A 72,089-nucleotide genomic window follows, 5' to 3' on the forward strand; every position below is an offset into this window, starting at 1 on the left:
TATAGTAATCATACCGAAAAAAAGAGGCGCTTTATGTGTGAATTAATACTGAGCCACAGGAGCAAGGAAAGCGTAATATCGTAGAAGAAATTTATGTGACTGTATGGCCATATATTCAAGACACAAGTGCTAGATAAATTCTAGTTATGTGTTTCCATCCAATCCGTTGAATGTATACACATTTCGAGCAATTTTCATCTGCAAGTAACATTGGAATATGATGGTCTGAGCCATTACCTTCAGATTATACACATATGTAAACCTTGTGTTCATTCTGAAGCAGTCACGAAAAGAAACCATAATAATAGTACCAATGACGTAGAGAATGAGTGTGAGCAATTAATATCTTAGTTTCTCTAAGAAAGGACGAAGGTTAAACATGTGGTACATTCCCGTCTACATGACTACTCTGCAGTTCACACGTAAGTGCCTGGCAGAAGGCTCATCAAATCTCCTTCACACTATTTCTCTACCATTGCACCGTGGAACAAGGTGCAGCAAAAACGGACACTTAAATCTTTTCGTGAGAGCTCTTATTTCTCTAATTTTATAAAGGCGTTCATTTCACCCTAAGCAGGCTGGCATCTATAAAATAATTCGCAATATTGAGGGTATTCAGCCCAGTTGTCAGTCGTGTCAGTCGTGTGATTATTACCACAACATGTTTAGGGACACAATTAGCCCATTTTCAACTGCTTACAGATTTTTTTATGCCATTAGGCCTTGTCACAGCTTAAAAACAAGCTGCACACGTGCATTGTCAACTCAGACCATAAAGCATGAAACATCACAAGCCGGTGCATCCACCACTCCCGAGGTGCAGTTGCAAACGCGTTTAAAACTGTACCTCGGGAATGGTAGGTGCACCAGATTGTGATGTTTCATGTTTTCTAGTTTGAGTTGACAAGGCACGTGTGTGGCTTGTTTTTATGTTGTGACGAGGCCTAATGGCATAAAGAAAATAAATTTTAAACTAAAACTTTGAACAGGTCATGAAGGCCCAAGGGTACTGACTGGCCGCCGTGTCATCCTCAGCTCAGAGACATCATCACAGGATGTGGATACGGAGGGGCATGTGGTCACCGCACCGCTCTCCCGGCCGTATGTCAGTTTCCGAGACCGGAGCCGCTACTTCTCAGTCAAGTAGCTCCTCAGTTTGTCTCACAAGGGCTGAGTGGAGCCCGCTTGGCAACAGCGCTCAGTAGACCAGATGGTCACCCGTCAAAGGGCTATCCCAGCCCGACAGCGGTTAACTTCGGTGATCTGACAGTAACCGGTGTTACCACTGCGGCACAGCCGTTGGCTAAAGAAAATTTTAGGTACTTGAAAATGGGATACTGTTGTCCCGAAACATGTCGTGGCAACAACAACACAATTTACAGCTTCGCTGAATATCCACAATATCGCCTGAATATAAAGAGTTTGATGACTTTAGAGCAGTTAAAATAATTTCGCTTTAGGAGGACAGAGTCGGGGTTGTAAATTACGGGAAAATATCTCGCCGTAACCTAAAACGCTTTCTTTAATGACTGCAACATTGACTCGTATTTGGTTCGCTTCAGCTTTATCTGTGACACTCCCTCCCCCATTTCGCGATAATACATTACGAGCTTTGAATGCTTTTATGTCATCCGTTAGTCTTGTCTGGTAAGAATCGAATACCGCCCAGCAATATTCCGCAGAGGTTTTCCTCCCTTGGCTTTTGCCTTGGCACTTTTTTCCTCTGCCCTTCAAACCACTACCCCTCATTCAACGTTCGACCCACCCTATCTCCAGATGGGCCCATATTAATGGTTAAACATAGCCAGACGTTGGCAAACATCGCAGTACCCACATCCTGCGAGACCTCACTTAGTGAAAACTAATCAATATGCAGAGGTGGCAGCAGGCATTTTGTGTTGGGCATCATGCCTGTGTGGGCGTGTAGGGGCTCCACACCATATAAAAAGAAAAACCAATATTCTAGAAGAGGACGGACAAGCATAGTGTTGCCATTGTTGTTAGTGTACCTGTTGTATCTTCTAAGTGTTCTGCCAACAAAACGCAATTTTGGTTCGCTTCTGCTTTATCTGTGTGATCGTACTATGTGATGGTATTTGGAAGTAATATCTGAACAATTTCTTCCCTGAAAGGATGTCAAAGTGCGACAAATCGTTAATACGCTGCACGTTATAGCTCCAAATTCCATGTTTCTCTTACACTTCCATTTGGAGACTGCGAAGCCATTTTTAGCAGTTCTACCGAATGACAATTTGTTAAAACTGAGTTTCAGCAATTAAAAAAATGGAGAACAAAACCTAAGAAATAGTGGTGGCTAACCACACTTTTCGTATAACAAAACATAGCGACCTTTCAAATATGACACGTCGCGCGAACAAGCGAAAGGTTTGTGTTTATCCTTTCACATATTTAAGCTCATTACAGATATGGAAAGCAATTGTTGAAATGGCCATGAAACGCATGAAAAAAATCTTACTTTAGAACGGGATATCCCTGCAGAGGGCCTACGGACATACCTTACGCCGCCATCATAGTAACGTGACTTTTGGAATCGATGCATGTTGCTAGAAAAATTCTATTCTGAACATCTGAGTGCACACTCCATTCATATTCCTACTCTATTCTCGAGTAGGATGTAGTGTGTGTGTGTGGGTTGAGGTTATCGGGCGCTAAACAGCGTGGTCATCAGCGCCCAAACGCATAGAAACAGGAACACATACAGTGAAGGGACGAAGACGGACAGCGAACAAGGAGAACGGCTAAAAGACACAGACCTGACGCAGTTACAAATCCTCACATACAGAGGCAAAACAAGAGGAAAAGAAACGCACTAAAAAAGGAAAGGAAACACAAGGAAAAGAGAACAGAAATCGAAGTGAAACAAGTAGGTAATCGTGACTGGCGGACCTCTTACCTAAAACCTGGGTGAGCCAGTCACCCAGCAGCACATTAAAATCCTCTCCCTAAAATCCGAGGCAACAAATTGGACAGGACACAAAACCGTAAGACCTTAACCACAGTCGTTGCGTCGTCTTGCAAAATAGAGGGCAAATCCGGTGGCAAGGAAACCACCGCCCTCTGGTCAGAGAATAAAGGACAGTCAAGTAAAATTTGGCGGACGCCACAAGCACTGCAGATTGGGGGGTCCTCCTGCCGGAGTAAAAAACCGTGCATTAAGGGACTGTGCCCGATGCGGAGGCGAGTGAGGAGAACCTCATCCCGCCGGCATGACTGGTAGGACGTACGCCATGGCCGCGTGGTGGCCTTGACCAGACGCAGTTTATTTTCACCGACTGCCAGCCACTCCTCTTCCCATTGACGCATAACACGAAAACGCAAACGGGCGGTAACAGCATGGAGGGGGACGGCACATTCAACAACGTGAGGGAGGGAACATGCATCTTTGGCAGCCACATCCGCCAGTTCGTTTCCCATAATACCCACGTGCCCCGGCACCCAGCAGAAAGAAACCTCCTTCCCCTGCCGTTGCAGGTGGAGTAGGGCATCATGGATGTTCTGGACGACCGTATCCGCTGGGTACAAGTGTTGCATGGTCTGAAGGGCACTCAGGGAGTCACAACAGATGAGAAACTTACGACTGGGAACACATCTCATCCGCTCCAATGCCCGCAAGATCGCAAACAATTCAGCATCAAAGATGATAAACGCCGCAGGAAGCAGTAACTTGACGACTCGATCAGGGAAAACAACAGCACAACCAACAATGTACACATCGGAACTGATATCAGTGACCATGACGCGGTTGTGGCAACAAAGGTTTCTAAAATACAACGGACAACTGGACCAAACAGAAAGAGATATATATTCAGTAAACTAAATAAAAAATCAGTAGTGTTATATCTCAATGAGGAAAGTTAAACTTTTATCACAAGACAGTAGCACGTAGGGGAACTATGCCACAAGCTCAAAACAATAGCTGAGCACGCAGTTAATAGGTATGTACTTAGTAGAACAGTCCATCGTGGGAGGGAATTTCCATGGTATACAATCACTGTAAAGAAACTTCTAAAGAACCAGAGATTACTACATAATAGGTGTAAAACAAAGCATAGAGTACAGACAGAGAGATTCTGAATGGAACGCGTTTGGCTGCCAAGAGAGAAATGCGTGATGCTATCAGTGAGTACCGTAGCAGAATAATATCACATGATCTTTCACAGAATCCAAATAAATTCTGATTTTATGTAAAGGCTGTTATTGACACCAAATTTAGTGTCCAGTCCCAAGCGAATGAGACAGGAACTGAAACTGACGGTAGATAATCAAAAGCTGAAATACTTAACGCGGTTTTCAAATGTTCCTTTACAAAGGAAAACCCAGGAGAAGTGCCCCAGTTTAATCCTCGTACCACTGGAAGGATGACTGAAATAGGTATTACTGTCAGCAGTGTTGAGAAACAGCTGATATCGTTAAAACTGAACAAAGCTCTAGGGCACGATGGAATTCTTCTCAGATTCTATACTTATTTTGCGGCCGAGTTAGCCCTCTTCTAACTATAATCTATCGTAGATCCGTCGAACAAAAAACTGTGCCCAGTTCGTGGAAAAAAGTACAGTTCACACCTGTCTACAAGATGGGTAGTAGAAGTGGTCCACAAAACTACCGTCCAATATCCTTGACATCGCTTTGTTGTAGAATCTTAGAGCATACTTTGAGTTCAAACTTAATGATGTATTTTGAACAGAATGATTTCAATGGCCGGCTGGTGTGGCCGAGCGGTTCTAGGCGCTACAGTCTGGAACCACGCGACCGCTACGGTCGCAGGTTCGAATCCTCCCTCGGATATGGGTGTGTGTGATGTCCTTAGGCTTAAGTAGTTCTAAGTTCTAGGGGACTGATGACCGCAGAAGTTAAATCCCATAGTGCTCAGAGCCATTTGAACCATCTGATTTCAATGGCAACCACCATTGATGCCGGAAACATCAATCATGTAGATGGAGTATTTCTTGATTTCCGAAAAGCATTTGACTCAATACCACACCTACATTTATTGTCATATGGGGTATTAAGTGAAATTTGTGACTTTTTGATAGGGAAGACGCAGTATGTTATCTTGGATGGACAGTCATCGTCAGATGTAGAAGTAACTTCGGGTGCACCGCACGGTTGTGTTTTGGGATCATTGCTCTTCATGGGGTATACTAACGACCTTGCAAACAATATTAACAGTAAATCAGGCTCACTGCAGATGACGCACTTGTCTAGTACTATCTGAAAGAATCTGCTTAAATATTCAGTCAGTTCTTGGTGAGATGTCAAAGTGGCGCAAAGATTCGTAACTTGCTATACATTTTCAGCAATGTAAAGTTGTGCACAAAACTAAAAACCGCAGTATCCTATGACTATAATATCAATGAGTCACTGTTAGAATCGGCCAACTCATACAAATACCATGGTTTAACACTTTGTAGGGATATGAAAGGAAACGAACACATGGGTAAAGCGGGTGGTAGACTTCGGTTTATTGGTAGAATACTGGGGAAGTGTAATCAGTCTCTAAAGGAGGTTGCTTACAAATCACTCGCGCGACCCATCTTAGAATATTGCTCAAGTGCGTGGGACCCGAACCAAATAGGACTGACAGGGACATTAAATGCATGCAGCGAAAGGTAACACGAAACATCACAGGTTTGTTTAATCAGTGGGAGAGTATTACAGAGATACTGAAGAAACTGAACTGTAAGCCTCTTGAAGATAGACGTAAACTATCCCGGGAAAGCCTATTAACAAAGTTTTAAGAACCCCTTTAAATGATGACTCTAGGTATATACTACGGTCCCTTACATAGGGGTCGTGAGGATAAGATTAGAATATGTAAGTCTACAGGCTTTCGTGGCCGTTGTCACTAAAGTTAAAATCTTCTGGGTTGTTTGGCCGCGTCGTATTTCCTTCTGTGACGTGTCCTAACAACCCAAAAGGTTTTAACTTAAGATTAGAATAATTACAGCACGCACAAAGGCACTCTGACAAACATTCGTCCCCAGCACCATACGTGAATCAAACGGGAGAAACCCTCATAACTGATACAATGGGGCGTACCCTCCGCCATGCACCGCACGATGGTTTTCAGAAAACAGATGTAGATGTAGCTGTAGAGTTCCACTTGGCCTAACCCGTTTTACCTAGCCGTAATGCTCTCACAAGGAGACCGCGCCCACTTGTCATCACCGATTTCGTCCAGATTTATTGTATCTGCAGGGGCTGGCCAGAAATGAAAGTAACAGAGGTGGAAGCTCCACACGGCCAAGCTTCCAGAAAAGTAGCATTTGTTTTTGGGGTCTGGCGAGACATGAGTCATTCGCCTTCGTGTAGCTTCCAGTCAGTGCCCGGCACAGCGAAAGTGGACGGTACCACAAGAGTTGTGGGGGTTCAGTCTCCAAGCGGAAACATTTTTTTCTAGATTTTCTTTACTTCAACTGCAAAAAAACGGAAATAATGCTCAGCTTACTATATTTATTAATATATTTATAAAAGGCATGATAAGAAAAGTAAAGGAAAATGTAGGACTCCAAATAAATTTCCACGAAGCGCACACGAGAACTTCGGATATAAAATTAGATACTGTTATAGTTTTACAACTTATGATCTACACTTCCTGCGGTAATATTCATCGTAAAAACGTGGCAAGCAATAATTTTCACGGCATCTTTCACATGTTATAAACGCGTCATTTGTTACAGTTTTCTGCAGAAACAGACTTCGTTTCCATTCATAAAAGGTTCTCTCACATCACACAGTATATTAGCAAACCACGCGTAATGTCACGATTATTGGCTTGGGTGCTGATGAAATCTTTATTTGAACAACCATTTTCGGTCGACTGACCATCATCATGTCATTAAAATCATTTGCAGCATTGTATAAGGCGAATGTAAAATCAGTGAGGTCAGAAAACAAAACTACGAATTATTCACTGTTGTCACAACGTAATATAAACTACACCGCGCATATATAAACTGTGCTAGGTACTGCACTATTTCATATTACATCAGCAATCGGCGTTAATGGTGTGGTATGACGTTGTAGCTTTTATAACGGTGTGACAATAGTGACAAATTTAAGGCCTTATTTTCAGACATCAATGATTTCACAATCGTCTAATATGACAATGTAAATGCTTTTAAGAACCTGATGACTGTTAGTCTACCAAAACTGGTTGTTTAAATGAAGATTTTGTCAGCAGGACTATACTCCAGAATATCTGGGAGTTAATTTAAATCGTAGTCACGCATTCAAATATCATTGTCAAGAAATAAAGCTAGAAGTATCTCCCTGTAACAACATTATACGGAAACTTATTGGCACATCTGCCCTGGCACTGCACTTCTCTGTACTAGAATACACAGCAACAGTTTGTTAAAATTCCATACAGGTGGATACAGAGTTGAATGAAAGTGAACGAGATAGCCACTCACAAGTGGCTATCTACGACCGACACGTCACCAAAATTTATGAAATTATCGGTATAGCGCCACGTGACATCCGAAGAAGAACAGCCCCAGAAATGGAGAAAAAGAAGTAGGACATCGTTCCCAGACACCCCTATTAGAACGTGAACCACAAAGATCTAGGCTGAGGTCAAGGAGTAGCTTCATACGCACAACTCCATCAGCACTTGGATCTCGTCGAACAGAACTATGGCGACATTCATTACCCGAAAGGATTGGAGAGAACCTCAAAGAGAAACATGCCGCGGGATTTCATCTGCCATACTTGACATGGAAGGCACTAAACTCACTGAGGACCGGAGTGTCACTATGCAGGACGAATCTTAGGAAGTGAGAGTTCATGAACGAAGACCAGTTCTGCGTGAGTGTGGTGACCTGCAGGAGCCACAACACCCTACCCTGTTTTCGCTCCATAGAGCCGGCCGCTGTGGCCCAGCGGTTCTAAGCGCTTCAGTCCGGAACGGTGTTGCTGTTACGGTTGCAGGTACGAATCCAGCCTCGGGCATGGAAGTGTGTGATGTCCTTAGGTCAGGTAGGTTTAAGTAGTTCTAATTCTAGGTTACTGATGACCTCACATGTAGAGTCCCATAGTGTTTGGAGCCATCTGAACCAATTTTTGCTCCATACAAGGTTTACATGTAGCAAATGATAAGATCATCAAAACAGCGAAATTCTGGAGCTTACGGTCCATCTAATAGAAAATCAGCACTGTCTTGCAAAATTTTGTTATTATTTTGTATTACTCTATTGTATTTTTATTTATTGTATTGTGGTTTTATTATTTTCTAAGTCCTGGACGTAAAATGAAATAAAATAAATAAATGATATTTTTCAAATATCTGTGAGCTGTGGGGGACCAGCTCCTGATAATTTCGCTAAATATTGGGAAGGATAGCGGTTTTGCATGTTTTTTATCAAATCCCTCACATCGTAGGGTTTTTGTTTTGCATGTTGGTATCTCGGCTGCTATGGATTTGTAATTCACTGCTGATATTTGAGTTTACATATCGTCATTTTGTCATCTGGGTACAGTGAGTGGTGCTGTGAATGGTAGAAAATAGAGTGCCAGATGGAGAAATCGGAACCTTTAGAGTTCACTAGAGGATTGACAACGGCAGAGGCACCCAGAAACAATTGCGCCGTGTACGGGAATAGTGCCATTGGGTATAGCTCGGCAAGGAAATGGTTTTCTCGTTTTAAGGAGGATTGTTCTGATATTAGAGACTCTCCACGTTCAGGAAGACCTTCGGGCTTCGATGAGGATCGTTTAAACGCATCAATCCGCAATTATCCAAAGTGTTGCGTGTTTCAAGAGGCAACGCATCGAAGATTTGTACCGCATACAGGGAAAGCGAGAAACGGCAAAATGACAACGCGGGCGAAGGTGTGTGTTGAGTGAGAGGACTGTGACAAAAAATTAATGGATGAGAGCTGCAAAAGTCACTGCAGAACTGAAATTCGCACTTGTGAACCCAGTCAATACCAGAAGCTCCATAAGCAGGAAATTGGAAGGCAAGCGAGAATTCCAATTCCAAAACCTCTCATTATCAATGCAAATGCCCATAACAGAAAACATGGTGACGAATCCATAAAACCTTGACCAAGCGATGGAAAATAGTCATTTCGCCTGATGAGTCTTGTTTTACGCTGTTTCCAACTTCTGGCCGAGATTACTTTCCAAAAGTGAAACATGGCAGCCATATCGTGGTATACCATGGCCCTGTGGTTACTCCGCAATGTCGAGTTACTGCCAAGGTTTATGTGATCAATTTGGCTGAACAGGTCTATCCCATGGTACAGCGTGTGTTCCAAGACTACAGGCTCCCTGTTCAAACGTCTCGCATCATCTGCGACTGGTTTTGTGAACACTAAGGTGAATTATCGCGTCTCCGCTGGCCGCCACAGTCACCAGATCTCAGTTTTATTGAGCCTTTGTGGTCTACCTTGGGGAGAAACCTACGTGATCATTATCCACTTCCATCATCGTTACCTGACGTTGCCACTATTTTGCAGGAAGAATGGTGTATGATTGCCATGGAAAGCATGCAGGTCCCGTATTTATCCATTCCGAGACGACTGGAAGTTGTTTTGAAAGCCAACGTATCAGGCATGGCAGCGTGTTGTGTTTTTGGTGTTTCCATATTTTTTCCATCATCTGCATCTTTCGTCTACCAGAAGAAGTTTTACTTGCGGCCTGTGATTGTAAACACACGCACAGTGTTATTTCGTCAGTGTAGCGTCATAAAATAAACGACTGCTACCGAAGAGATGTCCTTTGCCAACAGTTTATGTGGTAGCAGTGCACTCGGTCCACTCAGATGCCGGCCTAAACAGCTCGCCCCCGTAAAAGACTGGAGTTCTTGTTGTCACTTAAATACGATGGGATGTCACTAGATCTGCGGGCAGTTGCTCAACCAGGTATGCTAGCTGACGGAGGATAACGATTTTGGGCGATTGCTCTCGACTGAGGAGTGGGCTAGACGCGACAATGGAGAACTCAATCAAAAATGGTGGAGGGGATTTCCCATCACCCAGTACTTTTGCTGCTCCCAAGTTTCGGTTTGCACGATTCGATGCGTAAATAAAAAAAGACTCAGGGAGAAGACTGTGGCTGATTAATAATATTACGGGAGATGTTAGTCACTGTACCTGCTCTGTTCACCGAAGTTGAACACTCTTGTAATAATTATAACCATCACGAGTACATAAAATTCTCTGTTTGTTGTACGCCGTACTAAAACAAATATGCGGTAGCTGACATAAAAAATTTAGAAACACTATTAACATTTATCGTAATCATCATTATCAACATTTGTTTCCAGCGAGCCGGGTAGGAACTTTGTGAACGATATGCCTCCATTGATTTCTGACTGTTATTCCTTTTCTCTCTCACCTGCATTCCACGTTACTCTTCTCTTCTTGAGATCTTCATTAATCCGGTCTGCCCGTCTCTTCCTAAACCGCCTAGGCGGTCTTTCTTCTGGGACCTCCAAATACTGCCGCGGAGTTCGGATCGGGTGCATTCGCTTCAAACGACCTAACCATTTCAATCGACAGCTCTCTTTATTTCCTCCATGGTCAAGTTCACCTGAATGTCACTCCTTACATATTCGTCCCTGACTCTGTCTCTCCAGGTTTTTTGTGGAGATGACCTAAGGATCTTCATTTGACATGCTTGTATTTGACTCTATTCTTTATGACACACGTCTCCAGGTTATAGGTTTAATACATGGTCTGTTTAGTTCTTAGAAGGACTCCCTTGTCCAAAATTAGGTTCCGCACTTGGTGCAAGAAGCTTGATCCTTTAGCCACTGTGTTTAAACTTAAAATTTTCAAATGCTTCAATGCTTGGGTCTTAACTTCTGAGGTCATGAGTCCCCTACAACTTAGAACTACTTAAACCTAACTAACCTAAGGACATCACAGACATCCATGCCCGAGGCAGGGTTCGAACCTGCGACCGTAGCGGTCGCGCGGTTCCAGACTGTAGCGCCTAGAACAAACTTACAACTTCACCTCCATCTCTTGATATGACACTACCCATATAACTGAAACTTTCCATACAATGAATCTTCTCTCCTTCCAGTACGATGTTACAAGGTGACTGTTCTACTCGTCATCATTGCTACTGTGTTCCTCTTACACACAGTCAACTTGAATTCTCTAAACTTTTTATTCCAGTAAGCCAGTCTCCTCTGAACCTCCATTTCCATCTCTTCTCAAATGGCGATGTCATCAACAAAACCAAAGCATTGACATCTTCGTTTTCTACTTCCTTGATTTCTTTCATGAGTGTGTCCACCGAACTGCCTGACTGAATACCACTCTCTTTCTTAAACCATTTTGATCTTCTTACTTGTACAGTGCTTTCACAAACTTCATACAGCATCTGAACTGTTTTAATAAAAGAATCAGGTACATTATGTTTTCTCAAGCATTTCCATATTTTACACATTGGTACACTGTCATACACTTTTTCCATATACATGAACTACACTGTCAAGTCCTTCCCTTTTTCCCATTACTTCTCCATTAGCTTACGGAGGGAAAAAGTGAGGTCTGCCGATTCCCTGTTACTTCTGAAACCCAGTCGTTGCTCCCCAAAATGATGTTCTAAGGTTTTGATGTCAGTCTCTATTTTATGATCTTTTCCAGCGTCCTATTTATTTACTACAATGCTACGCTTACTTTATTGTTGCAGTTTTTTTCTCTTATAGGCCTATGATTCATTTAAGTAATATTTTTCAATAATGCTTCAGTTTTATTAAACCCACTTGCAAAATTATAAAATCTGGTAAATAAGCTTAGATACAATTGCACAATTGTAGTTTTATGGAAGGAGTGGTGTGGGGCCGCAAAGTACCAGAATACAAATGAAGAGTTCTCGGGTTCGATCTCCCGTCAGTCCTAAGAGTTTTATATGTTACGTATATTATTTCCCATCTGGCAAGGTTTGGTAACATGAAAAATGTCGAGCTGACCACTCATAGGAATCCAAGGTAATCTGAAGATCCTCCTAATGCTGGCTGCGTAAGTCACAGTCGGTGGAAGAAGGCAAGGGCATAGCACTTCAGGTAGGACCGTGTCTTGAAGGCCACTGTCGACTTCAAGCCAAGCTTCCAGTTGATAGTAGTTTCCTCTTATTTCCTGACAATCAGAAATCAATAGTTACTCCAAAACAATGTAACTTATTTCTCAAAAAATTAGTCCAGTGCCAAATATAGGGTGCAAAACTACGTGTCCAACTTGTACGTTATTAATTTGAAGCTTCTACATCTACATCTAGACCCGTACTCTGCAAACCATTGTGAAGCGCATGGCAGAGGGTACTTCCCACTGTACTTGTCATTAGGGCTTTTTCCTGTTCCATTCACTCATGGAGTGCAGAAATAATGGCTGTTTAAATACCTCTGTGACTGCTGAAACTAATCTCATCTTGTCCTCACGACCCGTAAAGCTGGAATTCGCAGGAAGTTGTAGTATATTCCGTGGTACAACATATCACTTGACCAAAGTGAAGTGTTGCCTAACGTCTGCATTTGTCTCCTGCAGCTGCTGGGACGTAATCAAAGTGAAAGTCAGAAGTTATAATGTCCCAGACCAGCACACATAGTTTTAATGTGTCTCAAATGTTTATTGCAGCGTGCATTTGTTTGCAGTCTTATCCATCACTCGAAGAAGACCCTCATCATCATACAGATTATGTATCTCCATTGTGATGTAATCGCACCGAGTTCCTCCCTATCAATTTTCCTCGTACTAAAATCTCTTCCAGTGCTCCCCGTTCAAGATGATCATCGCCTACCTTCCACAAACCTATTTTCTTTCGTTCGCCATTCCTACCATATGCAACAACTATTCATGACTTTAAGTATTTTGGAGAGTAAAATCTGAGAGTAGAACTGGAATTTCCTTCAAACACGCAGAATCAATTCTCCCGTTATTTGATAATCATCAACGTCTTTATTTTTAGTACTTAGGCGATGCACCTGTTGGGTGTTCATGGGTGACCCATATTCACCGTATCGCTTCTTGGGTCTTCTAAAACGTCATCAACATCTACATCTAGATGATTGGTCGGCAGTTTACAATTAAGTGTCTGACAGAGGGTTCATCGAACCACCTTCAAGCAATTTCTCTACCGTTTCACTCTCGAACACCGCGCAGCAATACTCCAGAAGAGGACGGGAAAACACAGTGTAACAGGCAATAATTTTTTTCTTTTTTTTGTGACCGCATTGTCAGTATGTCAAACTACAGACGTTTCGGTGACCTTCTTCAGGGTGTTTTTGCTTGCAACAGTGACCGAAACGTCAGTAGTTTAACACACTGACAATGCGGCCGCAAACCCAGAAAAATTTTATTGACTGACGGAAGCCTATGTTTATAAATAGCATAAGCAGTCTAGTAGACCTGTTGCATCTCCTCAGCGTTCTGCCAATAAATCGCAGTCTTTGTTTAGCTTTCCCCAGAACATTACCTATGTGATCGTTTCGGTTTAAGTCATTCATAATTGTAGTCCCTAACTACTTAGTTGAATTTACAGCCTTTAGATTTGTGTGTTTTGTCCTGTGACCGAAATTTATAAGATCTGTTATATAACTCACGTGGGTGATTTCACACGTTTGATGATTTGGACCGACTGCCACTTTTCGTACCATACAGATATCTTGTCTAAATCATTTTGCAGTGGGTTTTGATATTCTGATGACTTTACAAGACGGTAAATGACAGTATAATCTGAAAACAACGTAAGAGGGCTCCTCAGATTGTCTTCTAAATACGCGTACTTTCAGTTTTGTGAAGTGATCTTCAATTTACGTTTTTGGCTGAATAAACTCAGCTTGTGTGCAGTTAACTTAACTTCATTATTACAAGTATATAACTAATTGCTCATCAGCCAATAAAAAGGCGTTTATTCAGTGTTTCATAGCATATTTTTAAACCAGGGTGAACCAAGAATTTCCACGTTCCCAAGAGGTCGTCAACATATGTATTAACAAGTGTGGGCAACAAACTACACCCCTGTATAACTCCCTGATTTACTTGGACTTTATGAGATATTTTCCAAGCAGCTTTGATCTTTGTACAAAATACACAGCAGCATTACCTGTAAAAGTGTACACATAATACATTAACACTTCTTTCAGAGAAGCAGAATGTTTTTTGAAATAGCAGATTTTGCACAGACAACGTGTTCGTTGTTTGTTGTTGTTGTGGTCTTCAGTCCTGAGACTGGTTTGATGCAGCTCTCCATGCTACTCTATCCTGTGCAAGCTTCTTCATCTCCCAGTACCTACTACAACCTACATTCTTCTGAATCTGCTTAGTGTATTGATCTCTTGGTCTCCCTCTACGATTTTTACCCTCCACGCTGCCCTCCAATGCTAAATTTGTGATCCCTTGATGCCTCAAAACATGTCCTACCAACCGATCCCTTCTTCTAGTCAAGTTGTGCCACAAACTTCTCCCCAATCCTATTCAATACCCCCTCATTAGTTACGTGATCTACCCACCTTATCTTCAGCATTCTTCTGTAGCACCACATTTCGAAAGCTTCTATTCTCTTCTTGTCCAAACTGATTATCGTCCATGTTTCACTTCCATACATGGCTACACTCCATACAAATACATTCAGAAACAACTTCCTGACACTTAAATCTATACACGATGTTAACAAATTTCTCTTCTTCAGAAACGATTTCCTTGCCATTGCCAGTCTACATTTTATATCCTCTCTACTTCGACCATCATCAGTTATTTTACTCCCTAAATAGCAAAACTCCTTTACTACTTTAAGTGTCTCATTTCCTAATCTAATCCCCTCAGCACCACCCGATTTAATTTGACTACATTCCATTATCCTCGTTTTGCTTTTGTTGATGTTCATCTTATATCCTCCATTCAAGACACTGTCCATTCCGTTCAACTGCTCTTCCAAGTCCTTTGCTGTCTCTGACAGAATTACAATGTCATCGGCGAACCTCAAAGTTTTTACTTCTTGTCCATGAATTTTAATACCTACTCCGAATTTTTCTTTTGTTTCCTTTACTGCTTGCTCAATATACAGATGGAATAACATCGGGGAGAGGCTACAACCCTGTCTCACTCCTTTCCCAACCACTGCTTCCCTTTCATGCCCCTCGACTCTTATAACTGCCATCTGGTTTCTGTACAAATTGCAAATAGCCTTTCGCTCCCTGTATTTTACCCCCGTCACCTTCAGAATTTGAAAGAGAGTATTCCAGTTAACGTTGTCAAAAGCTTTCTCTAAGTCTACAAATGCTAGAAACGTAGGTTTGCCTTTTCTTAATCTTTCTTCTAAGATAAGTCGTAAGGTTAGTATTGCCTCACGTGTTCCAACATTTCTACGGAATCCAAACTGATCTTCCCCGAGGTCCGCTTCTACTAGTTTTTCCATTCGTCTGTAAAGAATTCGCGTTAGTATTTTGCAGCTGTGACTTATTAAACTGATAGTTCGGTAATTTTTACATCTGTCAACACCTGCTTTCTTTGGGATTGGAATTATTATATTCTTCTTGAAGTTTGTGGGTATTTCGCCTGTCTCATACATCTTGCTCACCAGATGGTAGAGTTTTGTCATGACTGGCTCTCCCAAGGCCATCAGTAGTCCTAATGGAAAGTTGTCTACTCCCGGGGCCTTGTTTCGACTCAGGTCTTTCAGTGCTCTGTCAAACTCTTCACGCAGTATCTTATCTCCCATTTCATCTTCATCTACATCCTCTTCCATTTCCATAATATTGTCCTCAAGTACATCGCCCTTGTATAAACCGTCTATATACTCCTTCCACCTTTCTGCCTTCCCTTCTTTGCTTAGAACTGGGTTGCCATCTGAGCTCTTGATATGCATACAAGTGGTTCTCTTCTCTCCAAAGGTCTCTTTAATTTTCCTGTAGGCAGTATCTATCTTACCCCTAGTGAGACAAGCCTCTACATCCTTACATTTGTCCTCTAGCAATCCCTGCTTAGCCATTTTGCACTTCCTGTCGATCTCATTTTTGAGACGTTTGTATTCCTTTTTGCCTGGTTCATTTACTGCATTTTTATATTTTCTCCTGTCATCAATTAAATTCAATATTTCTTCTGTTACCCAAGGATTTCTATTAGCCCTCGTCTTTTTACCTACTTGATCCTCTGCTGCCTTCACTACTTCATCCCTCAGAGCTACCCATTCTTCTTCTACTGTATTTCTTTCCCCCATTCCTGTCAATTGTTCCCTTATTCTCTCCCTGAAACTCTCTACAACCTCTGGTTCTTTCGGTTTATCCAGGTCCCATCTCCTTAAATTTCCACCTTTTTGCAGTTTCTTCAGTTTCAATCTGCAGTTCATAACCAATAGATTGTGGTCAGAATCCACATCTGCCCCTGGAAATGTCTTACAATTTAAAACCTGGTTCCTAAATCTCTGTCTTACCATTATATAATCTATCTGATACCTTTTAGTATCTCCAGGATTCTTCCAGGTATACAGCCTTCTTTCATGATTCTTGAACCAAGTGTTAGCTGTAATTAAGTTATGCCCTGTGCAAAATTCAACAAGGCGGCTTCCTCTTTCATTTCTTCCCCACAATCCATATTCACCTACTATGTTTCCTTCTCTCCCTTTTCCTACTGACGAATTCCAGTCACCCATGACTATTAAATTTTCGTCTCCCTTCACTACCTGAATAATTTCTTTTATCTCGTCATACATTTCATCAATTTCTTCATCATCTGCAGAGCTAGTTGGCATATAAACTTGTACTACTGTAGTAGGCATGGGCTTTGTGTCTATCTTGGCCACAAAAATGCGTTCACTATGCTGTTTGTAGTAGCTAACCCGCACTCCTATTTTTTTATTCATTATTAAACCTACTCCTGCATTACCCCTATTTGATTTTGTATTTATAACCCTGTAATCACCTGACCAAAAGTCTTGTTCCTCCTGCCACCGAACTTCACTAATTCCGTCTATATCTAACTTTAACCTATCCATTTCCCTTTTTAAATTTTCTAACCTACCTGCCCGATTAAGGGATCTGACATTCCACGCTCCGATCCGTAGAATTCCAGTTTTCTTTCTCCTGATAACGACGTCCTCTTGAGTAGTCCCCGCCCGGAGATCCGAATGGGGGACTATTTTACCTCCGGAATATTTTACCCAAGAGGACGCCATCATCATTTAATCATACAGTAAAGCTGCATATCCTCGGGAAAAATTACGGCTGTAGTTTCCCCTTGCTTTCAGCCGTTCGCAGTACCAGCACAGCAAGGCCGTTTTGGTTAATGTTACAAGGCCAGATCAGTCAATCATCCAGACTGTTGCCCCTGCAACTACTGAAAAGGCTGCTGCCCCTCTTCAGGAACCACATGTTTGTCTGGCCTCTCAACAGATACCCCTCCGTTGTGGTTGCACCTACGGTACGGGCATCTGTATCGCTGAGGCACGCAAGCCTCCCCACCAACGGCAAGGTCCATGGTTAATGGGGGGTGTTCGTTATAAAAAACTAATAGAGAAAAGAAAGTTTAAGAAAGAAATCCGCATAGCATTTGTAGATATACGTAAAGGTATTTGGTTGAACAGGCAATTTCTCTGAAGTGCTTGGAAGGATTAGGGCATCCAAGGAATATCTTCTGGTATTGAAAGGTAAATATAAAAAATACAAAAATAAAGATCCATTTATTTTAAAAACATCTTCGTCAGACTTTAATATTTCCAATTTTTATACCACTGTTCCGTCACATCATAAGACCGCTCGTTCACCAGAATGCCTCCTTTTCTTCAGCGGTATCTCTGACCTTGTTCACTTGCTGTCACCCAAGATGCCTTGTAGTGCACCTGCATCTATATTCCGCAAATAACACTGGTGGTATATGGCAGAGAGTACTTCGCGTTCCGGTGTCGCTTCCCCCTTTTCCTGTTTCATTTGCGAATGGTTCGCGGGAAGGTTTACTGATAAGATTCCGCGTAGGCTCGAATTTGTCTAATTTTATCTTCATGGTCTTTTCGCGAGATACATGTTGAAGGATGCAATATGTTGATTAACTCTTCTACGAACGTACGCTTACGGAATTTTTGATGGTAAACCTCACCGTTATGGAGAATGCCCTATTGCAGGGTCTGCCACTGGACTTTGCTGAGCATTTCCGCTACTCTTTCGCACTCACTAAATGAACCTGTAACAAAATGCGCTGCGCTTCTATGGATCTTCTCTGTTTTCTTTACCAATAGTAGCTGGTACGAATCCCAGACTGACGAGCGGTATTCCAGCCTCGGTCGAACGAGTGGTTTGTAAGCTACTTCATTTGGCGATGGACTACATTTCTTAAAGATTCCTTCAATGACTCTCAGTCTAGCATCTGTCTTACCTGCAATTAGTTTCATGTGCTCGTTTTTCACTTCGTACATATCCGAAAGAACAGACACTACGCGGAATCCACAGCTGTGATACATATTATGTAAACTGAAGGAGGAGTGGAGAGGAAAGAAGGGAAAGGAACTATTGATATCAGCTGCATCAGGGCTTTGCACGACATCAGCGGCGACGATTGAAAATGTGTGCTGGGCCAGGACTCGAAACCGGCATCTCTTGCTTACGAGGGAGTTGCCTTTACCACTGCGCCACGCGTACACAGTGGCGTGCCGACATAGTCCGCGCAATTGCGATAAACACTGTATCCTGATGGCACAGTGATTAGAAACTCGGTCCGGCACACATTTTCACTCGTCGCTGCTAATGCTGCACAAAGTCGTCAAGCAGCTGATATCAACAGTCCGTTTTCTTTCCTCCCCCCCCCCCTCCCCCCTCCGCCAACGAGTTATATAACATGTCCGTAACACTTGCGTATTTACCGAACATGGCCACCTCTGAATTGTTTCAATGTCTTCCTTTAATCAGATCTGTTGCGGACCCCAAGCACCACAGCAGTACTCAAGAATGGGTCGCACGTTCGTATACGCGGCCTGCTAAACAGATGAACCACACTATACTAAAATTCTCCCAAAAAACCGAAGTCGAGCATTCGCCTTCCCTACTTAAGTCCTTACATGCCCGTTCTAGTTCATATCGCTTTGCAACAATATGCCTCAATATTTAACCGACGTTACTCCAAGCAACACACTACTAATGCTGTTTTCATACATTATGCGTGTGTTTTTCCTACTCATCCGCATTAACTAAGATCTTTTTACATTTAGCTCCCACTTTCACATCAACTAGAAATTTTGTCTAAATCATTTTGTATCCTCCTACAGTTACTCAACGACGACACCTTCCCATATACTACAGCATTATCAGCAAACAGCTGCAGAATGCAGCCCACGCTGTTTGCCAGAAAATTTATGTACGACGGACGTTCGGTAAGTCGCTGAAACTTGGTTGGTTTTATTCAGGATACCAATACACCATATGATTCCCCATACTTTTGGCTACAAATCCCTGCTTTTCAACATAATTTCCGTTCGAGGCGTCGGCCTTACGCTACGCTACTTGAAGGGCCTGCATGTCCGCATGGTACCACTCTAATGTTCAACGTCAGAGACAACGTTTTGCTGCATCAATAACCTACCCATCATCCACTTACTGCTCCCCGCGGAATGCAGCCTTCATTGGGCCAAACATATGGAAGTCGGAAGGTGCGAGGTCCGGGCTTTAGAGTGAATAAGGAAGAACAATGAAGCTTTGTGAGGTCCTCTCGGGCGGACAGAGTTGCGTGAGGCCTTGCCTTGTCACGGAGAAGTTCGTTTGCATTTTTGTGGTGACGAGCACGTTGTAGCCTATTCCTCAGCTTCCTGAGAGTAACACAGTGTACTTCACAGTTGTCCGTGCATATTCAAAGATCCCAGGAGCATTCCAGATGTATTGACAACCCGGTATTGTCGAAGATTCGTGCTACGTATTTCCGGAAATCTAGAAGAAAGTGTGCCAGTCCACTATCATACATGTACCACACATGCAACTTTTCACCTAAGGAGACCATCCAAAACACAGCCTTAGACGTCAACATCGCTGTAACATTTGCATGACTGCCGATACGTCTTTCGCGGAAGCCGTTGGTTTCTGGACCTATTCGTATTGGAATTATTTATTTGTTTCTTTGCCCCCAACTCGTCTCTTTAGTCTGTACCTTCCAGGTGCAAGTACTTACAGAGGTCCAGTATGAACTGTAGTTACCGTATGGCAGCGAGACTTGGTAGACATTCTAAGCTGAGCAAATATATATATGTTGCCCATGTCTCGCTCATAATCCAGTAAGCATGGAAACATTTCTTGCATTTTCAGTGCCATATTTGCGCCTGGTGGACAAAACTGCAACTAATTTTTTTCCAGTGTAAATATGTTCCGCAGCAAAGAATTAGAATATCCACCAAGCTTCACTACATACGATAATTACAAATGGTTTAAATGGCTCTAAGCACTATGGGACTTAATATCAGAGGTCGTCAGTCCCCTAGACTTAGAACTACTTAAACCTAACTAACCTAAGGACGTCAGACACAGACATGCCCGGGGCAGGATTCGAACCTGCGACCGTAGCAGTCACGCGGTTCCGGACTGAAACGCCTAGAACCGCTCGTCCACAGCGGCCGGCCGATAATTACAGCTCACAATGGGCCTCTGTTAGTACTTGCATTTTAATTATAATCACCCGGAATAATAATCACACTATCACAAATACGAAACAAAACATCACAACCGAAACAAGCTTTCCTCGAAATTTACTCAGAAGCAACTGCATTATTTTTCTGTTCTTTTGTCTTATCTTCCAAAGGGAAATATCCTACGCTAGATAAAAAGAAGGATACTTCTGTCGACTGAACACTGTCACGTGAAAAGAGATTACTCAGACACGCATTGTTCCTAGAATTCAGATGGTCAGCCGCATGTATCAGTTCATGAATTAGTGTTAATTTATTAATCTCGGTGAACATGGTGCAGCAGGAAGGCAGATTCCGATCTGCATTACATCCAGGCGATATGGTTGATTGTCGTAGTTCATTGATTTCTTCTCAGCTTTTTTTTTATGATCTCATCACTGCACTTTGGTTTGTGAGTCGTAATTTCCCAAGTATGGAAAATGATGTAGCAATGAAGCAACAGCGGATTACAAAGGCTGAGGAGAAATTCCTCACTATTCATGAACTACTGCACGGCTTAAAGTATTTCATTACAGTAAAAGAAATACAATTGCAGCGTTTCAGCTGTTAGTTTCAGCCTCTGGATCCTCGGCTGAAGTCTCTTTAACGATTTTTGTGTCCTTTCGTCAGCACGAACGACTGGCGTCGTCAAAGGCTCACCCTCCACTGCTGCTGGCGGACTGGTTCGCCACCAGAAACGGAGAGTGAACGTTCGGCAATGCCAGCCACTGGTGCTGGCGAAACGCCACAAAAATCGGTAAACAGACTTCATTCGAGGATCCCGAGACAAAAGCCGACGTTAGCAAGCAGCCACGAAAGCCTCAACAATTTTGCAAATAGGATTTTACTCGTCAGAGCTAATTTACTGGCTTTAGAATTTATAGATATGTTTAGGGAGTTCGCAGTTGTTGGTAAACAGAAGAGTGGGAAACATAATTTTTACTTTGCTCTAAACTTGCCTGTATTAACTTACATTTTTCTTCATTTAGAGCAAGCTGCGACTCATCACACAAAACACAAATTCTGTCAAAGTCAATCTCACTTAGCGTGGATGCCTTCCCGTATACCGCAACATCATCAGCAGTTGCTCGTTGCTGCTCACCCAATCCGTCAGATAGTTTATGTGTGCGGAGAACAAGACTTCCGTGAAGCACTGCTGACGACACCCTTGACCCGATGAACATTCGCCGTCGAGGACAATGCTCTGAATTCTATTACTTAACATGCCTTCGAGCCACTCACATATCTGCCGGCCAGTGTAGCCGAGCGGTTCTAGGCGCTTCAGTCTGGAACCGCGCGACCGCTACGGTCGCAGGTTCGAATCCTGCCTCGGTCATGGATGTGTGTGATGTCCTTAGGCTAGTTAGGTTTAAGTAGTTTAAGTAGTTAAGTCATCTAGGGGACTGATGACCTCAGATGTTAAGTCCCATAGTGCTCAGAGCCATTTGAACCACTCACATATCTGGAAATCCACTCCGTACACACGGACCTTCGTTTACGGTACGCTGTGGGGCACCGTGTCAAACGCTTTCCGGAAATCGAGGAATATGCAGTCTGCCTGCTGCCTTTATACATGGTTCGCATGATAACGTGCGAGAAAAGGGCGTGTTGAATTTCATATGAACAATGCTTTCTAGATCCTTGTCGATTTGTGGACAGAATCTTAGGAATATTCAAGAACCCTTCATCATACCGATGTTACGGATATGGGTCTGTAATTTTGGGGGTCCATTCGTTTACCCTACCAATATGCAGGAATCACCTACGCTTTTTTCCAGCTGCTATTGAGCTGCAGGATATATCTGCCACGTCTGGCGCAGGTCTACTTACATGGATCATGACGCCTTTAATGAGCTCTCCAGATTAATTACAGGCTGTCCGAGGTCTGCATAACTAGAGAAAGTTTGCTGCCTAGCAAGTATCCTGTCTCCAGCTATCCGCCGTGAGAGGACTTCCAGACTGGAGAAATCGAAGGATCTGAACTTGAGGAGCGGCAACCCAAAGACTCAAGCCAAGGAAGTGCCTCATTTATGCAAGAGAAAGCCTCATGAACCACCTTCACACTTCACATTTCATCCAGGCATCTTGCAGGATCGATGATGCCTTCTGAAAGCCTCCCTTCAGTTCACCAGGAAAGTTGGCCTATATTGAAGACCCTCAACAGGTTGCTCTCTGGAGCTGGCAGAACGAAGGTCAACCTAATTAAATGGGGATTTGCATGCGACTCTACATTATGGGAATATGGTGAAGAGAAGACAATGATCCAACTACTCGTCCGCAAGTTGTGCCCAACTACACTCTCTCCCCAGAAGGTGCCACCATCGAACCACGTGAATTAGGTACATAATAATCACACTGTATTCAATATTTATTATGTAGCCTTACTGTTAAATGATAACGTTTATGGTGCCAAAGTGTTTAGTCTACTTTTGTTAATGTTTATAATATCCTGTAAGTATACGTTTCTTATGTTTCTAGCATGATTAAATAACCAAAAACATAACGTGCAGTTGAGAAAAACTGCCGAAAAATATGCGAAAAAATACTTGTTCCTCGGGAATGGCGCCGCGTGGGATTAGCCGAGCAGTCTAAGGCGCTGCAGTCATAGACCGTGCGGCTTGTCCCGACGGAGGTTCGAGTCCTCCCTCGGGCATGGGTGTGTGTGTTTGTCCTTCAGATAATTTACGTTAAGTAGTGTGTAAGCTTAGGGACTGATGACCTTAGCAGTTAAGTCCCATAAGATTTCACTCACACTTGAACATTTTTTTTAGGGAATGGCTAAAACAAATTCGACGACTTATTTCTCCTTTGTTTTTGAATCTACAAAGTATACCACACGACTCCTCCCCCACAGAAGTAGGTGTCAAAAAAACGCGAATCCAAAAAAAGCGGTGTAAGAGCATCGTGTAACCTGTTAAACTTTACCACCGAGAGGCGCTCAGGACGTCGTATGTATCCGCCGAGGCCACGTATAGCGTTCCGCCTCTCTCTTAACCCGTTAAATTTCTCTTAGATCTTCACCAATGATAACCTGTCGACCTTCTTAATCAACATATGGCATGTCTCTCCACTGAAGTTAAAAGAAATGTGTTGTAGTTTCTCTGCCAACCGGATTTAATTGTGCCACTTCTATTTTGGAGCATCGAACTTGAGATGGAAAGGTCGAATCCCACTCTCAGACAATTATGGATTTAATGCACGTCTTCTGCTTGCGACGGATCTCGGTTGTCCCGCAAGATCCCTATTTTCCGTTCACGTTATTGGAATCTCTCACACTTTTCTCTCATCCCTGTGAAACTGCTCACTCGTTCAGGAAGCTGGAGTGTCTGGCATAGCGATAGCAGTAAGAAGCTTATGGGATTCTTAGATTAAAAGTGAAGCGACTGCGTTGTACTGCGCCGTTATAACGGCCAAGTGTTCCAGGAGACGCATTTTCACCATTAGCTGGTTGCATTGCCTTGTCTGCAGCTGCCCTCATGCCTCTCCTGGAGCGCTCTTACGGTTTTCCGCGGAAATGAGGTACGAAGCTCAAATAACGGTACTGCAGCCTTGGGTAACTTTCACTCCAAATCTTCCTCGATGTCTTTGCAGCGGAAATGTGTTCCTACTACAGAAGCAAGATACAGTGTCCGCCAAATATAAGTTCCAGTTCACAAGTCAACATTTCATTAAAGATGAAACCTTTGGTAGGGGAGTTTTACACACATCCCATTACACGTGTTATTTACACCAAAATACTCAGAGAATATCCCTCAACTTTTTGCTTCTTTTCCTGGTGTCTTTTCCCGTCTCACTGAGGGTTTGTGATGGTTACATACACTATGGGATCAGAGGTTTTCGGACACCCCCCAAAAATATATGTTTTTCATATTAGGTGCATAGTGCTGCCACATACTGCCAGGTACTCCATATCAGCGACCTCAGTAGTCATTACACATCGTGAGAGAGTAGAATGGGGTGCTTCGCGGAACTTAAGGACTTCGAACGTGGTCAGGTGATTGGGTGTCACTCGTTTCATACGTCTGTACGCCAGATTTCCACACTCTTAAACAGCCCAAGGTTCACTGTTTCCGATTTGATAGTGAAGTGAAAACGTAAAGGGACACGTACAGCACAAAAGCGTACTGGCCAACTTCGTATGTTGACTGACAGAGACCGCCGACAGCTGAAGAGGGTCGTAATGTTTAATAGGCAGACATCTATCCCGACCATCACATAGGAATTTCAAATTGCAGCTGGATCAACTGCAAGTACTATGACAGTTAGGCGGGAGGTGAGAAAACTTGGATTTCATGGTCGAGCGGGCGCTCATAAGCCATACATTACGCCAGTAAATGCCAAACAACGTCTCGCTTGGTGTAAGAAGCGTAAACATCGGACGATTGAACAGTGGAAAAACGTTGCTTGGAGTGACGAATCACGGTACACAATGTGGCGATCCGATGGCAAGGTGTGGGTATGGCGAATGCCCGGTAAACGTCGTGTGTAGGAAAAACAGTAAAATTCGGAGGCGGTGGCGTTATGGTGTGGTCGTGTTTTTCGTAGAGGGGGCTTGCACCCCTTGTTGTTTTGCGTGGCACTATCACAGAACAGGCCTACATTGATGTTTTAAGCACCTTCTTGTTTCCATCGTTGAAGAGCAATTCGGGGATGGCGACTGCATCTTTCAACACTATAGAGCACCTGTTCATAATGCACGGCCTGTGGCGGAGTGGTTACACGACAATAACATCCCTGTAATGGACTGGCCTGCACAGAGTCCTGACCTGAATCCTACAGAACACCTATGGGATGATTTGGAACGCCGACTTTGTGCCGGCCGCTGTGGCCGAGCGGTTCTAGGCGCTTCAGTCAGGAACCACGCGGCTGCTACGGTCGCAGGTTCGCATCTTGCCTCTGGCATGGATGTGTGTGATGTCCTTAGGTTAGATAGGTTTAAGTAGTTCTAAGTCTAGGGGACTGACGACCTCAGATGTTAAGTCCCATAGTGCTCAGAGGCATTCGAACCATTTTGAACCGACTTCGTGCCGGGTCTCACCAACCGACATCGATACCTCTCCTCAGCGCAGCACTCCGTGAAGAATGAGCTGCCATTCCCCAAGAAACCTTCCAGCACCTGATTGAACATATGCCTGCGAGAGTGTCATCAAGGCTAATGGTGGGCCAATACGATATTGAATTTCAGCATCACCGATGGAGGGCACCACGAACTTTTAAGTCATTTTCAGCCAGGTGTCCGGATACTTTTGATCACATAGTGTATCGTCGTTTAGGAGCCGGATAGATTTCCTGGCACCACTACTATCCACGGGATGGAACTGAGTACCCCATCTGTCTGTGTCTAGTGTAGATCTCATGGTCAAGTGTGATAAAGTTTTCTAAGTGTTTGGAGAGTATGACGTAGTTACCAGCCAGGTATTTACCTAGTTGTATGTGAAAAACAGCCTAAAAAACCACATCCAAGTTGGCCAGCTCACCACCCCGCGTCGGTAATCGGCGAGGCGGATTCGGTCAGGGACTGGCTCATCTCCCCTGCCCCAGAAGCGGCCGCGTTAATGCTCTCGTCTACATGGGTACGCCAGAAAATATTTCAACAACCTTCGGAACTTTTTCGGTGAGAATTCGGCGCAACCGTGAACTTCAAATTCCCAAAAATACTACACGAAAGTTTGGTTCTACGCCGTACCGGACAATGCTAGAAGTTCTTCACTCCACGTGCTCGTTAATCATAGTGGCACCAACACGGAAAGAGATAAAACGAAAGCCGGCGGGAGTGGCCGTGCGGTTCTAGGAGCTACAGTCTGGAACCGAGCGACCGCTACGGTCGCAGTTTCGAATCCTGCCTCGGGCATGGATGTGTGTGATGTCCTTAGGTTAGTTAGGTTTAATTAGTTCTAAGTTCTAGGCGACTGATGACCTCAGAAGTTAAGTCGCATAGTGCTCAGAGCCATTTGAACCATCTGATAAAACGAAAGCTGAAATACTGCGCATGGACTACTCAGTTTGTATATTTTGCTTCTTTTTTCATAGTTCCACACAACTTCTTCCTGTTTTCTCGATTGATCTGTGTTCAGTTTTTCAAGGTCTATCCACTGTGCCAACTTATAACTAAATCTGAGGGGGGTGCGACGGGGAGGTTCCTTTGTAAGCTCCGCTCGATACGTCTTACAGCAGTCAGATCGTTAAACACTTACTGAACACGCCTTCCTTGCCCGACTCGCTACCTTTGGCTTCAGCGCCAACTGGTGCCACGTTGTCTTGTTATACCGCCAAGCAGCAGCGCATCTCTGACGCTGCTAGAGTAGCATACTGGTTGTTCGTGTTTCACTGTCTGTGTTAATATCGTTCAACTGAATATGGCACTAGATTAATTCTGCACATACAATTTCACGTGGACTCTGAACCACGCTACAACTCGTCACTTTTTTAAAACTACGCAATAAACCTTGACTAAGATGAAACAGCTGATGAGCGACGAAATGCTACGACTGGTCTGGGACCGAACCTGACACTTTTCACCCTTAGTCTAGTACGTAACCACAGAGCCACCGATCCATACGGATGCACATTTGTTCTGTACTTAGGTCAGTTTTTATTCTTTTGAGGCAAGCATGAACTCGACGCAAATATGTAAGTCCATTATATATATGATTACTTTGCGATTTAGACTCAAGTGTGCTTCAGAGGCTGCATGGACCACTTCCGGACTGTTTCTATACCGCTCACTCTCTAATAGCACGCGTGAAAAATGAACGCCTGAATCTTATCGTGTGACCTCTGATTTCTCTTCTTTCGTTACGAAGGTCGTTTCTTCTTATGTAAGTGGGACGTAACAAAATATTTTTGCTTTCTGTGGAGAAAGCTGGTGATGGAAATTTCACGAAAACATCTCGACACAACAAAAAACACGTACGTGTGCCACCCCAACTCCCTTACCGCATCCATGACACTGCCTCTCCTATTTCACGATAAAGTAGAGCGAGCTGCCCTTCTTTGCACTTGTTCGATGTCGATCCTATTAGGTAAGTATCCCACACCGCGCAGCAGTACTCCAGAAAACAACGAACCAATAAAACGCAAACTTTGGTTCACCTTCGCCACAACGTTTACAATGTGATGGTACCAATTTAAGTGGTTCGTAATAGTAATTTTTTAATATACGAGGGTCCCTCTATGGTCAAAGAGACAAACTGATGTAAAAATGAAACAGTCTGTAGGAGGTATTTTGTACTTTTGTGACTAGTTTGGCATCACTGTGACGAGCTGCGAACACCTGACAGATAAAAATTCTTTTGTTTATAACCTCGACATGCAATTTAACAATGGCGTGTGCGCTTGAATTATCCACATTACTTAAACAGCGTTTAGTAGCCGTTTTTCTGCTTTCTAAGAAGAAAAACTGGCTAAATTTTTTATCGAATTATTTGTGTGAACCGAGGAAATTTTTATAAGTAGTTAGAACAGTTCGAAAACGGCCGAACCTGAGTGATTCCGTGAATTCCAACGTATTACCGTTAAACATATAGCAAAAACAGCTGCAGTAAGTGTTGGCACGGTTCATAACGTTAACAGTAACAAGCTCAAGTACAACAAAACAAGTGCAAGATGGGTTCCGAAAGCGAAAACGCAACAACTCATGGACTCAACGTATGTATAGACTTGAAAGAACGCTATGAAAGGAAAGATGGCCCTTTCCTACACGGGATTTCAGCGTGTGAGCAAAATTGGGTTCACTGGAGTCCAATAGACAAAACATGGAATGGAATTTGTGAGAAAGTGGCTCCAACAACAGGACAAAGATTTCGTTGCATCAGGTATAAAAAGCTGCTTCAACGTCAGAACAAGCGTATCAGTGGACCATGCTGAGACGTAGTAAAAGTCTCACTTTATAAAAGTACTTTTTTTTCTACATCACTTTGTCTCTTTAATTATTGAATATCATTTTTACGTGTTGAGGATCTCATACTTTTCATTGTTCAGGTATAGTCACCATGTTTCGCTCTATGTAGATACCTCGTCTAAATCAGTGTGTAATTACTTTGGTCTGACTGTAAATAATAGTATCAAATGCAGGCAGTCTAATTATACGTGGGCTTCATACACTGTCTCATAAATCATTTAATTGTATACACTAAAACCAGCAGAGGGCCTTTACTGGGGAATCTCAGATACCACTTCTACCACTTCCGTTTCACAAGATAACTTCTTGTCAGTTACAACGAACTGTGACTTTGTGACAGGAAATGACGAGTGCAGTCGCACAATTGAGACGCTACTCGCATGGAATGGGTAAATAATATTCCACTTGAAACGTCGTGTTTATAACTTCGCACAAAACACGTAATGAGCTTTACTTGTTTGAGTTCACTGCATGTAAATGTGTTCCGAAACACAGAGAAAATATGCCTGACGACACTTAGGAGAGAAACACAGTACGATCGACGGGATGGTTTCTTTGAAAAGAGGACCAACCAAGCTCCTCCGTATCTTTGTTCCGTCAAAGCTTGTGCACGGTCTACTAGCTGAGAAGACTTTAAATTCAAATCTTGCTTACCTTTTTTCTCAAAAATAAATTTAGAAACCATCCTAGCCTGGTTTTCTTCATGGTATTCTTTATAATTTGTAAGTGGCTATAGGAAAATTAACGGCATTAGTTAGTGACCATTTTTTTGAGTAAGAATACCGCCTACAAAAATGAAGTTAAATTTTAGTATTGTCTGCAGTTTCAATAATATTCGCATTTCTTTACAAAAGGAAGCAGAGAGTAACAATTTGAACTGATATTAATTCATATTCTATCATTTTTTCGTATTCTGTTGTTATTCACTTCAACATTCCAATCGAAAGACACTTCAAAAATCAGGATAATACACAAGAAACTTTCAGTTTTATTTTGTAAAGAAATCATTGATCTTTTTCTGCTTTCGTAATATCCAGTATGCTTGGCCACGTTCTTCTTCTAAGGATGTGCATGCTCAAGGTTTCCAATGCAGACTGCCTCTTTCGCAGTCTCAGAATGGGGCTGGGTTCCGTCGTCCTACCCTTCATCTTCTGCTTGGTCATTGTCTTTGTTCTTGTCACCTTGAACAGCTAAAATTTCAACGTCGTATACCGTACGGCAGACTCCCATATGATAGCCAAAATGAAATCATTAAATGTCACATTTTGCCTAAGCCACGAACCTTGCAGGCATCGTGGAAACCAGACTCAATTTCTTCGCTCTACTGTTGTTGCCGTTGAGTCTGTGTCTCCGTGAAGAATCCTTCGTGTTTCTTGTAACAGTTCGCAATCGTTGTTGAGTTAGCATTCTTCCATGCATTACCAGCCACATTCATCGCTGTGAAAATAATTTGGGCCTCAAATCTTACGATGAGTCCTTGACTATCTTCAATGTTATCTAGCACTATCGTCATAGCTTTTTCGTGATCCGAAGGTCTAAAATATTGCATTATCCCCTGTTCAAGAGGTTATTACTTCGGAACGAAGCATGGAGTGAAACATGAAGTTTCACGTTATCCAAAGGTAGTGGACTGTTGTGAACTACGCTATTGTCCAGAAAAAAGCAGGCTTTTCCACTTCTGTTCTTTGTCATTGTGCACGTTCAACAGGCACTCATTAAACAGAGCCTTTTTTGTTGGTGAGGTAAGACACAGAAAATGATCTGGTAGCCTTGAGACATCTAACAGCTTTCGCTGTCAAAAGAGATTCTATTCCCTAAGACCAGTCCATGTCCACTGCGAGCAAGAGTATTGCTCTTTCATTACTTCGTTGTCTCCGACGACATTTTTTCATTTCCAAAATTCAATCTTCACTCGGGTAAACACCTGGAAAAGATACCGTTAGCTTAAGGAGTCATCCCTCACTAGAAGCAAACACTTCGGTGCTGAGACTAACATCGAATGACTCAGCCTTTTCCCTAAGTGTATAACCACCGACAGGCGTATTTTTTTCTTCTAGACTAACCAGTCAATCTCAGTGAGCATGACATCCTACTGCAAATCTACTCTGTAGGAATCAGCATGGGTTTCGAAAAAGACGACCGTGTGAAACCCAGCTCGCGCTATTCGTCCACGAGACTCAGAGGGCCATAGACACGGGTTCTCAGGTAGATGCCGTGTTTCTTGACTTCCTCAAAGCGTTTGATACAGTTCCCCACAGTCGTTTAATGAACGATGTAAGAGCATATGGACTATCAGCCCAATTGTGTGATTGGATTGAAGAGTTCCTAGATAACAGAACGCAGCATGTCATAATCAATGGAGAGAAGTCATCCGAAGTAAGAGTGATTTCAGGTGTGCCGCAGGGGAGTGTCGTAGGACCGTTTCTATTCACAATATACGTAAATGACCTTGTGGATAACATGGGAAGTTCACTGATGCTTTTTTGTGGATGATGGTTCAAATGGCTCTGAGCACTATGGACTTGACATCTGTGGTCATCAGTCCCCTAGAACTTAGAACTACTAAAACCTAACTAACCTAAGGACATCACACACATCCAAGCCCGAGGCAGGATTCGAACCTGCGACCGTGGCGGTCACGCGGTTCCAGATTTGTGGATGATGCTGTAGTATATCGAGAGGTTGTAATAATGGAATATTGTACTGAAATGCAGGAGGATCTGCAACGAATTGACGCATGGTGCTGGGCATGTCAATTGAATCTCAATGTAGACAAGTGTAATGTGCTGCGAATACATAGAAAGAAACATCCTTTATCATTTAGCTACAATATAGCAGGTCAGGAACTGGAAGCAGTTAATTCCATAAATTATCTGGGAGTAGGCATTAGGAGTGATTTAAAATGGAATGACCATATAAAATTAATCGTCGGTAAAGCAGATGCCAGACTGAGATTCATTGGAAGAATCCTAAGGAAATTCAATCCGAAAACAAAGGAAGTAGGTTACAGTACACTTGTTCACCCACTGCTTGAATACTGCTCACCGGTCTGGGATCCGTACCAGATAAGGTTGATAGAAGAGATAGAGAAGATCCAACGGAGAGCAGGCGCTTCGTTACAGGATCATTTAGTAATCGCGAAAGCGTTACGGAGATGATAGATAAACTCCAGTGGAAGACTCTGCAGGAGAGACGCTTAATAGCTCGGTACGGGCTTTTGTTGAAGTTTCGAGAACATACCTTCACCGAAGAGTCAAGCAGTATATTGCTCCTTCCTACGTATATCTCGCAAAGACACCATGAGGATAAAATCAGAGAGATTAGAGCCCACACAGAGGCATACCGACAATCCTTCTTTCCACGAACAATACGAGACTGGGATAGAAGGGAGAACCGATAGAGGTACTCAAAGTACCCTTCGCCACACACCGTCAGGTGGCTTGCAGAGTATGGATGTAGATGTAGGTGTTATTCTATCGCGGTCCATTATTCATTACTGAAGAGACAAAGGAATGTCGCGAAGAGTTGTATGGTGAGTTTTTTTTTTTTTCTTCTGACTGGTTTGATGTGGCCTTCCACGATTTTCTCTCCTGGCCCAACTTCCTCTTCATCTCAGAGTAGCACTAGCAACATACGTCCTCACTTATTTTGATGTAGTCCAATCTCTGCTTTTTCTTACAGTTTTTGTCCACCGCTCCCTCTAGTACCCTCATGCACTAACACATCTCCTATCATCCTGTGGCCCCTTCTTTTCAATGATTTCCACATGTTCCCTTCTTCACCATTTCTGCAGTGAACCTCCTCATTCCTTACCTTATCAGTGCACCTTATTTTCAACATTCTTCTTCACCACACCCCAGATGCTTCGAATCTCTTCTATTCCGGTCGCCACAGTCCATGTTTCTCTACCATACAATACTAAGCACCAAATGTACATTCTCAGAAATTTATTCCTCAAATTAAGACTGATGTTGGATAGTTGGAGACATCTCGTGGCTGGGAATGTCGTCTTTGCCTATGCTAGTCTGCTTTTATGTCCTCCGTGCTTCGTCCATCACAGGTTACTTTCCTTCCAAAGAAATGGGGTCATTAATTTTGCTTGCTTCGTGATCACCAATCCTGACGGTAAGTTTCCCGTAATTCTCGTTTCTGCCACTCCTCATTACTTTTGTCTTATTGCTGTTTACTTTCAGTCCGTATTCTCCATTCAATAGTGTGTTCATTCAATTCAGCAGATCCCGTAAATCTTCTTCGCTTTCACTGAGGATACCAATGTCTTCAGCGAATCTTACAATTGATATCCTTACATCCTGAATTTTAATCCCACACTTGTACCAACCTTTCACCAAATATTCAAATGGTTCAAATGGCTCTGAGCACTATGGGACTTAACTTCTGAGGTCATTACTCCCCTAGAACTTAGAACTAGTTAAACCTAACTAACCTAAGGAGATCACACACATCCATGCCCGAGGCAGGATTCGAACCTGCGACCGTAGTGGTCTCGCGGTTCCAGACTGCAGCGCCTAGAACCGCACGGCCACTTCGGCCGGCTCAACCTTTTACCGTCGTTGCATTTTCGATGCATAGACTACGCAACAGGACCGAAAGACGGCTCCCTGTGTTCTATCCCTTTCGATCTGAGGACTTCGTTCTTGGTTTTCCAATGTTGTTCTCTCTTGGGTTCCTGATCTATACGGGACGGAAAGATGAAAATTACCGAATTTGAGCTTACAAAACAAACTTTGGCATTTACGAAGGTCTAATGCACTTGGATAAACATCGCAAATTGTTTCGGTTGCAACTGTTGCGTTATTATCCTTGTGAAACTCAAAATGCATACAATGCCTGTATTTGGCTGCCCGTTTCACTATAAATTGAAAAGTAATTTTTACGATATATTATTTACAAGTAAACAAGTCAATTAATCTTAAAAAGTTACTGGTAGGACTTTGAAGTAAACAATTAGATGATAAATGTCAAACGAATATCGACGTGCGCAGAAGCAACATTCCTTTCCGGGCTGCTAATATATGCACCAGACCAGCGCTATTGCAGTTAAGTGACTGATACTTTAAAAGAGAGGAAGATTAATTCGACGACGCAAAATCTCTGCTTTATTATATTCAGTATATAACCAGATTTTTAGCTCAGTGAAGAACTTTTTACTTTATTGTGTGAATAAATAGGACTGTCAACCTATTTATTTCCGATTAATAGCAGGTTGTGCAAGTCGTTTTCATTATTACGTAGCGAACCCGGCAATGCTCCGCAGTTGCCAAACACACACATCAAAAAAAGTTTTGCATCACCCCGGTTCCCAGACTCCTAAGGATAGACCTTGGCTGTGGATACTGTATCACAGACACATCTCTTTGCCTGATCAGAAATGTCACTAAACTCGCCCAAAGACGTAAACAACCATGCACGGGCAGCGCGTATTAGACGGAGGGAGACCAACAGCCGATCAGTTCCAGTCATTCCATCAGGAAGGAGGAAAACGGCTCGTGTTGTCTGTAGTTCAACCATGGCAAGATGGTCAATAGCCCGGTTCGATTGCGTCCGCATTGTTACTTTGTGCCAGAAAGGGCTCTCAACAAGGAAAGTGTCCAGGCGTCTCGGAGTGAGCCAAAGCGATGTTGTTGGGACATGGAGGAGATACAGAGAGACAGGAACTGTCGACGATATGGCTCGTTCAGGCCGCCCAAAGGCTACTACTGCAGTGAATGATCGCTACCTGCGGATTATGGCTCGTAGGAACCCTGACAGCAACGCCACCATGTTGAATAACGCTTTTGCAGTCACAGGACGTTGTGTTACGACTCAAAATGTGCGTGATAGGCTGCATGATGCGCAACTTCACTCCCGACGTCTATGGCGACGTCCATGTTTGCAACCATGACACCATGCAGCGCGGTACAGACGGGCCCAACAACATGCCGAATAGACTGCTCAGGATTGGCATCACATTCTCTTCACCGATGAGTGCCGCATATGCCTTCAAATGGTTCAAATGGCTCTAAGCACTATCGGACTTAACTTCTGAGGTCATCAGTCCCCTAGACTTAGAACTACTTATACCTGACTAACCTAAGGACATCACACACACCCATTTCCGTGGCAGAATTCGAACCTGTGACCGTAGCAGTCGCGCGGTTCCAGACTATAGCGCCTAGAACCGCTCGGTCATCCCGGCCGGCGCATATGCCTTCAACCAGACAGTCAAATGGCTCTGAGCACTATGGGACTCAACTGCTAAGGTCATAAGTCTACTAGAACTTAGAACTACTTAAACCTAACTAACCTAAGGACAACACATACATCCATGCCCGAGGCAGGATTCGAACCTGCGACCGTAGCGGTCGCGCGGTTCCAGACTGTAGCGCCAGAACCGCTCGGCCACCAGCGGCCGGCCAACCAGACAGTCGCTGGAGACGTTTTTGGAGGCAACCCGGTCAGGCTGGACGCCTTAGACACATTGTCCAGCGAGTGCAACAAGTTGGAAGTTCCTCGCTGTTTTGGAGTGGCATTATGTGGGGCCGACGTACGCCGCTGGTGGTCATGGAAGGCGCCGTAACGGCTTTACGATACGTGAATGCCATCCTCCGACCGATAGTGCAACCATATCGGCAGCATATTGGCGAGTCATTGGTCTTCATGGACGACAATTCGCTCCCCCATTGTGCACATCTTGTGGATGACTTCCTTCAGGATAACGACATCGCTCGACTAGAGTGGTCAGCATGTTCTGCAGTGATGAACCCTATCGAACATGCCCGGGGTAGATTGAAAGGTGCTGTTTATGGACGATGTTACCTGCGCCGACCGGTGTGGCCGTGCGGTTCTAGGCGCTTCAGTTTGGAACCACGTGACCGCTGCGGTTGCAGGTTCGAATCCTGCCTCGGGCATGGTTGTGTGTGATGTCCTTAGGTTAGTTAGGTTTAAGTAATTCTAAGTTCTAGGCGACTGATGACCTCAGAAGTTAAGTCCCATAGTCTCAGAGCCATTTGAACCATTTGACGATGTTATCCACCGAGCACTCTGAGGGATCTACGCCGAATCACCGTTGAGGAGTGGGGCAATCTGATCCAACAGTGCCTTGATAAACTTGTGGATAGCATACCACGACGAATGCAGGTATTCATCAATGCAAGAGGACGTGCTATTGGGTATTAGAGGTACCAGTGTGTACAGCAATCTGGACTACCACATCTGAAAGTCTCGCTGTATGGTGGTACAAAATGCAGTGTGTGGTCTCCATGAGCAATAAAAAGGGTGGAAATGATTTTTATGTTGATCTCTATTCCAATTTTCTGTACAGGTTCCAGAACTCTCGGAAACGAGGTGATGCAAAACTTGTTTTGATGTGTGTATATATGGGTATTGGATATACATCGCAAATTCGCTCCCGTCTCTCTGCCCATGTCCTCCTTCCCGCACTCTTTCTCCATGTCGCCTTCCATTCTATGACTATTTTCTCCCGACCCGCCTTTGTCTCTTACCTCTTACCCCTGTCTCCGACCGTCATCCTTCTTTATTGCCATTGCCAACGAAATTATTAATGCGAATTGGGAGGCGGGGTATGGAAGACCCCTCCACCTATTGCATCTGCGAGGTGAGTAGTTTCAAAGACAGTATTTCGCGTATATTTAATCTGCGAATCGGTAGGAATTACGAAGTTACCGACGTCTATATCTGTCCAATGTTCATTAGAGTATCGCTTAATAATTTCAGGTATGTCGATCTAGAGGTTTCCGATATTTTTTATATCTATATCCATATCTACACAAATACTCAGCAAGTCACAGTACGGTGCGTGACGGAGGGTACCCTGTATCACTACTAGTCATTTCCTTTCCTGTTTCACTCGCAAATAGAGCGAGGGTAAAACGGCTGTCTGTATGCCTCCGTATGATGCCTAATTTCTCGTATCTTATCTTCGTGGTCCTTATGCACAATGTAAGTTAGCAGCACTAGAATCATTTGGCAGTCAGCTTCAAATGCAGGATCTCTAAATTTTTTCAATAATGTTCCTCGAAAAGAACGTCGCCTTCCCTCCAGGGATTCCAATTTGAGTTGTTCGAACCTACCGGTGACAAATCTAGCAGCCCGCCTCTGAGTTGCTTCGATGTCCTCCCTCAATCCGACCTGGCACGGACCCCAAACACTTGCGCAGTATTCAAGAATACGGCGCACCAGCGTCCTATATGCGGTCTCCTTCACTGATGAACCACACTTTTCTAAAATTCTCCCAATAAACCGAAGTCGACCACTCGCCTTCCCTACCACAGTCCTCATGTGCTCGTTCCATTTCATATCGCTTTGCAAGCGTTACGCCCAGATAGTGACTGTGTCAAGCAGTACACTACTAAAACTGTATCCGAACATTACAGATTTGCTTTCCTACTCATTCGCACTGACTTAGATTTTTCCCATATTTAGAGCAAGCTGCCATTCATCACACGAACCAGAAATTTTGTCTAAGTCATCTTGTATCTTCTTACAGCGACTCAACTTCGTCACCGTACCGTACACCACAGCATCATCAGCTAACAACCTCAGATTGCTGCCCACCCTGTCGGCCAAATTATGTGTGTGTGTAGAGAATATCAGTGGTCCTATCACTCTTCCCTGGGGCACAGACGGCAGCCTTGTCTCTGATGAACACTCGCCGTCGAGGACAACGTACTGGGTTCTATTACGTAAGAAGTCTTCGAACCACTCACGTATCTGTGAACTTATTCCATATGCTCGTACCTTCGTTAACAGCCTGCAATGAGGCACTGTGTCAAATACTTCCCGGTAATATAGAAGTATGGAATCTGCCTGTTGCCCTTCATCCATACTTCTTAGTATATTATGTAAGAATAAGACAAGCTGAGTGTCGCACGAGTGATGCTTTCTAAAAAGATTCGTGAACATAAGCTTCCCAGTCTCAAGAAAATTTATTATATTCGAACTGAAACTATTTTCAACGCTTTTGCAGCAAACACAAGTAAGGGATATTCGTCTGTAATTCTGCGAGTCCGTTCTTTGACCCTTCTTATACACAGGAGCCACGTGCGATTTATCCAGTCGCTTGTGACTTTGTGCTGGGCGAGAGATTCGCGGTAATTGCGAGCTAAGTAAGGAGCCAATGCTGTAAAGTACTCTTTGTAAAATCGAAGCGCAATTTCATCGGGACCTGTTGGCTTATTTGCTTTCCAATCTTTCAGGTGTTTTTTTTAACGCCATGGATGCACGTTACTATGTCGTCTATAGAGAGTCTGTCCGATGTGCAAATGGCGCTATGTTTGTCCAATTCTCCTGTGTGAACGATTTCTTGAAAGTGAGATTTAAAACTTCTTCTTTCGTTTTGCTGTCTTCAACTCCCACAGCAGACTGGCCAACAAGGGACTGAATGGAGGCCTTAGACCCGCTTGGCGATTTTACATAGGACTAGAATTTTCTAGGGTTCTCTACCAGACCTTTTGCTAAGGTATGACGATTGTAGTTGTTACAGACTTCGCGCATAGATCTTTTCACAGACGCACGAATCTATACTGACGTTTGCCTGTCATTATGTATGCGTTCTCTTTTGAACCGAGAGTGCAACAGCCTCTGCTACCTCAGCAGCTTCCCAATTTTGTTGTTAAACAATGGAGGATCTCTTCCATCCTTTGTCCACTTGCTGCGCACATCACTCTCCTGACCAAGATTTATAATCTGCTTGAAATTAACTTTGCCCATAATCCCCCTACGTCCATCTTACTGGAACTAAGTGACGTCAGTTCACTCTCTAATTGACATGCTAACAATTGCATACCCGCTGTATCTAGCAGAAACACTCTGCTAGTCTTTTTGACTAATTCATTATCTTTCGTAACCTATCGTTGCTACAATGATATTATGATCGCTAATCCCCGTTACTGTGCTGATATTGCCGATAAGATCTGGCCTATTTGTAGCTACGAGGTCTAAGAAATTTCCACTGCGTGTGCTGCCCAGCTACCTGTTCAAGGCAGTTTTCAGAAGACGTGTTCAATAGTATTTCGCACGAATGTCTTTCAGCGGCCCCTGCAATGTATCCACAGACATCCCAATCTATACTGTCACCGCGGAACTGGGTGGCCAACAACATTTCCCATTACATATACAACTTTTCAAGTTTTTCGGTAAGAACAGAAACCCTTTATATGTTACATTGCATTATATATTAAATGCACGGTTGTCAGAGACAGTCTGAAAAATAATTTTAAGGATGTTGCAGAGTAGTTTGTGCTGAGAAAGTATTGTAAAGAAAAAATTCGATACGTTGCACCGTTTCTGAGTTCATCAACAGTGTAGTTAGCCAGTCAGGGTGTTGTGCGCACAAATCCAAGCGGCCCGCCAGTGGTAGTGTCGCCAAACGTATACTTCATTTGGTTTCCTAAAAACGAACAAGAGAGCAAAGGAAAAGTCACACATGAGATGGTAGTAAGTATCGAACCCGAGCAAAACGCTGAACCGTCTCCTGCGCTGTCATCTACGCTATGAGAACAACTGACACTAACTGCATCTGGCGGGCCGCTTGATTCGCGTGCGCAGCGGCCTGATTGCCTAACTTCAATGCTAATATACTCGGATACCGCGGAACGTATCGATTTTTTTCTAAAAATTTATTTTCCTGCATAACCTACCCTTCAACAACAATATTTTCAGACTGTTTCTAACCACTCTGTGTAGCCAACAGGTACAGTGTGACCCAAAAGGCCGTTAACACTTGAAAATACAATACGTCAGCTGGAATAATGTTGGTAGAGAAGTAAAAACTGACACACATGCTTGAAATCACCTATGATTTTACTGAAACAAATAAAATCACCAACAGATGGTGCTTCATATATATAATATTAACAAAGACCGTGTTCTTTATAACGAATTCTCAACATGTCGGTCGTGATTCATCAACAGTACCTTTAGTCGAGGGACAATGATTCTAACAGCGATGTACAACTTATCATTTGGTTTGGCGAGAAATTACCGTCGGATGGTTTCTTTTAGCAACTCTAATAAGGGGAAAAAATCAGCAATAGTGGCCGAAGATTTCCGGTACAAGAAGTCACCCCTCATTCTGCCAACGACCCTGTCAAAGAGGGCGGAGGAGCGGACACAGGTTCAAGGCACTCTCTTGCTCTTGGGGTGTGAAATCTCCCCTAAAGGCCGAAGAATCAGCAATGATCAACGACATGAGGATGCAGAAGGCAATGGAAACCATTAGATTAAAGACACATAATGGGTATCCACAGGAAATGTGGATGATCTCTACATTGGCACAATATTCCTGACTAGTGCTCCATTCGGATCTCCGAGAGGGGACTGCCAAGGGGGAGGTGACCAGGAAAAAATATTGAATAACCAACGAAAGGGTAACGTTCTACGAGTCGGGGCATGAAATGTCAGAAGTTTGAACATGATAGGGATGCTAAAAAACATGGCAAGGTAAATGCAGAAGATCAACGAAGTTATAGGGGGGTCACTGAAATTAAATGGATAGAAATAGAGATTTCTAGTCAGACGAGTGTAGTATTGTGTAAACAGCAGCAGAAACTGGTACGACGACTAAATTTCATCGAGTAACAGCGTATACTGTGCTCAAGAATTACAAGAGAAGGAGATATTACGTCATGGCCAGGCAGAGATTCCGAAATCAGGCACTGGATTGTGAGACGTACCCAGGAGCAGATATAGACTCATCTCACAATTTAGTAGTGATGAAGAGTAGGCTGAAGTTTAGGAGACACATCAGGAAGAATCAACACGGAAAGAAGTGGGATACGGAAGTACTAAGGGATGAAGGGGTACACTTGAAGTTCTCTAAGGCTATAGATACGGTGAAAATGAATTGCTCAGTAGGCAGTACAGTGGAACAGGAATGTACGTGGTAATCACAAAAGGTGTAAGGAAAAACATAGGTACAAAGAAGGTAATAGCGAAGAAACCACGGGTAACAGAAGAAATACTTCAGCTGATCGATGAAAGAAGAAAATATAAAACCGTTCGTGGAAATTCAGGAATACAGTAATACACGTCACTTAGAAATGAAATAAATCGGAAGTGCGGGGAAGCTAAGGCGAAACTGCTGAATGAAGAATGTGCAGAAATCGAAAAGGAAATAATTGTCGGGAGGACTGACTCAGCATATAGAAAAGTAACAACCACCTTTGGTGAGACTAAAAGCAAGTATGGTAACATTAAGACTGCAATAGATTTTCACTGTTAAATGCACAGGAGGGACTGGATACGTGGAAAGAGTACACTGAACGTCTCTATGAGGGGAAGAATTGTCCGATGACGTGGTAGAAGAAGAAACAGGAATCGATTTAGAACAGTTAGGGGATCCAGTATTAGAATTAGAATTTAAAGAAAGAGCTTTGCAAGACTTAAGACTGAATAAGGCAGAAGGGATTAATAAAACTCCAAGACAATTTCTATGAGAAGTATCACTGGCAAAAAAGACATTCCTGGCCAGGAGAACTCTGCTAGTATCAAAGATACGTCCTAATTAGAGGAAGAAATTTCTAAGAATGTACATTTGCAGCACATAAAATCATTAGGAGAAGTGGCAACAAAACGGTTATTCACGCTGGTGAATAGAATATATGAGTCTGGTTCAAAATGGCTCTGAGCACTATGGGACTTAGCATCTAAGGTCACCAGTCCCCTGTAACTTAAGAGTTACTTAAACCTAACTAACCTAAGGACATCACACACATCCACGCCCGAGGCAGGATTCGAACCTGCGACCGGAGCGGTTTCGCGGTTCCAAACTGAAGCGCCTAGAACAGCTCGGCCACACCTGCCGGCATGAGTCTGGCAAAACACCATCTGACTTTCGGAAAAACATCATCCACACAATTTCGAAGACTCCAGAGGCCGACAAATGCGAGAATTGTCGCACAAGAAGCTTATCAGTTCATGTATCTAAGTTGCTGACGAGAATAACTCACAGAAGAATGAAAAAGAAAATTGAGTATCTATTAGATGACGATCAGTTTGGCTTCAGAAAACGTAAAGGTACCAGAGAGGCAGGTTTGACGTTGCGGTTATAATGGAAGCAAGACTAAAGAAAAACCAAGACGCGTTCATAGGATTCGTAGACCTGGAGAAAACGTAGGCTGTAGGGAATGATTGGTAATATACAATATGTACAAGCACCAAAGCCGCGAGGGATTAGCGGAGCGGTCTAAGGCGCTGCAGTCATAGACTGTGCGGCTGGTCCCATCGGCGGTTCGAGTCCTCCCTAGGGCATGGGTGTGTGTATTTGTCCTTAGGATAATTTAGGTTAAGTAGTGTGTAAACTTAGGGACTGATGACCTTAGCAGTTAAGTCCCATAAGATTTCACAGACATTTGAACATTTGAACAAGCGCCAAGAGGGAATAATATAGTGGAAGACCAAGAATGAAGTGCTAGAATTAAAAAGAGTATAAGACAGGGATGTAATCTTTCGCCCCTAATGTTTAATCTATACATCGAAGAACCAATGATGGAAAGTTTCAAGAGTGCAACAAAAATTCGATGTGAAAGGATGTCAATGATAAGATTAGCTGATGACATTGCTATCCTCAGTGAAAGTGAAGAAGAATTACAGGGTCTGCTGAATAGAATGAACAATCTAATGAGTACAGAGTATCGATCCAGAGTAAACAGAAGAAAGACGAAAGTAAAGAGACTTAGTAGAAATGAAAACAGCAAGAGGCTTAACATTACGATTGGTGACCTCGAAATAGATAAAGTTAATAATGGAACCTACCTAGGTAGCAAAATAACGACGGGAGCAAAGAGGACATGGAAATCAGGCTAGCACTGGCAAAAAAGGCATTCCTGACCAAGAGAAGTCTACTAGTATCAAATATAGGCCTCAATTTGAGGTAGAAATTTCTGAAAATGTACGTCTGGAGTGCAGCATTGTATGGAAATAAAAGGATGACTGTGGGAAAACCAAAACAGATGAGAATCGAAGCATTTGAGATGTGGGCTACAAAAGAATGTTGAAAATTGGGTTTACTGATATCATAGGGAATGAGGACATTCTCCGCATAATCGGCAGGGAAAGGAAAATATGGAGAACACCGACGAAGTTGGGGGCTCAGCACGCGATCACCAGCAAACGGTGTGCTCAAGAAATCTTTTATACGTGTAGCAATGTGTGGTGTAGATCAATCCTGCATAAAAGTCGTACCTTCCGGCAGGTGTTTAACAGCCAGGCTTGGGATGATCTAACTCCGTGTCTCACTACATTTCGTTTAATACGCGATTCTCATGCGCCATCTGTGTTAATTTTTAAGTCTCTAACTACGTTATTCCATGAATTAGTACAATTTCAATGTTAACGGATCCTTGGGTCAGTCTTTATGTCAAATCACGTGCGTGTTCGAATGCAACGTTGGGTCAAAATTTCAAAGCAATCGGTGAGGAATTTTCGGAGATTTCGAACAAATGAACATTTGCATTTTAATTTATATAGAATAGTGTCTGAAACTGGAACCTTCTTGTAGTGTTACTTTTGTCTTTTAGTTTTCTTTAGTACTTATCGCTTCGAATGTTCCACTTCTCAATTCCTCGAGAATCTTTAAACTATGAGACGTGCTCAATATCTTGCAGTCGAATGCTGCGCTGTTCTTCCTCTTTGTTATGAGGATTATAGTACATTACTCCTTATTCAAAGAGACATGGCATTCGTTATACCAAGTGGAAATTTTATTACAGCCTTTCCACAACGTCCAACAACGATACCTTTTCCTTTAGACAACAGCGTAAATTGTGAAAAATAAATGAGCTGCTGACTTCCTTTAATAATTCGTGTATGTACAGTGAGCAAATTAGAGGTGTTATTACCCACGTTTGGGCCATATCCGATGCTACTTTCGTCTGTGTTATATTCGCCGTCCAGTATAACGCATTGGGTTATATCAGGCAGACATTTATCCAGCCACTCGCGTATCTGTGAAAACAGTCCGTAAGATCGCATCTTGGTTAGCAGTCGATGATGTGACACAGAATTGGGACTCCGTTAGGAAGTCTAGTCACTTGGGCGCTACTTGTTTGCTGGCGTGTATTGTCTGCAACCTATGATGTGTGACAAAGCGAAGTGGCCTTTCCACAAGTGGTTTTTGTTGGAACCGTGTTGATTCTTTGGAACCGAGCGAGGTGGCGCAGTGGCTAGCACACTGGAGTCACATACGGGAGGACGACAGTTCATACCAGCGTCCGGCCATCCAGATTTAGGTTTTCCGTGATTTCCTTAAACCGCCACAGGTAAAATCCGGGATGGTTCCTTTGAAAGGACATGACCAATTTCCTTCCCTATTCTTGACACAACCAGAGTTTGTGCTTCGTCTCTAATGACGCCGATGTCGATGGGACGTTAAAACCAATCTCCCTTCTTTCCCTGAATCTTTGAAAGCAACTTCTTTTGAGCGCAGAATATGTTCCAAGATTCTACAACATACAGACGTTAATTAGCTAGTTAGTTTCATGTTCCATGGAGCATTTGCTTGATAAATTGTAGTGATGTGGAACGAGTCATTTTACATTCACATCTAGAAATTATTTTGTAACACTCACTTGGGGTACTACAACCTTCACTCCCTACGACTTCACCTCGTTGTCTACATGTTCATTTTTGTTTGCTGGAAACCTGTGAAACCAACCACAGAATTCGTTTAATATTCGTGAGCTATTTTCTTCCCTAAGCGACATCGCGGATTTGTATCGAATGCCTTCCAACAGATTAAGGAAAACCGTATCAATATGCACAATTATTTACTATCTTGTGGTTCTCATGGGTAAACAGAGTGGACTAAGGATCATGAGATCGTAACTGGTAGAATATATTTTCATTCCTACAGAGGAGCTTTTCACTCTCGAGAAAGATCTTGATGATAGGCAAAGGTAAAGGGTATAAACGTATTCTACAGTCCTGCAAATATCGACGTTTCTGTACAGTCTCACCCTCTACAGCTCCCTCTTGTACCATAGAAGTTACTCCCCGAGTCTTAAAAGATGTCCTATCATCATGTCCCTTCTTCTTGTCAGAGCTTTCCATACATTGCATTCCTCTTATCTTTTAGTTCCGTCATTGCTTCTTCAGTGTATAGTGTGAACAGTAAGGGGGAAAGACTACACCGCTGCCTTACGCCGGATTATAAAGGGTATGAAGCGCGTATGTCAACGTCATAGGCCTATAAATGAGCAGATCCGTCCGACGACCATTCTTGAAAACGGAAATGACCAGCCTCTCTTTCGAATCGCTTTGAGCCCTTCATTGCTTCAGCGACCCACGAAGAATTGCTACTAAAGATAGTGAAGTAAAATCTACTAATCGATGGAAGTAGATGAGCACGACAACCTGAATGTCAACTCGGAACTCACACGACTGTCCACATCCGCGACTGCACTCCCAGCGCCTAACATACTGCACGCAGAGGACGCTAGCATTGTGGCTAACCCCTGGTCTGTATAGAACGTCCTTGCAGATGGAAGTAGTATACATACTCCGGGTGTCTGTTCTGTGGATCATCTGGCGCATTTCGCAGTTGTTTCGGCAGATGTTTGCAATTTTGTTTTGCAGCGTGAAGCTCGAGTCAGTCCAAACAAATCCTGCCCATCAAGTCTCACAAAGTACACCCAGAGCTGACGGAAAGTGTCGGTTTATTTCTCATTACATGCAACATGATTTTAAATCGTAATTTTACGTGCCCATTCGACAGGGTGATCCCAAATTAGTCTAGTACGTTATTCGTTTTATTGATATGTATTGACAGGGACAGTAAACCACGAAGAATAATCAGTACTCTAGCAGCGACCGAGCAGCGCACTTCTGCATGACGGTAGCAACCAGCGGGGGCCAGGGCCCAGCGGAAGCTATTGGAGTACTGGTTATACTTCATGTTTTACAGTGTCTGCTAATACAAATCGACAGAACGAGTATCCAACTACAATAACACGGGACCACTCTATCGAACGGGCAGGTAAAATTACGATTCAGAAATCATTTTATTTGTAACGAGAGACAAACCGACGCCTTCTATTGACACAGATGAAGTGATGAGCAATATCACTTTGGGTTGACTCCAGATATACGTTGCAAAAACGAAACTGAAAATATCTGTCGAAACACCGCAGGAAATGCGCCTGATGACTGTATATTTTAGCGCCTCTTAGCACAGTCGAAATCTTCTACTGATTTCGAAACGTCAGTTAAGTCGAGATACAGGTTTTGAATTTATTCTTCAGCATTTACTTATCGAAAGCTCCCTTCCCATACTATTCAGATTGACTATTAAACGGAAGAAAGTACCGTACGAGTAGCAACTAGCTACAGGAGAAACTCAGAGGGTCTTTTCAGCCTCAATAACCGCAATTCTGAGCACACGTCATCACAAGCGACCAGTACGATAACTGGAGACAGTGTTTGTCTGAAGAATTTCTCGGCTTACAGAACTAATCCCAGAGATATTTAAATTTGGTCTTTAGCAACAACGACGACCACGGCCTTGACACAATGAATGCCCCCACCTCCGCCAAGCGTACCTCTATTTACATAGACGTCTGTGCATAATGTACACTCTTTGACATAAAACTCGACCGGCGGCCGGCCGCAGCAGAGGCAAGTCCGCGCCGATCGCGACATGGGACAAATAAACTGAACAACTCGCTAATTCTCAAAGTCCGTCTATCTGCACAATCTGGTAACACTGTAGACTCCGGCACTTCCTGGAGGAAGCGTTGCCCTGTGTTAGACAAAAGGTAGACTGTATACGCCCGTGGTCTAGCGGTAGCATCCGTTGTGTCTTTCTACAATGTTTGTGGATCGAGACCAGCTGGCGCAGAAAATTTTTATAGCCTCTTCTCTCTGAATGCTGAAGACTTGAATGTAATGGTAGCGCAGATTCAATCTATTTCACTTTCTGACACGCTGATAACAAAATTTTATCCAGTAACCATTTTGCGGCATATTTCTTACAGACTGTCGTCCTCTGGTCGCCGTATGCGGTAAAGCTCCGAGATCCACTTGCTGGCTACCGGCAGCGGCCGTGGCGACAGCAGCGGCGCTGTGCTCCCCCGTTCTGTATCGAAAGCGCCTGCTGCCGCTCATCGCTTTTGATGATTTAAAACACTTTATTATTAAATGCTGCTCCACAGAAAATATCTACGATTTCCATTCTCGCTCGAACGCAACGGAGACAGACGCCCTGATTAGAAGATGGGTACCCCCCCCCCCCCCCCCCCCCATGAACCATGGACCTTGCCGTTGGTGGGGAGGCTTGCGTGCCTCAGCGATACAGATGGCCGTACCGTAGGTGCAACCACAACGGAGGGGTATCTGTTGAGAGGCCAGACAAACATGTGGTTCCTGAAGAGGGGCAGCAGCCTTTTCAGTAGTTGCAGGGGCAACAGTCTGGATAATTGACTGATCTGGCCTTGTAACATTAACCAAAACGGCCTTGCTGTGTTGGTACTGCGAACGGCTGAAAGCAAGGGGAAACTACAGCCGTAATTTTTCCCGAGGACATGCAGCTTTACTGTATGATTAAATGATGATGGCGTCCTCTTGGGTAAAATATTCCGGAGGTAAAATAGTCCCCCATTCGGATCTCCGGGCGGGGACTACTCAAGAGGACGTCGTTATCAGGAGAAAGAAAATTGGCATTCTACGGATCGGAGCGTGGAATGCCAGATCCCTTAATCGGGCAGGTGGGTTAGAAAATTTAAAAATGGAAATGGATAGGTTAAAGTTAGATATAGTGGGAATTAGTGAAGTTCGGTGGCAGGAGGAACAAGACTTTTGGTCAGGTGATTACAGGGTTATAAATACAAAATCAAATAGGGGTAATGCAGGAGTAGGCTTAATAATGAATAAAAAAAATAGGAGTGCGGGTTAGCTACTACAAACAGCATAGTGAACGCATTATTGTGGCCAAGATAGACACAAAGCCCATGCCTACTACAGTAGTACAAGTTTATATGCCAACTAGCTCTGCAGATGATGAAGAAATTGATGAAATGTATGACGAGATAAAAGAAATTATTCAGGTAGTGAAGGGAGACGAAAATTTAATAGTCATGAGTGACTGGAATTCGTCAGTAGGAAAAGGGAGAGAAGGAAACATAGTAGGTGAATATGGATTGGGGGGAAGAAATGAAAGAGGAAGCCGCCTTGTAGAATTTTGCACAGAGCATAACTTAATCATAGCTAACACTTGGTTCAAGAATCATGAAAGAAGGTTGTATACCTGGAAGAACCCTGGAGATACTAAAAGGTATCAGATAGATTACATAATGGTAAGACAGAGATTTAGGAACCAGGTTTTAAATTGTAAGACATTTCCAGGGGCAGATGTGGATTCTGACCACAATCTATTGGTTATGGACTGCAGATTGAAACTGAAGAAACTGCAAAAAGGCGGGAATTTAAGGAGATGGGACCTGGATAAACTGAAAGAACCAGAGGTTGTAGAGAGTTTCAGGGAGAGCATAAGGGAACAATTGACAAGAATGGGGGAAAGAAATACAGTAGAAGAAGAATGGGTAGCTTTGAGGGATGAAGTAGTGAAGGCAGCAGAGGATCAAGTAGGTAAAAAGACGAGGGCTAATAGAAATCCTTGGGTAACAGAAGAAATATTGAATTTAATTGATGAAAGGAGAAAATATAAAAATGCAGTAAATGAAGCAGGCAAAAAGGAATACAAACGTCTCAAAAATGAGATCGACAGGAAGTGCAAAATGGCTAAGCAGGGATGGCTAGAGGACAAATGTAAGGATGTAGAGGCTTATCTCACTAGGGGTAAGATAGATATTGCCTACAGGAAAATTAAAGAGACCTTTGGAGAGAAGAGAACCACTTGTATGAATATCAAGAGCTCAGACGGCAAACCAGTTCTAAGCAAAGAAGGGAAGGCAGAAAGGTGGAAGGAGTATATAGAGGGTTTATACAAGGGCGATGTACTTGAGGACAATATTATGGAAATGGAAGAGGATGTAGATGAAGAAGAAATGGGAGATAAGATACTGCGTGAAGAGTTTGACAGAGCACTGAAAGACCTGAGTCGAAACAAGGCCCCGGGAGTAGACAACATTCCATTAGAACTACTGATGGCCTTGGGAGAGCCAGTCCTGACAAAACTCTACCATCTGGTGAGCAAGATGTATGAAACAGGCGAAATACCCTCAGACTTCAAGAAGAATATAATAATTCCAATCCCAAAGAAAGCAGGTGTTGACAGATGTGAAAATTACCGAACTATCAGTTTAATAAGTCACAGCTGCAAAGTACTAACGCGAATTCTTTACAGACGAATGGAAAAACTGGTAGAAGCGGACCTCGGGGAAGATCAGTTTGGATTCCGTAGAAATGTTGGAACACGTGAGGCAATACTAACCTTACGACTTATCTTAGAAGAAAGATCAAGAAAAGGCAAACCTACGTTTCTAGCATTTGTAGACTTAGAGAAAGCTTTTTACAACGTTAACTGGAATACTCTCTTTCAAATTCTGAAGGTGGCAGGGGTAAAATACAGGGAGCGAAAGGCTATTTACAATTTGTACAGAAACCAGATGGCAGTTATAAGAGTCGAGGGGCATGAAAGGGAAGCAGTGGTTGGGAAAGGAGTGAGACAGGGTTGTAGCCTCTCCCCGATGTTATTCAATCTGTATATTGAGCAAGCAGTAAAGGAAACAAAAGAAAAATTCGGAGTAGGTATTAAAATTCATGGAGAAGAAGTAAAAACTTTGAGGTTCGCCGATGACATTGTAATTCTGTCAGAGACGGCAAAGGACTTGGAAGAGCAGTTGAACGGAATGGACAGTGTCTTGAAAGGAGGATATAAGATGAACATCAACAAAAGCAAAACGAGGATAATGGAATGTAGTCAAATTAAATCGGGTGATGCTGAGGGGATTAGATTAGGAAATGAGACACTTAAAGTAGTAAAGGAGTTTTGCTATTTAGGGAGTAAAATAACTGATGATGGTCGAAGTAGAGAGGATGTAAAATGTAGACTGGCAATGGCAAGGAAATCGTTTCTGAAGAAGAGAAATTTGTTAACATCGAATATAGATTTAAGTGTCAGGAAGTCGTTTCTGAAAGTATTTGTATGGAGTGTAGCCATGTATGGAAGTGAAACATGGACGATAACCAGTTTGGACAAGAAGAGAATAGAAGCTTTCGAAATGTGGTGCTACAGAAGAATGCTGAAGATAAGATGGGTAGATCACGTAACTAATGAGGAGGTATTGAATAGGATTGGGGAGAAGAGAAGTTTGTGGCACAACTTGACTAGAAGAAGGGATCGGTTGGTAGGACATGTTTTGAGGCATCAAGGGATCACAAATTTAGCATTGGAGGGCAGCGTGGAGGGTAAAAATCGTAGAGGGAGACCAAGAGATCAATACACTAAGCAGATTCAGAAGGATGTAGGTTGCAGTAGGTACTGGGAGATGAAGAAGCTTGCACAGGATAGAGTAGCATGGAGAGCTGCATCAAACCACTCTCAGGACTGAAGACCACAACAACAACAACAACACTGTATTACATTAACCGGCAAAAGCTGAGTATGGCTCGAAATTAATTTTATAGACTGGGACGAAATCAAAGCACCTGCACTACATTCGATGAATTTATAAATGCTTCCCACCTCGCTTCTTTTCCTTTCAAAGTCAATTATTTGTGCAACTTTTGGCCAATATTCGGATGCTTTCGTCAAGCCAGAGTGAGCGTCTGTGGTGTAAAGTGTATTACACTTTTTGTTTCATTCCTTATGGTAATCTATGCGATAAACTGTGTGAATATCTTGCAATGCATGCCCTGTAGCAATGGAGGAACACTGAACCTTTGGAGTTCCATGTATGGATTCAAAAGGTATTTAACGTTGATCAGAAGTGACAGTTAAGGTCATCATATTTAAACCAGAAAAATTTATCGTTTTTGAGGTTTCACAGAACGGAAAGGAATTGCTAACGCCGGTGCCATAAAACGTCTACAGTTAAACGCTATTGCAAAAATTTAGAAGAGAGGAACTATATTACTCAACATGTTCACTTAATAAACAACCTCCTGACATGTTAGACCTATTTGACGAACAAAGCTCAAATTCGTATTGTTGACAGCCGGTTTGAATCTTTTCGGAAACTATTTTACAGTGAAGCACCTTGGCATTTATAAAGCAGACATCCATGTTATTACCGTGCGGTTAAAGGCGCTGCAGTCTGGAACCGCAAGACCGCCACGGTCGCAGGTTCGAATCTTGCCTCTGGCATGGATGTTTGTGATGTCCTTAGGTTAGTTAGGTTTAACTAGTTCTAAGTTCTAGGGGACTAATGATCTCAGCAGTTGAGTCCCATAGTGCTCAGGGCCAACCATGATATTAACATAATTCGAAATTGCACGAAGATTTATGTGTAAAGGCATTCTTGAGATTTCTTATAAGGAATTTTTACTAGCAGTTCGCAACTCCATTAATTAAAATGGCAAATAAAAGATTATGTTCAGCGGCTTTCACCGAGGTTAGAACTGCCATCTGACAGAGCACTAACATCGCAACTCATAAGGGAACCACTGAGTTAACGACACACTGGCGGCAACAGGTGGACTATAGTCATTGCAATATTACTGTGCCTCAAAACGCAACATTAAACACACAAATAGGTGTTACTTATGTGAAGAAAGCAGTTCTTAGAGTCCATAAATTAAATAAAAATACGTGTTACTTATGTGAAGAAAGCCGTTCTTAGGGTTCAAATGGTTCAAATGGCTCTGAACACTATGGGACTCAATTGCTGAGGTTATTAGTCTCTTAGGGTCCAGAAATTAAATACACTTTCTAAGTGTCTCATCTTACAGTGGATTATATCGTGTAAGTCTTCGATGTGAAAAACTAATGCCAAGTGAATGTAGCGAGGCAAGCCGGGCTACACCCGGAAGTAAATGCACTACTACTGTGTTGACAAATACTTGCTACGACGCTGCCAATTCACGGCTATCTTACGAGGTAGCTCTTCAGCGAAATGCTTGCCGTGATTCTCCGATACGGTTCTTCAGATGGGAGACGCGCGCGCACGTTTGGTTTCTTTGCGGCGTTCTCCTCTGATAGTTTCTGGCGTCGCCTTGTCGGCTATGTATACATCTGAGGCATTCAATTATCATTAATCCAGAATGATACAAGTTTCAGCTTCTGGCGTGGAAGAAGTCTGTGACGCCGACATTATATCATTTCAACGTAGGGAAAGCAAAACGGATGATTCAGTGTTTCTCATTCAGCATAAAGCACGTGAGATAATTTTCCGTACCGTTCATAATCATCTCAAAATACAAAGGAAGTAAAAATACATCGAAAGCTTATACGAATTGGATATAATGTAAGATATCAAACGCTTTGCACATCGATGTCGAATGTGTCCATGTTCAATGAAGAAATATGTCGGTAGGGATGGGATGAAAGCAAGAAGAGATGCAATCAACAAATATTCGATTCCTTATGGCATTCATTTCATTTGAGATTTAAGAAAAGTGGGATATTACTTTCGTTAACACGAAAGATATTCCGCACATATGGATAATGACGAAGTCTGCGTCTTCATACGTTTCCTCCTTGGAATCTGTATGATCTATTATATACTAAGGAGCCTGATCATTGTTCCTGTAATGTTACCCTCTTGTTTGGCCCCTTAAACGATGAACAGATTCCAAATGCATGTCTCTGCATGAAAGTAGTTGTTCGAACCCTTCCAGCGGTTTTTTTTTTTTTTTTATCAGACCGCTGTGCCCCCCCCCCCCCCCCCCCCTGCCCCTCGAGGGTTAGGTCTCAAAACTAAACCGTTTTTTATACCCAATAGCATAATTTATTCAGTCAGCATCAGCACAAGACTATCAAACAAAGCCTTGCATTTACAGTTGCAACACCCTAACCAGCAGCTGACCCAAGGGTAATCCGCTGTCATGGTCCGAAATTAGCAGCTCTCTGCTACTGTGGCAAAGTCCGTACTACATTTTCGATCCCGCAGCACCGGTTTATCTGGTAACACTGTGTTCAATCAACAGGAGTAGTTGCAGAGTTGTGTCACCATATCTGTCCTCCCATTGTCAACTTTATGTATCTCACTTCTCCTGTAGCGTTGATGACGAGGTGCCGAAGTAAATGAGTGTATTCTGCATTATGTAACATTCAGTATTCTCTTCTTTCATAGGCACTCTTCATGTGCATCGATACCAAATAGGGATGTGAAAACTCTTGCGAGTGAGAGAATGACAGTTATAATCGTAACGAGAACAAGCAAATAATGAATGAAGTTTATTGCAATGCAGAACGAGAATGGCTTTGAAAATAAAAACCTATAAACACAGGTTGATCGTTGAGTTGGCACAATGTAAATATCTTCTTAGCATTTTGCTACTGAATTTAGTTCTGGAAGTTTTCAGAGAGAAAGGAAAATTCGGTACTTCTCTCTAGTGTAATATAATGTTAACCAGCAACTACCCTTTCCTTAGATCACGACTCAAGGAGGTCGCCAAGTACCTACCAAGGCACTGCTGCATTCTGTTCCCTGACACTGTTCTGATGACAGTTAATGCAGATAGTTCCGATTATGAAACACAAAAGGTATTGCAGGGTAGTTCCTAGGAGCGTAATATTAAATTTACGATGTAGATGGCACATGAACGTGACAACTATCCAGATTACTCGTCAATGTAAAAAGATAATGTTATGGGAATTGAGCATGGTCCCTCGGCACCAATACTGAAAGAGAGTGAATGACCACAGGTATGCCAAACACTTTCAAAACGTCTTCCAAGTACCAAAAACAGTAGCAATATGAAGAAAGCATTGGACAGATCAGAAACGCCTCACTGCTATCCACAGCCTGTTTGTGTCAGCCCTAGTGGAGCTGCGCTGCCAGACGCCAACCCGATAGCACATTACACTACCGAAATCTACGAATGAGTTATGTGCTTATACTGATCAAAATTGGTTCAAATGGCTCTGAGCACTATGAGACTTAACATCTGAGGTCATCAGTCCCCTAGAACTTAGAATTACTTAAACCTAACTAACCTAAGGACATCACAAACATCCATGCCCGAGGCAGGATTCGAACCTGCGACCGTAGCAGTCTATACTGATCAGCTTCAGTGAAATTTGTTATACATGACTAGAATATCAGGTGTTATTATGGATAATAGTCCAACACATGGAACTCATATGGTGGATTCACAAAGAAGAATGTAATGTGAGACTACTGATGAAGAAAGGGAAGAATGGGAAAATGCGCTGATGTGCATTTTCATACGCTTTTATCTTCATAGCTGTCATAGTTAATACATCAATAATAACCTCGTTTATTGCTTCAGTAATTGTTACCGTCTTGTTTGACACCTATATGATGTAAACAACACAAATTCGTGTCGATGACAGTTAATTCAAGTCTCTTCAGGGACTTAGTCTTGTTTTGTTGTTGATGTAAATTGGTATTCGCGAAGAGTACTACTGCCACAAATCCTGAGAGGTTTCCAGAAAACATATGATACGGAGGGTGTATGAATGGTCTCTTAGTTGTGACCTTTAGAATAGCAGTTGCCGCGCGGGTTGGCCGCGCGTTCTCGGGCGACGGGTCACAGATTTAGCGTCCGCTTCTGCCGGAGGTTCGAGTCCTTCCCCGGGCATGGACGTGTGTGTTTTCGTTAGAATAAGTTAGTTTAAGTTAGTCTAAGTAGTTTCTACGTCTAGGAACTGATGACCCTAGCAGTTTGGTCCCTTAGGCATTAGAAGTTAAGAAAGAGCAGTAGCGGAAGGAATTGTTAAGATAAAGCTTTTGCAGAAAAACTGGAACTAATGGAAAAACCATCTACAGTTATATAAATTGAGCACTTTACTGCAGCAGTGTCTTGTTCGCACAGGAGTAAATACTGCCCTTACCATAATCGTAGCTGACGTACACAGCTCGCAACGTGAAACATGAGAGTATGGCCACCTTTTGCATGAAGCGACCATTTTGAACTGAAATACGTTTCCTAACTCAAAACCACTCCTCCTGTGGTGATTACTCTCAATATGTAATCGAGATGACAAGAAAATATTAAATGGATGTAGGTCTGTATCACCCAATCGCAGGTCGTTCGCGCTCGTTTGTGCCAGCTACTTTGACATGGGAAGTGCGTGGTGACGGGGCTAGGAATCAGAGAATGAACGTACTGGTGACGTAGTTTGAGGTTCCTGGTGTCTCAACCTAAAGCCGTTCACCCTGGTGTGGTTTCTGTCAGGAAATATCGTCCTCGGAAAGTGGACAGGATCGTTTTCTCATCCTTTGAAATTGTCAGATAGCCGCATCAGCACGTTTCCAGGATAGTACACGGTTTCTCATGGGTTCGAGATTTGTTTCTCGTATATCTTTTTCTCTATTCCTCCTTTACATTCAATTTTGATATCACCTGACAACTGCCTGCATTGCCTTGATTAAAATTATATGACAAAGAAACACATTGTTTCCGTGTTTAATGCCGACCGGGGTGGCCGCGCGGTTCTAGGCGCTACAGTCTGGAACCGAGCGACCGCTGCGGTCGCAGGTTCCAATCCTGCCTCGGGCATGGATGTGTGTGATGTTCTTAGATTAGTTAGGTTTAAGTAGTTCTAAGTTCTAGAGGACTGATGACCTCGGAAGTTAAGTCCCATAGTGGTCAGAGCCATTTAAACCATTTTTTTTTTTTTGTCATGTTTAATATTCCGCACGCGCTTGCAAATATATGAATTGGGTTACGATTTACAGATTTTATGATCTTAGTCATAACAGCAACGTTGCATACACGAATTGTTCTTGATCAATGAGCATTACATGAAGATACGTTCTCGTAGTGGTATTTAGTTCTCACTAATGTGAAGGGAAGACTTATTTCATTAAATTCCTGAAATTAGCTATTTATCTCAACTGTAGGCGTTTACTCCGAGCGCTGAGCAGCGTAGACACGAGGTGTGAACAGGCAACGTCAGCGGCCACGGTCGCCTTCGGTAAATGCAACACATTGAGCGAACGAGCACGTGTAAAGTCCGTAGAGAATATCTCGCTACAAAACACATTTGTTTCCTCTATATATCTTTGTCAGTGGAAAGATAGAAAAAATAATTGTATAGTGAAGGCTAACAATCGTTTTGAATAAGCGAAGCAGATTAGCTTTACAACCATGCAACAGAGTCTAAGAGTTCAACAGACTTCTGCACTGTATTGAACAACTTACACCCCACTTCATCATTACCGAAGCATAGGAGGACGGTATATTCTGAAAGAAGGCCCACCTGCGTGTTATAACAGGCACCTTAAACTATATTACCATTCACTCTGTATTCTGATCTCCGTCCCTTGTCAATGTAGGTTTTTGTCAACAGCTGTTAGCAAAGTATTTTGAAATGTGGAATTCTCCGAATAATTTATAAACCTGTAGCTTAGACTACAGAGCCATTGCAGTTGTCGAATTTTTTCACAGTATGGAAATTATGTATTCATAGTATTACTCGGAAGTATTTAATTTCTGTGTTAATGAATGATCATTTCTTTACAGGACCATAGCCCGATTCATAATAGCAGAGCCGTTCAGAACTGGTTCCGAGGTCAGCAGAGAATAAAATTTCTTCCTTCCGTGCCAAAATCTCCGGACCTCAACCCCATTGAAAATGTGTGGGCGGCGGTTACGGGGTCGTTACCAACTGGGTCAAGGAATTCAGAAACTCTGTGGGAAAATGTAGAGAATACATGGTGGGAGATAAACGATCATCACAATCTCTCGAGGAATTGAGCCTTATCACTTCCCCGACGCCTTCGAGCAATTATAGAAAACGAGGGAGGATGGGTAGGGTACAGAAAGAAAAATAAAGGCCAACCCAGTTGTGAGGTCCTAAAGTGTTCCGGAAACCTACTAAAGCTAAATGGTCCCTGTGTATTCTCAGTAAACGGGTCACTGCGTGTTTGTTACACATAGTAACTAATAATTAAATTCTATACTCAAAGCAATAAAGAAATGTAGGCGCAACGGATAAATGTTTTATTTTGAAATGTTAACCCCAAATTTCGTACATTGCTAATCACCCGACTGTGTTTAAAGAAAATACGTAACAGGAATCGTAACTGGGCCTGCATAATAACTCCTCCTCCCTTCTGTAAGCTATTTCTTTTCTTTTATTTTCATTCCGTCTTACTTTCATCTCTCAAAACATACTAACGGTATTGCCAGTAACATACAGGATAAACTGCCTAACAGCTGATCTTGTAACAGCACATATAAAGATATTTCTACTTCCTATGGTCTCTTACGAAGATAACCTCACCCACGGGAAGGAATGACCGATATCCCACAATGCTTGATTCATTACGTCACAGCAACACACTATCACTCTTATTACCATTGGGCAAAGCAATGATGGTATATCCACGCGGACCAGTACTAGAAAAATTCTATAACTTCTTCAATCACTGTCTGATCCCAAAAACACCTCTCATTTATTGACGTGCCTCGACGTTAACTAACTCGCGCGTGGTTGAAAAGTTCGCGCGGTCGCGATTCCGAAATTCACGTTCCCCTCATATTTGTGCGCGGCACGTTATTGCAACTGAAAAAAGAACCTCCACAAGTTACCTAGACTGATTTCCTAACTATACCTCTGCACCATTAAATAACATACCACCCAGAACCTCCAGTCCAAAAGATACATAAATACACACACAGAATTTTTCACAATACTTACAGTTCTTGTATAGCGTGCATAGTATGGCTACACGAATTACTATTATGCTGTTTTCCCTTTATTCAATTCAGGAAAGCGATCTCACTGATTTCCACGTATCTTTCAAATCCCATTGTTCTAAGAATCAGCTTCACACGTAAATTTCTACTGACTCATTTCACAAAAGGTGACTTCATAATATTTCAAATTAAAATACCAACCTTGCTTTTATCCATGAATTTCAGAAACTCGTCAAATTACAAATTGAAACACACGCAAGCTACAAATGACTTCTTGGAAAACTAATTCTTTCAGATAAAAATTAAGAGCATTACTTTCTACCATGGATTTCTGTTAGCAGCTCGATCAGTTAAAGCCACGAGATAGTATTTTCCTACACTTCCACATCAGATTTTGAAACAAACTAACCAAAATCATGAATTTAAATTGACTATTACAAAAAGAATTATGGTAAATCAACACATTCCTACTTATAAACTAATGGTTCCTAGCATTCAGTCATCCACTCTTCATCATTTTCTTCATCAGACCTTTGTGGTGAGTGCCAGGTCTTTAGGCTATAATAGTTCGTCACATGCGTCCTACTTGTGTCGTACCTTCTTTGCAATTGAATTCTAACACTTTACCGTTCACCGAATTACTCAAAGGAAATATCAAATTCCGTTAACTTTCAAGTTACTTTTCGCGGTCGCGACGTCGTATTCTCACATTCGCCTATCATCGAATGTAGTGAGGTGGTTTGATTTCGTCCGAGTCTATAAAATTAATTTCGGGCCATACAGATTTGAAGGAGGAAACGTATGAAGACGCAGACTTCCTCATTATCCATATGTGCGGCATATCTTGCCGATTAATGTTATTCAGTACCCATCTACTAATCAGGGCGTCTGTATCCGTTGCTTTCGAGCGAGAATGGAAATCTTAGAAATTTTCTGTGGAGCAACATTTAATAATAAAGCGTTTTAAATTATCAAAAGCGATGAGCGGTAGCAGGCGCTTTCGATACAGAAAGTGCAGCGCTACTGCTGTCACCACGGCCGCTGCCGGTAGCCAGCAAGTGGATCCCGGAGGTTTGCCGCATACGGCGTCCAGAGGACAACAGTCTGCAAGAAATATTCCGCAAAATTGTTACTGGATAAAATTTTGCTATCGGCGTGTCAGAAAGTGAAATAGATTGAATCTGCGCTACCATTACATTCACGTCTTCAGCATTCAGAGAGAAGAGGGTACAAAAATTTTTTGCACCAGCTGGTCTCGATCCACAGACATTGTAGACAGACACAACGGATGCTACCGCTAAACCACGGGCGTATATAGTCTACCGTTTGTCTAACGTGAGACAAGACTTCTTCCAGGAAGCGCCGCAGTCTACAGTGTTGCCAGATTGTGCAGATAGCCGGACTTTGAGAATTAGCGAGTTGGTCAGTTTATTTGTCCCATGTCGCGATCGGCGCGGACTTAGCCTCTGCAGCGGCCGGCCGCCGGTCGAGTTTTATGTCAAAGAGTGTACATTCTGAAAGTTCGAAAATCTGTTCGTATAGTAACCTTGCGCTGCCCCTCAGTATAAGCTAACGCCATATTTCCCTACTGCAATTACAGCACAAGGTTTATTATTCTACCAGCTGTTATTGAGCTTCTACAATCAGTTCAGCTTCTGCCCAGGACACAGCTCATTCCACCAGTTTCAGTTCCTTCCCGAGAACGCAACTTAAAGAACAGAAAGAAAACCGGTAACGTGCCTGTCCAGCGCACCTATAGGCTCCTAATGGCTGCACACAGAGAACGCCGGCTAGCCTGCTAACCAAGGTGCAGTATTGCCGTTACGGGTAGAATGTCTTGCGTGCTGCGTTAGCTCTGTAGCATTCCTCACACCATTTTACAGAAACTATTCGTCAAAAAAATCGTAGTTTTACGTTACATATAGCTTTATATGTCAGGTTCGTGGTGAAATGCCCGTCATCTCGCTAATCGTTCTACTTATTGAGATGTTCCCAGTTAAGTAAGACGCTGAGCGAAATTCGGAAAAGTTCGCAGTGAAAAATACAGGCTGCTACGATTTTGCGTTTGGTGCATATTACAACATATGTTGCCGTGAATGAAATTTAGCTAAGGCATTGAATTTTTCTTTAGACTTGGGAGCAGGTCTCTATCCGTCTCCAATATCGAGAAAATGGAATTTATGTAGCACGTTCACTTCCGAAGGTACGCACACGAGAATGAAGCATTGATAACATACCTCATTTCTCCTAAACCGTTCGAGATATCGCAACGACATTTTGGTATATGATAGCACACAACGAGGAGAGTATTTTGCCGTATGGTTAACATACGGAAATTTCTTATCTACGTCTATATAGCCGAAGCTACAGCTTTCATTTATTTATTTATTTTTTCCAATTTAGTATTGTAATTTTTTAAAAGTCCTTGATAGCTACTGAAAAGAGAATTTGCTAGTACGAAAATAAATGTGAAGTTTCTTCTCTTATGTTAAAGCAAACTGACACAATAAAGTTTTCTGCAAGGTATTGACCTCTCTCGTCGCCTGTTGCTTGTTTGATGCACTATTTCAAGATTCTGACGCAACAGATACTGCAAGATGGGTTTGTGCAATTTATACTGTGTTTTAGCAGGAAATGCAGATTTAAGCCTGTCAACAAGAGGAATGTAGCCGTTCTCGATGACTGATGATGCTTCTTCAAATTAGAAATATTTAACAGTTCAGACAAAAATGAATCGCCAATTCCGTTGCAATTTCACGTGAATCCTGTAACCGAGTGTGCCTTTAATAATGAACAGCTGGGACTGAGACTTACTACAGGATTTTCGTTCTACAACTCAGTTATATTTGACATACGAAAAATCTCAGCAAATAGCATACGATCTTTCCATTCCTGTACCCGTATAGAGTGCGGGGATGAATCTTCTTACCAGAAATATTTTTTAATTCATCAGTGATATTGACTTTGATGAATAGTTAGCAAGGTCCTGCCAGTCGTCAGTGTGCTGACAGCTTCAGACCTACGAAATAGTTTTAGTGGGTCAGATCCACTCTGCTGCAAAAATTCAGCGTTGGTTTATTATAAATAACAAATCTGGTGCCTGTGTATTTGTGGGTCACAAGGTTACAGGAACATAATAGTCATTGCTTTATGAACTGCTTGAGAGTACTGATTAAAGTCAAAATAGATCAAACGTATATACAATCTACCTTCACCTTAATTTTCATTTAACACATCAAATGAAAATTAAGGTGAAGAAGGTCACCACTTTATTCTCTGTGAGGATATGAACAAGGAGATGGTGCACCATTTTCTGCGAATTATTTTCATATTTCTCAGACTAAAAACAGCGAGAAAATCCTTTGGTACGTTTCCATTCCAGTCATTCGTTATTAAAAATACGGTGTGCTACAGGATTGCGGCAAAATTGCTACAGAATTGACTGTTTAGTTTTCTCTAAATTATTAACCATTTCTCATTAGAAGAAGCTCCATTAACGGCTTGTTGACAAGCCTAATTTTGCTTCTTTTGCCAAAACGTAGCATAATTCGCGTGTATTGTATGTTTCAAAGTTTTATCTTTTATCTTATTGAGATAAGGTCCAGCTAGCACGGCGCCAGCGACTAAGTCCCGCTCAAGGTCACGCCCAAACGTGCATAAGTGAATCGCCACTGGCCGAGCCGTTCTAGGCGCTACAGTCTGGAACCGCGCGACCGCTACGGTCGCAGGTTCGAATCCTGCCTCGGGCATGGATGTGTGTGATGTCCTTAGGTTAGTTAGGTTTAAATGGTTCTAAGTTCTAGGGGACTGATGACCTCAGAAGTTAAGTCCCATAGTGCTCAGAGCCATTTGAACCATTTTTTTTTTTTTTTGAATCGCCGTGCAGTAGCTATTGCGACATAATAATGAAACAGCAATTGGCGTCCAGAGAGGTCGATAGGATACAGAAAATTAATTGTTTCGGTTTGCAGTAACATAAGAGAAGAAATTTCATCTTTATTTTCATACTAGCAAATTCTCTTTTCAATAGTTGTCGAAAACTCTTTAAAATTTAGAAAATTGGATTGAAAAAAATAAATAAAATAGAGACCATAGCTTCTGTTATATCGCCATAGATAAGAAAGTTCAGTATGTTAACCGGGCGCACCCCCGAATCCTCCCGCGTTCAGAAAAATGGTACCAAGTCCTCCCAGGCCCGCAAGGGTCTGAAAAACGATGGGACCGAATCCTTCCGTTTGAAGCAGGTAGCAGTTCTAAAAGTTATGAATAGTCCTACCTGGTTTCGGGAGGGTTCGGGGCTGCGCCAATGTTAACCATATTGTAAGATACTCTCCTCTTGTGTGCAATCACTTACCGATACCTCCAACAGTTTCGGATATATGGCAGATGCTATGAACATTTCACTCTCGCGCGCGTGTGGTCGGAAGTGAGCGTATTACATAAATTTCATTTTCTCGAGGTAGGAGACAGACACCCCCTCCCAGGTCTAAAGAAAAGTTCAGTATCTTACAAGGCGAGGCCGCCAATTGTGAAATTCAGATTCGATTCATACTGCGCATAATAAAAGCTCATGGCCAGAGGTGCAATGTGGCAAACCACCAAGATGCACTTCTCAGCCGCTGTCGAGAAAATCGACAGTGAAAAGAAGCCGTTGCCGGGAAATACTCTCTACGATTAATAGTTTTCTACAGCGTCGTGGCGCAGCGGTAAGCGCTCCGGTTCGTAATCCGAAGGTCGCCGGATCGAAAAAACTCGCGCCATGTAACTTTTTTTTATTATTTCTTTTTTGCAATTCAAATATATATATATATATATATATATATATATATATATATATATATATATAAGTCCGATAAGATTTCACACACATTTGAACATTTTTGAAAACTATACATGTAAGCTAATTTTATTTTACGTACAGACTTAGCATATTGGCTTAGGGAACATAGTCACTGTCATGTAAACGATTTTCTTGACTCTACGTTTCACTTTGGTATTTTAGATGCAGCAGTAGAAATAACATGGAAGGAAAATTAGAGAAAAGGAAGCAGTTTATTATCACAGATATATACAATATATACTATATATATATATATATATATATATATATATATATATATATTGTATCCACTTGGTGTTTTATTTCAAGTATTATTTTTCCACGACAAACGACTTTCAACAACTTATTATATGCATAATTGTTGCAACTGATTGCGGGAATTATATATATATATATATATATATATATATATATATATATATATATATACCGTAGTGTTATCAGTGGCACATGCGTCGGTCATCAGGTGCGGAGTGTTCGGCGCCGTAGTGTATGCATATATATATATTTGAATTACAAAAAACAAATAATAAAAAAGTTGCATGGTGCGAGATTCGATCCGGCGATCTTCGTATTACGAACCCGAGCGTTTACCGCTGTGCCACGGCGCTGTAGGAAATTATTAATCGTAGAGAGTATTTCACGGCAACGGTTTCTTTTAACTGTCGATTTTCTCGACAACGGCTGAGAAGTGCATCTTGGTGCTTTGCCACATTACACCTCTGGCCATGAGCTGTTATTATGCGCAGTATGAATCGAATCTGAATTTCACAATTGGCGGCCTCCCCTTGTAAGCTAAATTTCATTCTCAGCCACATATGGTGTAATGTGTATCTAAGGCAATATCATAGCGACCCATATTTTTCATTCCACGCAGAGTCCAACTTACATGCAAATATCACAGTAAGTATCACCATTATCGAAATTTTGGGCACTTCATTATGAAGCTGACATTTAAAGCTATATAATTAACGAGAAAATCAGTTTTTTATCGATTAGTGCCTGTAAAATAGCTTGAGAAAGATTGCATTTGTGCGCCTCGATTTTGTCAGAACAGCGCGTCGCCAAGCGGCGCGCCAAAAGTCCGATAAGATTTCACACACATTTGAACATTTTTGAAAACTATACATCTAAGCTAATTTTATTTTACGTACAGACTTAGCATATTGGCTTAGGGAACATAGTCACTGTCATGTAAACGATTTTGTTGACTCTACGTTTCACTTTGGTATTTTAGATGCAGCAGTAGAAATAACATGGAAGGAAAATTAGAGAAAAGGAAGCAGTTTATTATCACAGACCCGCTGAATAGGATGGAAGAAAACAGAAAACTAAAAAAATTCAAGCAAAGAAGAACTACAGAAATGTGATGAGTTTGTATTACCACCGAATAAACTGCAAATTACAAATCCCTGATATAGACAACATTTCAGCTGGTCTTCTTAAATCAGCAGGAACTAAAATGAAAAATTATAGATTATATTGGTCCATAATATGTGTGAACAGGGAAAGTTGTATACAGTTTTGAGAAAAATATTATTACACCCATCCCAAAGACTGTGAAACCTACAGGACTACCACTTTCAAGGGAAGTTAAAGGTTGTACTCTGAAAGATCAAATAAAGACCGGGAAGAATTAAATATATTTTGCTTGGAAGAAAGAACTGAACACGAGATAAGAAAAATTGAAGAAGCGTATTCTAAGAATGAGGATAGAAACAATAGTCGGTCTTGTAGTAGATGATGGACGAATAGGAAAGAGAAGTATAAAAAGATCAAGCAAAATCTGGATTTTGTGAAGGCGGAACACGCTATAAGCCTACTCCTTGAAATGAAGATGAAGGAGAAGAATTAACGTTTGCAAAGGAATCTAACAACGTACAAAGGCTTCATAGATATAAAAAAGGCTTTAGGCACACCAAATGAGACAAAATGTTTGAGGTTTTGAAAAAAGCACGAATTAAGGTCGAAGTCAGGAACCCGCACAAAAATGATACAACTCTTACTGATAGAAGACAAACCAAGAAGAAGTGCAGATACGAGAAGGGCTTCGACAAGATTTTACATGACTGACCATTATCTCTTTGCTCTTACAAACGTCAGAATAGACTCAGAGACAGACTTCACCAAAGAGCCGGTATGTTAACATAAGCCAACGACAGCTCTCCTAGCTGAAACCACAGAACGTACTGATGCCGTGTTAATTAAAATGGATAAGGTTTTGGGGGAAGACTATGATGTAAATACAAATAAGTCCGAACAAAAGTGATGTCATGTGATAATGAAGAGAAAGTTTAAGTTCAAATTTACGTAGGTAAGTAGCTACTTAAGCAAATCGACTCAATTACTTACATGTAAGACCATTAAGGATGGAGGGAGCAATGAAGATATCAAAAGCACAAATGCTCAAGCAAAAACTGCGTTCAAGAATAATAAAAAGATCTTAACTTCAAAAAACACCAGCCTTGAAACGAGGAAAAGGTTTCTCTCAACGCCTATTTTTGGTATATATACGAAGATAGTAACTGTTCTCGAAAGAACAGATTACATTGATGACCGTGCAGCTTCTCTAGAATAAATGATAATTAATTGCAATCCTCAGCTGCCGACAGGTGTTGTTGATAAACCTCGATGGGACAGCTGAAAATGTGTGCCCCGGCCGGGACTCGAACCCGGGATCTCCTGTTTACATGGCAGACGCTCTATCCTTTCATTTTTTTTTTTTTTGGTCGTTGCGGACGTCGTGTGACATCCGTTCAAGTTTGTTTGTTGATCCTTCTACCCAGTTTTTTATTACAGCGACCAACCGGCTCTCTAACCGAACACGCTGAGCTACCGTGCCGGTGGTCCAGCTGAGCCACCGAGGACACAGATGAACAGCGCGACTGCAGGGACTTATCCCTTGCAGGCTTCCCGTGAGACCCACATTCACAACTGTCCACAATCTTCAAACGTAATGTACCGTATCGCCTATTTTTGGATTGTGGCAAGTTACGGTTGCGAAACTTTGACTCTGGTGTCTGAGGAAGACCCCGCGGCATAGTGTTATAGATGCGTTCTTAAAATAAAATAGTCTGACATGATTAGATATGAAGATGTAGTTAAAAGGGTGGGTGAGAGCAGAAGTCTGTCGAAAACAGTAGTCAACAGAAAAGTGCAGCTTACTGGTCATCGCGTGAGACATGAAGGACTCTTGAAAACAATGACGGAAAGTGACCTAAAAGAAAGCCCATGAACAAGTCACATAAACTAAATTATCGAAGATGTGAGATGTAACATCTGCGGAGAAATGAAGCGCAAATCATAAAGATGTGAAGGGTAGAAATCAGCTGCGAACCAATCCTCGAATAGACCACTACGGGAGAAGAATATTACAACTCCAGTTCACAAATGGTTTAATGTCTGATTTCTGGTGATGACTTAATAAGAAGTCGGAACCATATATGATACGCTTTATGAGACCTGAGTCTGAAAAGTATATATCGCTGTCCTAGCTGCAGACCGCCACAGATCGTTGAATTACTCCATTCCAAGTTCCAGCTGTTAATGTAGAAGATGGGTCGTCTCGGCTTGGAAGTGGCCGTTAAGAACGCAATGTTTGCGTGTTTCTAGGGTCCTTTGACTGTTGGTTCTTGTTTGTTCGGTGTTAAGCTGTCACTGGCAAGCTCACCCCCCGCCCATTTATGTCTGCAGTCTGGAATGTCCGCGCGGCTGGTATCTCAAAGTCCCCACGAAACTACTCCCCCCGGGCCTTTCCCTAGTCCTTGGCGGCCTCTCTTCCAGCAGAATGGACCATATTTAAGGCTGAGCATTTCCTCTTGAAACTGTTACCATATTTTCGGGGTTGGACGGATTTTCTATTTCTTGACGTGAAATACGACACACGGTAGCACAGTTGGTGTTGTTTGCATCCTTCTGACTAAATACTTCTCTGTGTGTTTTTTGTAAGTAGTGTTTCACCTTGATCGCTAGTTTTCGTTTCCCTTTGATCTAAAGGTATTTTTTTCCTATCTGATTTGCCATCTGCGTATTATGTCTTGTAATTATGTCACTATGTAGAGGTGTGTACGTGAAATGGAAGAGTAGTGATGGAGCTCAATTAAAATGAGCTTCGTATAGTTCTTGTCCGCAATGTCAATGAATTTCACTGCGTAATCGAAGTCAAATAGCGTGTTTTCACCTACCGGCGATTTCTACGTGACTCGAGCCGCCAGTGCCTTCAATGTTCGGTGGTATATTGCAAAGTTCTGAGTCCAGGTCCTGCCTCTGAACTGATCGTTAAGGAAATCGGCAACCACTAGAATCAGCAGTCGAAATAGACGACGAATTCACAAAAATCGTCATTCTGTGTAAAATTAGCTTCACCCGAGGTACATTTGCATCAACAGAAATGAAAACGATGTCCCGCTCAGCCGAATATTTCAGTGTCAACTTAGTACATAAAGATACGACGTCAAAGTAATAGAGATGTTGTTCAAGTTTTCATTTTGTTCTTTTTTTCTATGCAGGTTTGGGACTTCATATTAAAGGTATTTTAAATTTATGCTTGCAACTACCGGAAAATGCGTATTTTTGTCACCAAACACGTTCTTTGTTGTTGAAATAAAACAATATCAACGGTATGTAGTGATATATATTTTCGATGTGACTCGTTTTGTGGATACAAAAGCAGTTTAGTACAAAAGATGTTGATTCTACTTACGACATTTTATGTCCAATTTTCGCTCACTTTATGAAACGTCGTCTGCTTGTATGTCTTTGACGTATACCCTCGTTTGAAACGGTTCTTTTACGCCTAATTCCACATTGCTTTACCGAACTATATATTTCGTGATGTGAAATACGACACGCTGTAGCACCACTGCTGTTTGCATCCTTCTAGCTAAATACGTCTCTGTGTGTTTTTGTGAGTAGTTTTTCGCCTTGATCGCTAGTTTTGGTTTCCCGTTGACCTAAAGATGTTTTTCCTATCTGATTTGTCATCTGTGTATTATGTCTTGCTATTATGTTACTATCGGGGGGGGGGGGGGGGGGGTCCACATATGAGTGAACAAGTGAACAGTGAATGCAAACTAGGGGAATGGAGAATGAGTTGGCAGATCTTCAGTATCACCACTACCCTTTCATTTCAATTACGCATTAAATATACACACAGTAAGACAATTAAACGACATAATTATAAAGTAACCAAAAATAAATGGAGACGCAAATGAAGAATTAGAGATCTTGCTGAATAATTTAGGAGTAAAGGAAACCACTCTCCGAACATGAGAAGTGTTGAGTCGACAAAAGGGAAACACACAGAAAACTTCGCTCGCTTTCTGAAGGAATCACACACACACACGCACACACACACACACACACACACACACACACACACACAAACCTGTGCAACTACACCGTGCCGACTGAACATAACAATGTGTGTGTATTTGTACTCTAGCTCGTGAAAAGATTTCTTCCGAAAGTAAGCAAAGTTTTCGTTCTCTTTTGTGCGCGCCTGTCGACTATTCAGTGCTTATGCTATTCGACAAGTGCTCTCCTTTACTCCTATATTAGTTGCTATCCCCTGCTGCGCTCCTATTTCAATATTTTTGTTATGATAATCATGATGAGTAGGTGAGGTAGTAATGTATAAATGTCTGTGTATATAGTGGTGTAAAGATGTACAGTCTTGGCCTGAATATAAAAATTTATAACAGAATAAACGTTTGACATAATAAGTTACATTTGATGCCATTACATAGGTTAGTGTTACTAGCTTTTTTTTAAGACCACTTACATTAGTAAACCTCAACGTGTGCTCCCTTGGTAGCTCGGAGAATGCCGAGGCGGCTTTCCACTTCCCACCAGGTGTTTCTTAACATGTGTTCTGTCACAGTACCCACAGCAGCTTGCATCCTAGCCTTCAGTTCGTCGACGTCAGCAACCGGTGTGACGAAGACTCCGTCCTTGATATATCCCCAGAAAAAAAAAGTCCAGGGGCGTAATGTCTGGAGAGCGGTGTGGCCAGGGTGTTGGAGCGTTCCTTCAAGTGAACCTATCCGGTCATTACTCCCCTCTCCAGACATTAGGCCCCCTGCCTTTTTTTTTCTGGGGCTATATCAAGGACAGGGTCTTCGTCACATGAGTTGCTGACGTCGACGAACTGAAGGCCAGGACACAAGCTGCTGTGGGTACTGTTACAGAACACATGTTATGAAACACTGGAATATCGCCTCGACATTCTGCGAGCTACCAAGGGAGCACACATTGAGGTTTACTAACATAAGTGGTCTTTAAAAAAATTAGTAACACTAACCTATGTAACGGTATGAAATGTAAATTATTATGTCAAACGGTTATTCTGTAATAAATTGTTGTAATCAGGACTAGACTTTCTGTTCACCCTGTATTTATAAATTATGCAGTGCTAGCATGTAAGCAGATAATATATGTGTTTATGTTATTTTGCTGTGTGTCGAATCTGAAAGCATGGGATTTGTTTTCGATTTACATTTAAAAGATGCGTCGATTCATTACATTCGCACAGAAGTAGAGTTTTTAGGGGTTCCTCAGGCTCGCGCAGTACTGGATGTGAGATTCTACTACCAGATCCACACATACACGTAGTTTCTTCCTTCCTTTTCAATGTATTACATTGCCTACAATTCCGATCCATTCCCCTAAGATAACTTATTTGTGATTAACAAAGTCAGTTAACAGACTGTAATCAAATGCAGCCTCCCCAAAAGCCTCTTACGTTCCACGTGCAAATTTACGGCGTCTCTCTGTTTGTCGTACAGACCTGCAATAACGCCACTGCTGTGAGTCTTCAAGCGTCTCGCAAGCTACAAAACACGCGAGACGATCTAAAATGCGACGGTCTTGTGACTGTTCTGCTGTCTCTGTAACTCATGCGGTCTATGACGTTCTGTATCCAAGTCCCGGTACACCTAAGATTGCTTCGAGGTTTCTTGTGTTCGAGTAACTATCGCAGTTCCTGTTCTCCTTGATCTACGCGTTAAGTCAGCCTTACGTTCTCCAGGCACATAGCAATAGTTTTAAATATGGTTCTCGGGGTGCGGCTTTATTGTTGTATCGACACAAAAACTATCCAGCTATGCCAGGTGGTGTAGCAACTCGCTATCATAAACCGTGTGCGCAATAACATTGGATTCGCACTGTCACGGAATAATCTATAGACACTAAGAGTCACCGACCGTCGCGCTAGCGTCGTCTTCATTCCACTCACGTATACCATATTAAAAAATGTTAATAATATTCAAACAGATAGTAGAGCTTTCTAGAGTAGCCTATGGTCTTCCTCAGAGTTCAAATTATCTCCATACCAGGATCGGTTCAACAGTAGAGTCGTGAAAACGCAATAGACATAGTAAATTTCGCGTTTAATAATATTGATATTAGTACGGAAATATGGATGAAAACCATTGAGAATTCTGCGAGCATTGTATTGAGCACACTGAATCATGTTATGTAGAACATATCAACCTATAAAAGCGTTTTACAGATATGATAAAGTTCAAAAGTCAAAGAGTAAAAATCTTTCTCAAAGAGTAAGTATTGCCCCATTTTCGCGTCATATTCTTCAAACCAATAAATATGTTGTACTGCGTACTTTCTGGAGTGCCTTCCTCATCGTTCAGTCCATCTCCCTACTAAATTTAATCAAAATCGGTTCAACGGTTTAGTCGTAAAAGTGTAACAGACAGAGTTACTTACCATTTATAATATTAGTATGGATTATTCACACTGTGGAAGACTGCTTGATGAGTGATTCCTGCTTTTGACTTACGCCCGCAGCAGCAACGGCAGATGTTTCGTCACTTGACAGCTTGTCGATCCAGCAGCGATTAGAACCACTCTCGGCAGAATCACGTCTTTAGGGGTCTTCGGAACGCCCCTGACACAGTGGTACCTAAACTTCACATATCTCATTATTTGTTGAATGTATTATAGTCACGGGTGCAACACTGGTTTTTTCCCTCTACAGCTTCCTGGTTCAAATGGCTATGAACAGTATGGGACTTAACTTCTGAGGTCATCAGTCCCCTAGAACTTAGAACTACTTAAACCTAACTAACCTGAGGACATCACACACATCCATGCCCGAGGTAGGATTCGAACCTGCGACCGTAGCGGTCACGCGGTTCCAGACTGTAGCGCCTAAAACCGCTCGGCCACTCCGGCCGGCACACCTTCCCGTATTATTCCGGGAGTTACTCCCTGATGTTTCAACATATGTTTCCTCGTCCAGTCCCTTCGAGTGGTTAGTGTTATCCCCATAGTCCTGCACACAGACTGTCAATCCTAAGGACCCAGGTTCGATTCCCGGCTGGGTCGGAGATTTTCTCCGCTCAGGGACTGGGTGTTGTGTTGTCGTAATCATCATCATTTCATCCCCATCGACGCGCAAGACGCCGAAGTGGCGTCAAATCGAAAGACTTGCACCCGGAGAACGGTCTGCCCGACAGGAGACCCTAGTCACATGACATTTATTTATTTAGTCCTGCACAGAACCTCATGTTTCACTTCCACACAACGTTATGCTCAAAGCTTAAGTTCTCAAAGGCTTCTTTCTAAAGCCAAGGCCTGTGCTGGACGACTGAACTTCTCATAGCGAGGTATGTTCTCCTTAACTGTGTTAGTCTGCCTCTTTTTAGCGCGGGATGCACTGCACTGAAGTACCGTGCTGTATGTACAGAACCTTAAACGATCTGAATCAGTTTCATATATTCACAGTAAAATGGATTTCTAAATGGCAGTTAGGTACTCTCGACATTGATAAACCTTCTGGTAATGTCTGGAGTGACAGTGTAATTTTCGAACCGCAAAATGTAAATAGCAAAATATGCAGATTCTGACAAGATGGTACACCCACACTTTCAGAAGACATTCCTCATACTTTTTTGTGGTGGTGGTGGTGAGGGATTTAGAGGGGCGGAGGCAGTCGTCAGTCTTCTGATTGCCATCGTCTTGGGCGAAAAGTAGCATTTGTACCACACTTCCTCAATCACACCGTGTGTTGGATGTAATCTAATCTCTGTGTCCCCCCAACAGTTTTTAACGTCTACGCTTCCTTCTGCCCCTGACGTCTTAACACATGTCCTATCATCGTGTCCCTCCTGTTTTCGTAAGTTCCTTCCTTCGCCGATTCTGCAGAGAAACTCCTCGTTTCCTGTCTTATCAGTCCACCTAATTTAGAACGTCCTTCTGGAGCGCCAGCTAACGGCCTTGCCACAGCGATAACACCGGTTCCAAGCGTTGTTGGATGAGTCACCGGGCGCGTTGCCGAGTGCTGTAGGCAAGCGGGGTGCAATCAGCCCTTGTGATGCCAATTGAGGAGCTACTTGAATGAGTAGTAGCGACACCGGTCACGAAAATTGACGACGGCCGGGAGAGCGGTGTGCTGATCACATGCCACTCAGTATCCGCATCCGGTGTCGCCTACCAGCTGAGTGACACAGCGGCCGGTTGTTACTGTTGGGCGTTAAAGGCCCGTTCGGATGGTGTTCGCTTTTTCTAAAGCCACATATGAAACGCTTCGATTCTGCTCTTTTCCGGTTTTCTCTCACACCACGATTACTACCATGCAATGTTGTGCTCTGATCGTCCATGCTCAGAAATTTCTTTCTCAGATTATGGGCGATGTCTGATACTAGCACACTTCTGTTGGCTAGGAATGCCATCTCTGTCATTGCTAACCTGCCTTTGGTGTTGCCCTTGCTTCGTTCGGCATGTATTATATCACTTCCAAGGTATCAGAATTCTTTACCTTTCCACTATTCCAATGTTAAGTTTATCGCTACTGTGAACCCTGTTAACTCCTCACCACTTTCATCTCTCCTCGCTTTACTCTCAATTCATATTCTGCACTGACTAGACTGTCCATTTCATTCAGAACGTCCTGTGATTCTCCTTCACTTCCAATGGGAATAGCAACGTCATCAGCGAATCTTATCATTGATATCCTTTCGCCCTGAATTTTAATCCCAC

This window comes from Schistocerca americana, chromosome 2 (assembly GCF_021461395.2).
Source record: "Schistocerca americana isolate TAMUIC-IGC-003095 chromosome 2, iqSchAmer2.1, whole genome shotgun sequence".
Lineage (NCBI taxonomy): Eukaryota > Metazoa > Arthropoda > Insecta > Orthoptera > Acrididae > Schistocerca > Schistocerca americana.